This window comes from Nelumbo lutea, chromosome 7 (assembly GCF_056320005.1).
Source record: "Nelumbo lutea isolate HS-2025 chromosome 7, American lotus-T2T, whole genome shotgun sequence".
NCBI classification, from domain to species: domain Eukaryota; kingdom Viridiplantae; phylum Streptophyta; class Magnoliopsida; order Proteales; family Nelumbonaceae; genus Nelumbo; species Nelumbo lutea.
The window spans coordinates 1,874,027-1,944,734 of record NC_142690.1 but is presented as its reverse complement, the minus strand read 5'-3'; the positions used below and the strand labels follow the sequence as shown (position 1 = coordinate 1,944,734).

Sequence of the window (70,708 nt, the reverse complement as noted above, 5' to 3'; positions counted from 1 at the left end):
TTGGAAAAAGATCTAACCACTAAAAAATGTTATGCTGAAAAGACGCACAAAGCCCAATTTATGTGATTTTTGGAAAGTTCTAAATAGAGTTTTTTTTTTCAACATGCCTTCATGTGAAAAAACATGTTTTAACCAAACGGTCTTTAAGCTGTCAAAATCTTAATGCAAAATCTGACTATATCTTTTAACTACAGAACTTCCTGAAGATCCTTACCAAACATCTCCCAAGTCTTTTGAAATTTCTTTTTCTTTTCTTTGCCCCCCCCCCCCCCTGCTTTAGTGACCTCTGAATCTCTGATGTTCAGTAGCCTGATTAATGGATATTTAGCTTTTCTTCTTGGGAAAAAAATAAACAAATCAACAAACAAGCAACAAATAAAACCGTTCTCTCACGGAGACACAGCACCAGCTTCAAACAGGTATTATAATGTCCCATTCCGGAGCCAATGACAGGAATATGAAAACAAAAACTTTTGGGGGAATGACTGATCAGTCCAGGTCAAAATTTTTTAGCTGAATCCTGACCATGAATTGATGCTAAATCCACAGGCAGGATACAGTTTACAGGAGGGGGCTGGGGGTTGTAATTCAGAATTCTGCATTGAGGTAGAGTGAACTTAACCCATTTTTTTTAAACTAAACATGCAGCAATGCTATTAATCAATTATAACATAATATGATGAATATAGCAGATCACATAAACAGAAAGCCTATATTGCTTTCTAGTACGTATAGAAGTAATGAAATGGCCGATGTGTATTTGCTGGAGTTGAACCACATCCAGTCGTCCACCCACCAAGAATATGATTCTACCTACGTTTTCAAACGCAGAACAGGCTTTTTCCGAGAACCCAGATGTGAATCTTGCTTCACCTTGATCAAGTGACTCAGGACTTTAATATAACGACTTACCATTCCACCAGTCTTCACCCCCTCCATGCCCTCTGCTTGCTGCTTCGTCACCAACTGTAGCTGATTTTCTTGGGTGAAGTGATGACCGAGTGATTTCCCACTTCGACCACGCTTCCCTTCTTCTCCATCACTCAGTTTCTCTTCTCCTTCATGGATCAGTTCCTTAAGGCTTCTACGATCAATGCCATCCTCCTCCACTTCACCGATTCCCGAAGAAGGATTCTCTGTTTCAGGAGAAGATTTGGCATTCTCTGTTTCGGGAGAACATTTGACATCATCCTTCTTGTCATCATCTCCTGCTGTGATAATGGGATGAATAGGTTGATCTGATACTTGAAGCTTAATGGGTTTTCTGGTTCTTCTGGACATGCTAAGGTCAAAGTGGCGCTTGCTGGGATTGCACTCACTTCCCATTGTGGAACAGGGTTGCAAGAATGATCAATTTCCTTCTCACTTATCATGCTTGGAGGAAACAGAGACTAATCAAGTTAATTCTTTGATTGCTTTAAAGAAGGAGCATGTTCGAGATTTCTTGGTGATAAATCAAAAGTAAGTTCTGGGTTTTCCAGGAGGTGAAATGTCTCTTTCGGGTCCTCCATCACCAATTGAAAGATCAACCCTCTACAGTGGTAGCTGACCAGTTGAGCAGAGGAGATGGCACCAAACTCTACGACCATCTCTCATCTGATTAAAATGCAGTTGGTCTCATTCACTGTTATGTATCCAAGCCTCTCTCTCTCTCTCTCACACACATATTAAATCACCGTTCTACAGTCTGCACTGCCTAAACCAACAAAATCTCCAAAATATATTCACTAATTTTCAAGGCACCTAGGCATGGCGTAGGCAAAGGATTTTTTTAAATAAAAATATTAAGCCTAGCAGCTAAAGGTAGTTCTGGATGTTCCATGGCAACCAGCAACCATCATATCAAAATATAGAAAATCAACATATTTCTTAAGAAAAAAAAAGAAAGAAATTAAAATTAAAAAAAAATTATTAGGGTCAAACCCCAGGTTTTGTCTTAAAAGAAGAAGAATGTATTGATTGGAAAAACATTGTTAAGGTCTCTATTGATTATTGGTTCAGGTTTTCAAGTCTCTAAGAGTTCAAGACTGCATATAGCAATATAAGTGTTGATTAAACCCCAAACAAGAAAATGATAAAAGGAAATTAGTATATAAGTCCCAAAAATTAATATTTCAACTTAATATGTCTATTTTATCATCACAATTTCAAAAAAAAAAAAAAAGAACATACAAATATTTCATAATATACAAATTAGCTTGGCTGTTAATTGTTAAACAAGGCAATCTTCCATGGGTGGGCTTATGGCCTACACGTAGAGGTCGTCTTGACAACTATGTATGTTCCAAAACTTATGACAAACTTGGCATAACAGTCCAAACATTATTGGAGACATATGGAAAAGGGTTTAAAAAAACTAAAACAAAATCACTAATCACCGTCATGTAAACAATCTTTTTCCCCTACTTGTCTTAAATTCCTATCGGTAGGTAAAACTTCAATTTAACATTGACAAGGCCTTCAACAACAATCACGTACGTCAGATTGGGAATTTATGTGTGAGATGGAACCCAACCCCTCCACCAACAAAGTTTGCAAATATCTGATTAGTCATTCTTTCCGGTTTTTCTGTTTGTGGCTCAGCAAAAGCTACAGCAAAAGTACCTTATACCAATGTTTTCAAAACCAGACTGGACCGGAAAAACTAGGAACCAGTCATTTCATTTAATCCAAAAATCACTTTTTGGCCAAAAGCCATTGATTTGGTCAGTGATCACTGACTCGAGTGATCGAATCATCAAATCGTTCAACCCAAAAAACGGTTTTTGGTTGTTCTTTTGTGTTTTAAATTTTTTTTGTTTTTGTCTGAACAGGCTGTCTGGTCAGACTGTTCGACCCAAGAACCAAACCTAAGATGGTTCCTTGTCCGGTCCAGTTTTAAAAGCCTTGCCTAATACACACATTATGTGCAAAAGGCCCAATACCAAGTGGCTGCCACAAAACAAAAGGCAATGCTAGGGTTTGGGCCATCTAGGAGTGCTTTTGATATTTTTGCTTTTACCTTTACCAGTAAACTAACGGAGGAGGCCCTGCGTTGCATGGGATCGCACATAAACTATCAAGCTTAAGCTCGATTCTAATTAGAGACTTGATCTTGAGCTTTAGCTCGAGCTCGGTTACCTTTGATTGCAGGTCTCTCAAGCAGCTGAGGTGTCGAGCCAAGGTCTCCCTCAATTGCTGAGGTGCGAAATCAAGGTCTCCCTCAACTACTGAAGTGTCGAGCTGAGGTTTCCCTAGCAAGCGAGGTGTTGAGCTAAGGTCTCCCTTATTTGACAAGGTGTCAAGCTAAGGTGTCCCTTAGTTGTTGAGGTGATAAGCGGAGATCTCCCTCAGTGACCGAGGTGTCGAGCCGATGTCTCTCTCAGTGGTCGATGTGTCGTCTAGATCGAGCTCGATTCGAATTAGAGACTTGAGCTTGAGCTCAGAAGTTCGAGCTCGGGTCGACTCGAACTCGACTACCTTTGATTGCAGGTCCCATAGCAGCCAAGATGTCGAGCTAAGGTCTCCCTTAGTTGGAGAGAGAGTGGCATTCTTGCAATTTATAAGGAGAGAGAGAGAGAGAGAGAGGGATGCATTTTTTGTAATTTGTAAGGAAAAAAGAGAGAGTTGGTAGGAGAGAGTGTGGCATTCTTGTAATTTAAAAGAAAAAATGCAAGAGAGAAAGAGATAGTTGGTAGGAGAGAGTGACATTCTTATAATTTGAAAGCAAAAAAAAAGCAATAGAGAGAATTGGTAGAGAGTGGCATTCTTGAAATTTCTATGAAGAAAAGGCAAAAAAATTAATGTTAAATTCCATTTCCCTCATCCACAGGCCTTCTTACGTACACATTTCAGCTTAATATATTTACTAGTGGAGGGGGCCCTGCATTGCAGGGGCTCACTCATAAACTATCGGGCTTGAGCTCAATTCAAATTAGAGACTTGTGCTTTGAGCTCGGCTCAAGTCAAAAGCTCAGAAGTTCGAACTCAGCTACCTTTGGTTGCAGGTCTCTCAAGCAACCGAGGTGCCAAGCTAGTCGAAGTCTCCCTTAATTGTCGATGTGCCAAATCGAGGTCTCCCTCAACTACTGAAGTGTCGAGCTGAGGTTTCCCTAGCAGGCGATGTGTCAAACTAAGGTCTCCCTTAGTTGACAAGGTGTCGAGTTGAGGTCTCCCTCAGTTGTCGAGGTGCTGAGCCAAGATCTTCCTCAGTGACCAAGGTGTCGAGCCGAGGTCTCCCTCAATGGTCGAGGTGTCGTCTAGCTCAAGCTTGAGCTTAGAAGTTCGAGTTCGGCTCGGCTTGAACTCGACTACCTTTGAATGCAAGTCCCCTAGTAGTCAAGATGTCGAGCTAAGGTTTCCCCCAGTTGGAGAGAGTGCCATTCTTGTAATTTATAAGGAGAGAGAGAGAGAGAGAGAGAGAGAGAGATGGCATTCTCGTAATTTGTAAGAGATAGAGAGAGAGATATGGTAGGAAAGAGAGTGGCATTCTTGTAATTTGAAAGAAAAAAAAGCGAGAGAGAGAGAGAGAGTGTGTGGCATTCTTGTAATTTGAAAGGGAAAAAAAGCAAAATAGAGAGTTGGTAAAGAGTGGCATTCTTGTAATTTCTATGAAAAGAGGCAAAAAATGTGGTTAAATTCCATTTCCCTCATCCTCAGGCCTTCTTACCTACACATTTCAGCTTAATATATTTATATAGATATAGATGTGTAGGCAATATCTCTAAGACAAAACTATTTATAATTCATGGTCACTTTTTATAATTCATTTATTCAAAAATTAATTAAGGTATTTTAGAGGTTCGTGGATAGAAATTTTCTAAGACAAAATTATTCAACTTACCATATCCTATTCCAACACCCTAGCAATTTCTAAATGGTTATAAGTGGGTAGTTTCTGAATTGAGTGTTTTTTGGAAGTTCATGGATAGAATCATGGTTTTCAAAACCGAACCGGTCAGGGGTCTGGTTACTAGTTCGAACGGTTCGACCATTTGACCCGAATGGCCAGCCAATTCTGACAAAAAAATTAAAAAAAAATAAAAACATTAAAAAATAAAATAAAAACAATCAAAACCGTTTGAACAGTTAACCGGTCGATTCAGTAGTTTGCTGACCAAAATCAACGGTTTTGGGGAAAAATGGAACCGGTCCCCCATTCTTCCTATGCAACCATCCAGTCTGGTCTGATTTTGAAAACCATGGATAGAATTCTCTTAAGACAAAATTATTCAACTTACCATATCCGGTTTTAATACCCTTGCAGTTTTTGAACAGTTATAAGTGGATAATTTCTTAAGTGAGTAAATAGCATATATGCCTTCTTTATACTGGTAGAAAACATCCAATGAAAATTCAAAAAAGAAACGGGCATTGGCTCTTTTATAAATATTATAGATATAGATATCATCAATTGCATTTCTATACCCAACATAATGTTAATAATGGTATTGAGTATCGATGTCTATCAATATAGCTGATGTAGCGCGATCCGGTCACTCCTAGCTGGCACTCGCGTGGCTCCTGAGAGGTACCTGAGACGAGAGGAAAGAGGAAGAACTCCCGGGGGGTTTCCCGGCGGGAACGCTCCAATGCTTAAGTCAGTATTGTGTACAAGAAGCAAAAGGAAAACGAAGGCTAAGAGTGTCGATTGCGCAGATGATTCGAAGATCCCTTGTTCCTTGAGAATAAGTCCCTTATAATTGAATTTCGTTGCTTCAGGCCCTCTGACTTCTGACAAGGCAGGTATAACCGCCACTGTCAGTCTGCCACAGCCGTTACAGGCAAGGCTGAGGTGGCACGGGTAGGGTCGTCGTTGCAGGGTACGTGCCTATCAAGTGCGGAAAACCTTTCTAAAGGTGGCACACGCGGCGCTATTTGATGAGGGACATGTCTGCTATCCACAGATTTGTCGGGTACGGCAGTCGAGCAGGAAGCCCTCTTGTGGTATACCAAACACCCGAGGTATCTATGCCTTGGGGTGTCCAGAGATGGATCGGTGCGTTCTTGCCTGGGAATGGCCCGAGGTCCATTGGGAGGAGCTCGGGCCTTAAGAGAGGTCAGGGCATCCCCGAAGTGCCTTAACCCCGGGGAGGAGGTGCAGGTAAGGCGTCTTCCGGCGAGTAGTTTACCTGCCGAGTTGTCGAGCTGAACTCGGTGGGACTTTCCCTCCGAGTTGTGCTCACACTCGTTGCGTTGTCATGTTGAGTCACTGTTTGAGCAAGGTCACGCACATGTGTACCCATGCTGCGAGGTCGGGCCAAATCACCCTCCATCAATTGCCCCCCACTCTCTACGCTGGCGGCGATGACCCAGCGCGGGGAGGTCATGACGTGCCGGGTGGATTTGGCATTGGTATTCATGCCGCTTTATCGTGCGCTTCGTCCAGCTGGACCGGTCTAGCACCCAGTTTAACCAAAAAGACTCGAGTCACGTCTAAATTACGTGTGGATCTCACGCGATTTGGACTTCACGGACGTAAAAAACGCGCTCAACCGTTTTCACCTCGAGGAACCCGCAGCTTTGGCTATAAATAAGGGGACCCTTGGCCATTTTCTTCGCCACAAAGCTCTCGTCATTATCGTTTGAGCTCGCGTTGGAGGTCTCTTAGCTCGGGTCTTCTGATTCGTCCTGTTCTCCCAGTCCGGTCGCATTTCTTTTGGTGAGTCTCCCCGAGCTTCCTTCCCCTTTTCAATTTGTTTCTTCCTTTTAGCTCGTTATGTCGTCTAATGTAGACAGCCTTATCGACGAGCCCAAGGTGGGTACCTCAGCTCGGGGTGACCCCTCTACTGTCCAGCCATCCGAAGTACGGGTGGCTTCAGGTCATCTATTGTCCACCTCCCACCGAGGTCGGGAACCAGATCAGTTCGGGCCCTCCATAATGACTTCGGAGAGGCTTCAGGACCTCATACAGAGGTTCCGCCTCCCTATGGAATACTCGTATAGCCTTCCCATCGGCAACTTCCCATGGGAGCACGGTCCTGACGAGATCGTGATCTTCAGGGAGCAACTGATAGTCGGGCTCCGACTTCCTCTTCACCCTCTAATTGTTGAAGTGTTGGTGCACTTTAACATCACCCTGGACCAACTCCACCCAAACTCCATACGGAATGTGGTGAGGTCCATCTCTCTTTGCTTTGATCGTTCCCTCTCCATACGGAATGTTCTTAGTACAATTTTGGCTATAAAGAAGAGCGCTTCGGGCGCTCTCCCCGGGCACAGGCGATCCTACTACCTGTCCCCCCGCCCAGGTTTCAAACTCATGCACAAGCTCTCGAGCAAAGTCCCAGCTTGGAAGTGGGACTACTTTGTAGTCCAGAGCAGTACGGGGTGGCCCTTCCCCACCGATTGGAGGATAGTCGTTCAAGACCCTGGTGTAATCCTAGATGGGAAGACCAAGAAGGTGCTCCAGTCACTGGCTCAGCTCAGGTTGAATTATAAAGACTTCTTCTGAGGAGAAGCTCGTCCAGGCGAGCTTGAGCCCGGGTAGGTTTTCCTCCACTTCGGCTTTCTATTCATATGTTTACTTCGGGTTGTTGATGTCGTGTTTCACTGCAGGTCCCATGGAGGTGAAGAGAATAGAAAACCAGAAGTTCTTCCGCCAGATGAAGAGAAAGAAACGCGTAGCCAAGAAGGCACGCGTTGAGCCCCCGCGAGCTTCAGCCAAGCCCCAACCTCCGCAGACTTCTGCCTCGGGGCCCGAGGCGGTAGCCGCGCCTGTTGTCGACTTGGAAGAAGGGGTTGTGCTTAAGGGGCTCGAGGTGATGGCGGAACCTGCCATTAGGCTCACCGAGTCTGTTGCCAAGCCCACCAGACCTGCTGGTGGGAGCGTTGCCGAGGCCGATGTTGCTGTTGCTGCCGGGGCTCATCCTGCCGAAGTTGCCGCCGAGGCCTCTGAGAGTTCCACTCGTGATGTGGAGATGACGACTTCCAGCTCGAAGGGTCAGGGGAGCCAAACCATCCTGAACCCCCAGTGTAGCCTGAAGAAGAGCAAGCTGGCTGCATACCCGGGGGAGGTCAGCGATTGGGCCGAACTCACTCCTGGTCAGCTCGGCGCCCGAGCTGCTACTCATACTATGGTGGTGAGTCTTTCCTTTCCTTCCCTTTTATCTTCTTTCTTTTTCTTTTTTTTTTTATTTCCTTCTTGACTGGTTTCCCTTTTGCAGGTGAACACCGCCATTCGTGCCTTAACCCTTCAATCAGATCGGCACCTGAAGTGGGCTTTGAAGGCTTAGAAGTCATCTCGCGCAGCCCATACTGAGTTGAGGGCAACTTGCTGTCAGGTCCACCGCCTGGAAAGTGATGCCTCAGCTCAAAAGAGCTTCATCGAGGTGTTAATGGCAGAAAAGGGGGAGCTGGCCCAAGACAAAGACAAGCTGAGGGCCGAGGTGAACGACCTCAAGGTCGTTCAGGAGGCCTTAGGGCTCGAGGTAAACAGCCTCAAGGCTGAGCATGATGCCTTGAAGCTCGAGGTGCAAGGCCTCAAGGAGGCGAAGGGGAAGCTGGAGCATGAAGTGGGGTACCTCCAGGAAGACATAAGAGAGAAGACTGCAATCTTCGAGGTTGCTCTCGAGGAGGCTAAGACTCAGGCCGTCATTTACTACGTCAACTCTTCAAGGTTCGACGACGTGATGATGGAGGCCTACCGTAAGGGCTTCAAGCTTAATTAGTGGCTGATCAGGCACCTCTACCCCGACCTGGATACGAGCGCCATCACCACTTCACGGATCACTGACGACATCGTGCGTCAGTCAAAAGATGATCCAGATTCTGAAGACGAGGGTGTCGAGGATGAAGCAGAGGATGCTGGCCCAATTATTGCCCCCGAGGAGGTCCCTAACAGGGGCAACGAGCTTCCGAAGTAGTTTGCTCCTTGTATTTGTAAACTTAATCTCCCTTGTAATCAAGAAGTTCTTAATGAATTTTGTGTACCAAACTTCCCATAATGAAGAGATTTTTTCTTTCTGTTTGCCAAGAATGCATTCTATCTTGTCGGAGTGGTCATTCACCCCAAGCTGTTAATTTATCGAATTGAACTTCCGAGGTGGGAGTTCCTTAACGGCCATCGCGGCCCCGAACTGTTTAGTAGGGGTAGACTTGTGTATGCCCGGGTGAGGGGCATAGGGCTCATGCCTGACCTATCTGGACTCGAGGCAGTTTGTTGTCAGTTGTCCTTATGGGTTTAACTCTTCACATGCCAGGGCAGGCAATTTGTCATAAGGTTCGTGCCCGAGCCGCCTACACCTCAGGCGCTGCAGGTACTTAGTTTGTGCTGACGGGGCAACTTAGCTTTGTATGCTGCCGAGGTTCCTTCATTAGCTCGGCGTTTTAGCCCTTAGGCTGGAGGAGTGGCTCGTGGCCCGCTCTCGGAGTCTGCCCATGCCATAGAGGTGATTGGGTCCTGTTGTGCCGAGGTCATATTAGCTCGGTATTCTGGCCCTTAGGCTTTGGGAGTGGCTCGTGGCCTACTCAATTCTTACAAATAGTATTGTCTTAGGTTGACAATATTCCATGCCCGAGGTACTTGTTTCCCTTCGAGGATCTTGAGTTCGTAAGTTCCTTCGCCAAGCAGTCGCTTCACTCGGTAGGGACCTTCCCAATTGGACCCGAGCTTGCCAGCGCTAGGCTCAGGTACCATAACTTTACGAATGACCAAGTCGCCAACGCAAAGGTTCCACCTCCTAACCCTGGCGTTATAGTAACGGGCTACTCTTTGCTGGTAGGCTGCAGTTATGATGTACGCGAGGTCCCTTACTTCATCGAGAAGATCGAGGTTGGTACATAGCTCATCTTCGTTTGTCTGATCACTGTATGCTTCTAATCGTAGCGTAGGTACTTTGATCTCTACGAGGATCACCGCTTCGGTGCCGTAGGTGAGATTGAAGGGCGTTTCTCCCGTGGCGGTCTCCTCCGTGGTCCGGTAGGCCCATAGAACACTAGGTAGTTCATCTGCCCATAATCCTTTAGCTCAGTCCAGTCGTGCTTTCAGTCCACAGAGGATGGCTCTGTTCATAACTTCTGCCTGGCCATTTGCTTGAGGGTGTGCAACTGAAGTAAAATTCTGTCAAATTCCCATATCCTAGCACTAGTCTTGGAATTTGATATCTTCAAACTACTTGTCGTTGTCAGAAATCAATACCTGAGGTAATCCAAAGCGGCACACGATGTTCTTTCAAAAGAAGTTTTAGACATTTCGAGTTGTGATCGTTACAAGGGGTTTGGCCTCTACCCACTTGGTAAAGTAGTCCACTGCCACTACTAAGAACTTCCTTCCACCCGTTGCTAGCGGGAATGGCCCGAGTAGATCGATGCCCCATTGTGCAAAGGGCCACGGGCTGGTGAGATACTTGAGGTCGGCAGCAGGTTGATGGTGAATATTGGCATGTCTCTGGCATTTGTCACATTTTTTGACGAACTCAATAACATCTTCTTTCATTGTTGGCCAATAATACCCCTATCAAAGTGTCTTCTAGGCGAGGGCCCTGCCCCCCAAGTGCCCGTCGCATAATCCCTCATGAGTGTCACGGAGTACGAGCTCGGCTTTGGTAGGTCGCAAGCAACGCAGATAGGGGAGCATGTAGGATCTCCTGTACAGTCGTTCGTCTATCATGACGTATTTGGCTGCCTGGCGCTGCACCCTTCTGGTTGTATTGCGATCTGCAGGGAGGGTCCCGTGCAGCAGGAAGCTCGTGAGTGGGTCAATCCAACTCGGCTCTGCTTGAACGACGAGAGCGACCTCCTTTGCCCCCCCCCCCCCCCGAGAATGCTAGGTCGGAGCAAGTCCTCTATGTACACAGTCCTCATGGTGATGTCGTTGGTGCTGGCAAGTCTGGATAGGGCGTCGGCCTCAGTGTTCTCTAACCTTGGTATCTACCTGATGAAGTGTGACTGGAAGTTGAGCAAGGCCTCTCTGACTTTGGTCAAATAGGTAATCATTGTTGGCTCACGAGCTTCGTATTCTCCAGTGACCTGATTGACCAAGAGTTGGGAGTCGCTGCAGATAACAATGTGCTTTGCTTTTACTACTCTGGCTAGGGCTAGTCCAACTATCAACGCCTTGTACTCTGCTTCATTGTTAGACGCCGCGAACTCGAAGCGTAGCGCATACTCCAGTTCTGTGCTACTTGGGCCGTGTAGAACTATTCCGACTCCGCTACCCTGTTGGTTCGAGGAGCCATCTACGTGAAGGATCCAGGGCTCCTCATCCCAACTCACGGTTGGCCGAGCTAGGAAAGATGCCACATTGGCTGCTACCTCACGGGGTTCGGACTCGACCAGCCTGGGAGCTTCGGGCTTGCCCGAGCTGGGAGCCTTGTGCTCAACCGGCCTGGGAACTTCGAAGCTGAATGTGCATTCGGCTATGAAATCTGCCAAGGCTTGGGCCTTGATGGCAGTTCGCGGCTTGTACTGGAGGTCGTACTCGCTGAGCTCAACGGCCCACTTCGTCAACCGACTAGAGACCTCGGGCTTAAGTAATACTTGCCTCAGAGGTTTGTCGGTGAGGATGATAACAGTATGAGCTTGGAAGTACGGGCAATGCTTCCAAGCTGCAATTACCAACGTGTATGCTAGCTTTTCGATCTCTGAGTATCTCGTCTCTGCTCCCTGGAATACTTTACTAACATAATAGATGGGCCGTTGGACCCGATCTACTTCCTTTATTAACACCAAACTGACCACTTCGTCGCTCGTCGAGAGGTACAGTTCTAAAACATCGCCTTCCTCGGGCCGGGTTAAGGTTGGCACACTAGCGATGTATTTCTTGAGCTCGTCAAATGCAAGCTGACAGCCTTGGGTCCATTCAAACCCTTTGCTCTTAATTGCCTTAAAGAATGGCAGACAGCGGTCCGTCGATTTAAACATGAAGCGGCTTAGGGCGGCTACACGGCCATTCAACCTTTGAACATCCTTCAACTTCCAGGGTGGTCTCATATCTAAAATGGCCTTAATCTTATCCGGGTTGGCCTCGATGTCACGCCGGTTAACAATGTATCCTAGGAACTTGCCTGAGGTCACACCAAACACACACTTGTTTGGGTTCAATCTCATATTAAACTTACGCAAAATTTCAAAAACATAATGAAAATCTTGTATTAATTCATGTGAGAATTGAGTTTTGACGACCATGTCGTCTACATAGCATTCTACTTTCCTGCCGATTAATGGCACAAACAACTTATTTACAAGTCTTTGAAAGGTTGCCCCTGCGTTTTTCAACCCAAAGGGCATAACCTTGTAACAATACAGACTGAACTCTGTGATGAAGGCAGTCTTTTCTTCATCCGTCGGGTCCATCATGATTTGGTTATAGCCCGAATAGGCATCTAAGAAACTCAGCAACTTGTGCCTTGAGGTCGCATCCACCAAACGGTCAATTCTGGGGAGCGGGAAGCAGTCTTTCAGGCAAACTCGGTTTAGGTCGGTGTAGTCGATGCACATGCGCCACTTGTCGTTATCCTTCTTTACCAGAACGGGGTTGGCTACCCAGCTCGGGTAATGGACTTCTCTTATGAAATCAGTTGCGAGGAGCTTCTCGACCTCCTCGTCGACCGCTTTCCACCGCTCTGGGGCTAGGTTGCGTTTCTTCTGTCTAACGGGCCTAACTACAGGATCAGTATTTAGCTTGTGAGTTATGAGTTCAAGGTCTATACTAGGCATCTCTGTCGCAGACCATGCAAAAATATCTAAATTTTGAAGTAAGAAGCTTACCAGTTCGGATCGTAAAGGTTCCTAGACGGAAGCGCCGATTTGAAGCATCCGAGCTAGGTCTGCTGCTGAGGTCGAGACTGCGACAGTTTCTTCTGTGGGCGTGGCTCGTTCTTCGCCTTGCTCCGTAGGTCCCAGTTCGAGGTCGTCGACTACCTTGGTTTTTCCCTTCAGGGTGGCGACATAGCACTTGCGGGACTCGAGCTGGTTGCCCCGCGCTACCCCCACACCGAAGTCTGTAGGAAACTTCATAGCCAAATGGTTGGTGGAGACCACCGCTCGCAGAACATGAGTGATCAGTTGACCTATTATGGCATTGTAGGGGGAGGGGGTCGCGACCACCAGGAAGTCGTGTTTGAATCTAACCACACAAGGCCACGTGCCGACTTCCACAGATACTGTTATTTTCCCAAGAGATCGGACTTCTTCTTCGCTGAAGCCTACCAAAGGAGTGTCTGTAGGCCTCAGGTCGCCTCTCTGCAGCTGAAGCTAGTCAAACGCAACTTTGAAGAGGATGTCAATTGAGATGCCTGAGTTGACAAGCAACGCGCCTGACCTCGAAGTCGTTGATTCTTAGCTTTATTGCAAGCGCGTCATCATGGGGATAGTGGACCCCTCGTGCATCATCTTCTGTGAAGAAAATTGGCTTTTCTGTTCTCGGCCGCTTTGGGGGGTTCTGCTCCTCCCGGGTGGCCTCACGAACCGACGTCTAAGCTACTGCTGAAGTGCAACCCACAACGATCAAACCTCCCACTATCATGTGGATGGTCCCCCGAACTGGCCTCTCCTCTAGAGGCAGCCTCTGCGGTTGTTCGGCCGACCTACTGCTGGACTCGAGAGCATCCTTACCGTGCTCCCCTTGCCGACCTGTTTTATTACTATTATTATTATTCTATACAAAGTTTCTTAGATATCCGCGACGGATGAACTCCTCTATCTCGTCGCAGAGGTTTTTACAACTCTCGGTATTGTGATCATGATCTTTGTGAAAACTACAATACATATTTTTATTTCTTTCATTGGGATTCCCCTTCAGACGGGGTGGCCACTTCACGTACGGGGCGTCCTTGATCGCCATCAGGATTTCAGCCTGCTTCGCATTCAGTGGGGTGTAATCAGCTCGGTCCGCTACAGGAGGTCGGAATAATTGACCCGGCTTTGCCCCCCGAGTTGTGTCCTTTTTCTTTCGGCTGTCCCCTTGACTGGAAAGCTCTCCTTCCCTTTTCCTTTTTTCGGGCGCGCCCTCGCCCTTTTGGTTGATCTCTTCTTCGGTGGCTATGAACCTATCTGCAAGCTTCAGAAACTCGGTTATGGTCGCTGGTTGGTTGACAACCATGTGCCATTTGAACTCTTTGTGTGTCACACCTTTCTTGGCTGCTGCAAGGCGTACGGCAGGGTCCAGGCGCGGTATCTGCATACAAGCATCGTTGAACCGCTTGGTATAGCCCCGGATGGAGTCTCCCTCTCTTTGCACTATGCTAAGGAGGCTTTCTTCAGTTTGTGGGCACCATTTGCTGGTGACGAAGTGGGACGTGAAGGCTTGTGCGAACTGTGCCCAACTTCTTATCGACCCAGGTGCCAAGTTCCGGTACCATGTGCGGGCTACTCCCCTAAAAGTAGTGGAGAAAGCCACGCACATGCACAACTCACTGGCTCTCACCAGGTGCATCTGTGACTGAAAGGCATCTACGTGATCATTTGGGTCAAACGACCCGTCATACTTGTCAAGAGGGGGGAGCTTGAAGTCTTTGGGCATTGGGACTACCAGAAGTTCGGAAGACAGGGGGATGGAACCGAGAGGAGGGGAGCTTTGACTTCAGCCGAGCTTACCTCTTCTTTGCCCATGAGCTCGGGCAAACTGCGGGTGACAGATCAGCTACCTCGGCGGCGGCACCTCTGCTTCTTGGTGGGCTCGGCGTTCCTGCTGCTCACCTCTGCGCTGTCCGGGATGGTTTGTGCAGGAAGTAGACCGGTCTGCAAGTGATGGCTACGGACAGAGGGATCCTACTTGGAGTCTGTTGCCAGGACCTCGAAACGGTTCTCAAGGAGCGGTGTTTCAAACTTCGACTGCCGAGGTGATGTAGACCTGGTGAGCTGGGGTCCTCCTGACCTGTCCGCCCGCGGTAAGATCGGGGTAGCCGGTCTCTCTCGTCTGTCGCGGGGGGAGGCCTGGTTTTTTGGGAGGTTTTGGGGGGCCTCTCCTTGGCCAGAGGGGCACTCGTCCTAGCGGTGAGGCTTAGCTTGCTGTGAGGATGGGTGCCAAGGCGAGAACTGCGGCTGCTGAAATTGAGGTTGAGGCTGCTGGGGGAACTGTTGCTGATACTGATACTGGGAGACCTGGTGCAGTACATGTTGTTGATAGAGTTGAAGCTGTTGGAACTGTTGCATTTGGGCATGCATAGCCTGCATGCACTGCATCAAGTCCTCCAGTTGGTTTGGGCTAGCCGCTGGGGGCACGACCGAAGGTTCGGTGAACGTCGCTCCGACTATAGCAGGGAGTGGGGCGATGACAGGTGCCAATGTGAGAGGCACATTCAAGCTGGGGATTCCGTCCGTTGAGAGGGGGACGGTGAACTGTCCAGTATAAACAATAGGAAGTTGGGGTTGTTCCCTGGAGTTATCCATTTCCATGCTTCGTCCGACGTTGCTAGAGGAAGCCATGAGCGTTGGATTGTTTCAAGGAAGAAAAGAACTAAGAAAGTTTAGAAAGAATGGCCTTTTGAAGCGTTTCCCACAGACGACGCCAAATGATGTAGCGCGATCCGGTCACTCCTAGCTGGCACTCGCGTGGCTCCCGAGAGGTACCTAAGATGAGGGGAAAGAGGAAGAACTCGCGGGGGGTTTCCCGGCGGGAACGCTCCGATGCTTAAGTCAGTATTGTGTGCAAGAAGCAAAAGGAAAACGAAGGCTAAGAGTGTCGGTTGCACAGATGATTCGAAGATCCCTTGTTCCTTGAGAATAAGTCCCTTATAACTGAATTTTGTTGCTTCAGGCCCTCTGACTTCTAACATAGCAGGTATAACCGCCACTGTCAGTCTGCCACAGCCGTTACAAGCAAGGCAGAGGTGGCACGGGCGGGGCTGTCGTTGCAGGTTACGTGCCTGTCAGGTGCGGGACACTTTTCTAAAGGTGGCAGATGCGGCGCTATCTGACGAGGGACATGTCTGCTATCCAAAGATTTGTCAGGTACGGCGGTCGAGCAGGAACCCTCCTATGGTATACCGAACTACCCTCCCGCGAATTACCCTGAGTCGGGTTGTCCTTTGAGCGACGGGCTGCCTATAGCCAGTTATGCCGAGCTAGCTGACCCGAGGTGTCTATGCCTCAGGGTGTCCAGAGATGGATCGGTGCATTCTTGCCTGAGAATGGCACAAGATCCATTGGGAGGAGCTCGGGCCTTAAGAGAGGTCAGGGTGCCCCGAACTCGGGACGCCCCGAAGTGCCTTAACCCCGGGGAGGAGGTGCGGGTAAGGCAGCTTCCGACGAATAGTTTACCTGCCGAGCTGTCGAGCTGAACTCGATGGGACTTTCCCTCCGAGTTGTGCTCACGCTCATTGCGTTGTCATGCTGAGTCACTATTTGAGCAAGGTCACGCCCACGTATACTAGTGCTGCGAAGTCGGGCCAAATCACCCTCCATCAATAGCCAATATTTTCTTTTATTTTTTTATTTTATAATAATGAGAGGACCCCAAAAGAGGTCTAAGACCTTTTTAAAGTTTTTAAAATACATACAATACACCCTATCGATACGTTAATCCTTGATTCCAATAGATGGAGATCATTAGGTTGCATCATGCTTTTGAGTGAATTTGCACCATACATTTTGCAGGCACGTTTATAGAGAATTAGAAACATTCCTACTTCCTACTTTCATGTGCGTATACCAAATCAGTGAATTGAACTTTTATCTACCCAAGAAAAAGTGAATTCAACCCTTTTAATTGGGGAATCAGTTAACGGAAATTATTTGGGTGGAACCACTAACGAGTTGGAATCACTAATGAAATTCACTAGGTCTTCAGGATTCATTCCATTTTTTATTTTCAATTTTGAAAGGCAAAGAAAATGGCAAGGCTTGCTAGCTTGCTCAAAATGCATATATTTCAACCCATGAGATGAAATAACAATGTCAAAACACAATAAACACAGAGTGAACATGTGGCCATGGTTGGCTGTTGTAAAGCTAATGCATCTCTGTAACTCTTTACAACATAGCAGCCTCCTCCATAGCACTGCCTCTGCCTTAAACTGCACAAGCCTATGCAATTTGCAAAATTGGATATCTTGGCTCCCTAAATTCCAAAAAGAGCAAAAAGTACTGCTGGAATCAGAAACACCACCTCAGATGCTTGAAGCATTGAACTCACTCCAGTGAGGCTAGTAGTTGGTCCCAATGCTGTGGAAGGTGTGATTGCCCCAGTAGTATTTGAACCAGAACTGTTTCCAAAGGTTAATACTTAAGATTGCATAACAAGCAACTAGAAATTCTTAAATATATTAAAGAATTAAAGATTCCAAGTGCTCACCTTCCTGCAAAAACACATGAGCCATGGCCTGCAAAGGGCAAACCACGAATAAATAAATAAAAAAAAGACCATATTTAACCCATAGCTTCCAAGATGAGCAACTTATAGATATGTGGGGTGAGGATATGCAGAAATAGAGATTTAACAGAAAGACTTGATAAGAACGGAGAACAAGGCTTGAGAAATTGTAGTGGCATGTTATTTTGTTGTCAATATTAAGGCCTTATCTCATGGCAAGATTGCCATAACCTCCATTTTCTTACCAACTTCCAAAGGATAGTCCTAAATGTGAAAGGTCCACGCCAATGCATCAAAACATCAGTCAATTCCAAAGGAGCAGAGACTATAGAAAAGGGAGGATTCAGCCTTGGAAAATTCTCTATCTAATAAAAGTTAGATAATAGAGATTAAGTTCCTTATTTACTGTTATAAGAGAGCACACAATTTCCACCAGTATACAGATCAGGTACATCATATGATAAATGAATTTAACAAGAACACACAAGACCATTATTTCAATCATGGCAAGAAAGTAAAGTTTTAGTCTTGAACAAAAGGCTAGAGAAATTATTCTTCTAGAGTAATCAGGCAAAAAAAGTCAGGAATGATACAGCATCAAGAACATGCTTCTTTTTGTAAAGCTACCAATTGCCTCAGTTTTACTGCACCCTAATCCCCTACTTTACCCAAATTGTATGACACCAAGAATCAACTATTTACCATTATATAAAGGCCAAAACATTGGAATTTACATGATGAAAGAACTTACTAGGATCAACTGTGGTAGTTGTGGCTGTACCACTAAAGTCACAGGTCCCACCAATGCTCTGCATCTTGTGAAAATAGTCATTGTAAGCATAAGAAGCATGATCCTGGAGAGTGTTAGGGTCATAACATGGCTGCCCCTCTTGAATAGCACTGCAATTAGCCTGTCCCTGGCCACAAGCCCAATTCAGACCAGACTGCAATGAACTGACATCTGCACCTGGTTTTGCCACACAGAAAAGCCCAATCCCAGAAGAGTTTGCTGTAAGTCTATCCGAAGAACTTAAACTCAAAGGATAAATGGGTGTTCCATTTGTAAAGAACAAACCCCAGTTTCTCTCAGATAAAGCCCCTGGTCTTTTATCCTCATTGAATAGCTCATATATGTATGTCCTTATAGGTAGAGATGGCTGGCTAGGAGAGCCAGAATCATTGAGCACTCGGCGAAACAAGTTGCTGTTGTAGGTCTCTGCATTCTCCACAGTAGCATCAGATTCATTGGCTCCCCCAAGCCATGGCCAACCTGTTTCTGTCACAACAACTGGAATACCAGAGAAATTGAGTGCTTCGATGGAGTAATAAGTGGCATCAACCATGGACTCAAACATGCTGGGATAGTGGAAAAGAGTGTTGGGGTCAACAATCTGTTTGGTTAGAGAAAGGGGCTCAAAAAGTGCAAATTCAAGTGGAAAGATACCATTTCCTTTGGTGTAACCATAATAAGGGTTGGCATTTAACATGTAAAAAGATCCAGTGTTCTTCAAAAACTGGAGAAATTGGTACATGATGGAGCTCCATGTAGAATTAAAGGTGGCATCAGAGGGGGGGAAAGGCCTAGGGATCATGTCCATGGACTGGGGACTTGAAACTTTGACCTGGAAATTGATGTTAGAAGCCACAAGAGCATTGTGAAGGTAGTTCATGGCTGGAACCAGGATGGGAGCAGCATTTGGTATTGAAGTCAGGACTTCACTGCCAACAGCTATTGCCGTGATATTGGTGGAAGGCAAGTAAGATACAACATTCTTATTGATCCAAGCGGCTGCAACTGATGGGGATTGTCCAATCCCCAACACCTCCTCATTGGTCACTCCCACCATGACTTCAATCCCAGTGCCTGCTAAGGCATTCAGCATGCGATTATCAGCACCATAGAGGCGTACGTGAGTTATCTGATTGGCTTTAAGGATTGCCACCACATCTGAAGCTGATGGCAGATCTGTGACATCCATGCCAATGTTTATCCCCACAAATGCACCTAGATAGTTAAGGAACACAAATCAGCAACACTCTGGAAATTAAAAAAAAAGGACCAACTCCATCTCCAGTCCTTGTTCATTTCACATCTGAGCATTCCTTAAAAAATAAATAAAAGAATGAATCAACTTAAGATAAGATGAATAAGAGCTTCTAGGTAGCTTATATTGCATATTATGATATTTGAGAAATGCGCTTAAGATAATTTAGCTTATTTTCTCGCTGCAATATAGAAACTCAATTAAAATAAACTAATAAAACAAGAGATTGCATAAATTGTTTGGTAGTTGAAAAGAATTGATAATATGATAATTAATTTTAAAAGCTTGATTTATAAATAATGAAGTCTTTCCAGGACAAACATATATGCATTTTATCCAAAGCATACATGATGGAATACCTGTGGCAATGCGAAACATTAGGACTATGAGAAAAATCACACTCCACCATTGTTCAGACATCATCCGGTCTAACAAGTTTAAACAGATCAACCTGGAGTTCCAAATCCCTGTCATCCTCTCTACTGACAGAATCAGAATTAAGTCACATATTCAGCAAGAACAGACAAAAATTAAGAAGGTAAAGATACTCAAAGGCTTAAGCTCAAAAGGACCTGACAATAACAGATAAAGTAAATATCAAATATGGATTATAGCCACATTACCACAATCTTTCAACCTTCAATGAAATTAACAACTTGAACAGAAACAGTCAATTACAGTATAAGAAACAAATGCAGATAAAATGACATATAAACAAGAAACAAGCTATCACTGAACTCAGTTTTTTTTTTTTTTGATAGGTATCACTGAACTAAGTTTTCATGCAAGACAATTCTAACATGAAACCTATCATCACCCATATCAGACAATAAAGAAAGAGGGCTATAGCAACCAAAGCCCTACCATATACAAGGACCTAAAAAGGAAAACACCAAGTTAAATTACATAAATGGGTTGAGAAAATTCATAAAGTAATCAATAAGCACTACACTGTCTATGCACCTAATTCAACCACAGTCATAATTCATAAACATAGTCTTAAATCTGAAAAGTATACCTTACAGAATGCAAGGATAGCCTTGAAACAGAATGTACAGATAGTTTGGAGAGTTTCTTGATTATGAAAAAGATTAAAGAAAAGAGTGATAACAAGAAAGCTTTACTAAAACTGCCAATCAAGAGAAAGAAATAAATACGCAGGAAAGAAAAGTTAAGTTACCATGCTTTTGAAGTTCTGATAACTAGCACTGTTATGTCTAGAAAAAAAAAACAATCTAAAGTTGCAAGAAATGGGATGAAATAAAATGCAAATACCTATGATTAACAACACCTCTTCTTATGCTTGAAGTTGATAAGGCTTAAAAGTATTGATTTACCCTATCTGTCTCTTCAAGAGCCACTAAGCATTTTACCTTTCCTAACCCAATCTTCCACAGTTATAGAAAACACAAATATGGATGATCCTTTTGGAAAAGAAAATATAACAAAAACAAGATAAGTCTGTGTACATTATAAACAAAATATCATTTAGAGACTTGTCAGGCTGTCATGAAAGGCAAGGCAATAAATGCACCCCCAAAAAAAAAGGAAAAAACGGCTGGGCTTGACCAGCATTAGGCCATTAGCACACTAAATTCAGTATTAGCTATTGGAGGTGTTTTGTTAGTAAATGTGTTCATTCTGCACAAAAGATTTAAGGGTTCGCAATAAAACCCACACTGTACATTTATCTATAATTACAAAGAAAGATTGTCAGACCAAATAACTTAATGCCTCAGTTTACTCCCAAAACATAAACAAAAGGAAGAGAACCATAAATTGCCAACCTTTATTAACTAAGATGCACAACAACAGAGTGAATAAAGCAACAAAAGAAGCTCACCATCATTAAGTGGGTGAGTGAGAGAGAGAAAGGGAGAGATCAAGAAAACCACAAAGTAGTAATGAGGAATAAACATGTAAAAAACAAAACAAATAGAACAATAAGACAGGCACCTCATCGTTTAGACTTCCTTAATGTACTTTTCTATGGGAGCATATTCAACCACCAGTTTCTTGGATGATCAGATTACCAGAATACCTGGATTAATTAAAGTCTAAAGAGGCTCAAACTCGCTACAAGACAGGAATGTTTCGTAAATTACGGAAATTAAGACGACAAGAGTAGATAATTGCAGAACAACTCCTTATTCGTGTATCCTGCAAACTAAGTGTTTAGTACGCCTCCCGGAATCTGCTATGTCATCAGCAATCCACATGCTGTCGAACTTGCGGGACATAATTCTGGTATAGCAACTATAGTCAGCTTCAAGAAAGCTCCTTCTTAGCCTTATGCATCTGAAATTCCATATGTAGTCTAACCATTTTCTAAAATAAAAAAGAGTAAAGAAATATGAAATGTAAAAATGGAACGAAGAAGATAAGTTGAATACTAAAACCCAATGCAAGAAGAACTGCAACAACCACAAAAATTGAGAAGAAGAAGAAGAAGAAGAAGAAGAAGAAGAACCAATCAGAACTAAGGCAAATTACTCATATATAGGAAAGATGAAGAAAGGGGTAGAGAAAGGGAGAACACGGGAAAAATATCCACATGCCGTGACATAAAACAACATATACAGATACCAAAAACAATAAAAAAGGAAAAAACACGAAAAGAATAAAGAGAGCAACTGAGCAAGAAAGAAAAAACTGTACCTGATCAGACTCCCCCAGCTCAGAGAGTCCAAGATATGGGCGTCCCCTCTGAAGTCTAAACCCTTCAAGACACTTGAACCAATAATGCTCTCCCTACATACACGCAGACAGGCAGACACCCACTTTACACAAATACTACGAAACGAGAATCCACTAACAAGCCACGAAGATTTTGTTCTAAATCCCAATGTAGAAGTAGAACCACGACAGCTGAACTGAACAGGCGTCAATAATAGCTACACCTAGCCTAATTTTTTTAGAGCAAATGAGCAATTGGTTCTTCAAACAGCCAAGTTTATACAAATAAATAAATACCCAACTCACTATTCCCACTTTAGAACCAAGATCCGTCTGATTAACAGCAGCAGATAAAATGGGTGATTTCGTGTTTGGAATCTGTAAACCAGAGAGTCTGGAATTGGAGTGGACCCTGGACTTTCTCAGTCTGTTGGATTTGTCGCCGTCCATTTTTTATTGGGCGGTCGGAAGTAGAATCTGAGTGGTCTCTTTTATTTCCTTTTATCCTTTCTTGTCGTTTTTTTCTCTAACCTTTCCCCGTCCAAGTCAGATTTGTAGATTCTTCTTCCATTTTGCAAAGTGAAAACGAAGAGAGTTAAAAACGAGAACGGCAGGTACTCCAAGAAGAGTGAAAATAAAAACAATTAAATTACAAATGCTCATTTGCGATTTCCATTATTAACAAATACCACCCTCATGATGTTTCCCAAGTTACAATTACCCCTCTGGCCAGAATTCAAAATTACAAAACGACAGTCGACAGCACCCTGACATCGTAGACTTGGGCCACCTGCCAATAAAACAAGTTCCAACACTCTACGAACTTTATTCGACACCGTAGATCTTGCTATAAAAGTGGGATTCACCATGCCAATGTGCCATATATTTTGTTGGCAATTGATGAAGATTCTATGAATATATCATATCATATAAAACTGCATTTGGAATCGATGTTGGTTTTGTCGGCGTTTATAAGGAGTGCAAATCAAACTTAATATAAAATTCCACTGTTTGGATGGAGTGGAGTTTTATCTATCGATGTAAAACTTCATATAAAGTAAAATTTTACATCGATGTAAAACCCTATACTTTTTATGTTATGCTTTTCGATTGAAGCTCAATGGTCATTTAATTTACATTGATGCCCCACAACATATTCCAACTTTGTATTGGGAACATTTCCCAATGATAAGTAGGGAGATGTTTCCAATGCATGCTAAGATGTGTTTGTGAAACACCAATGTGAACTCCTAAAATTTACCCTTGGCCAATTTTTTGAAAAAAAAAACCTAAAAAAAATAGAAGATTGTGTGGTATGTAGACATGTTTATGGGTCGGGCTTTGTGTATGTATCAACATAATACATTCAAGCCCGAGCCCGAGCCCGAGCCCGAGCACAAGCCCAGCCATAAATTTGAAAATATTTTTTTTCTTTTTTATTCAATAAAAAATGTATTTTATTTATATTAAAAAACTTCAAAACTCAAAATAATAAACATCTCACTATTACTTGAAAAAAAAAAGAAAATGAGAAGAAGAATAAAGAAAAAATATTATATATATAAATATATGTATATATATATATATATATCATTAAATAAAATATATTTTTATTATTTAATTTATAGTATCATGTTGGGCTCGAGCTCGAGCCGGGCTTTTTTTACAAAGCCCAAGCCGGGCCCAAAAAAAGTCGGGCCCAGTGCTTTAGGCCCAAGCCCAAGAGCTCATGGGCCTAAAATTATGACCAAGCCTAACTTATAACAAGTCGGGCCGTCGGGTTACTCGGGCCATGAAGAGGCCTAGTGGTATGGAAAACTTTGACTTTAGTTAAATGTTCTGAAAACAATGTTTTAGCTATTAAGGCCATTTTGGGAGTGCTTGTTTGAAATAAGTGCTTATTTGAGCAGAGACCACACCATTGAGCACTTAATGTTGTTTGGGAAATAAGCCCAAAATAAGTGCTTATTTTAAAAATAAGGGTTTATTTTTTAAGCCCAAATTTCCAACTTTTTTAAGTGCTTATATAATAAGCGCTTATTTAGTATTTTTCCTCACATAATTGACTCAGACAAATTTTTATAATACCAAGTATACCCTTTTTACAAAAGCAATTTTACAAAGGCACTTTTATAAAAGATTTTATGAAAAGTACTTTTATAAAAGTAAAGTATTTTTATGAAAGTATGTTCACTATATTGATCACTCAACTCTTTACAAAAAATAGGCATTTGATAAGGGAGGTCTAGCCCCTTACAAAAAGAATGACAAAAAAGACGAAGAGAAAAGGAGCAAAGAGGATGTCCAATGGAAGCCTCGACCCCATGCGAGTGTCTTCATTCAACCACAATGTCAATGTGCTTGTCATTGGCCGCCTCTTGCTGAGTAGGATGCTCAGCACCACCCTGGCTCTCGGCCGAGCCCACCACCTTGGTCGCTTGTTGGCTTGGAGGTTGAAGCCCCAGCTAGTTGACATAGAAAATTGGGAGGAGTGCCAACACTTGAGCTTTGGTATCCTTGATGCCCTCCAAGTAAGAAGCAACGCCAAACTTGGCCAGCTCGTCCTTATGGGCCTTGGAGGCCTTATACTCCTCCACTACTTGAGTCGAGGCCTCTTGAAACTTCCGCTCCACCTCATCCTTGGCAGTCATCAACTGTTCCCTCTTTGCCACCACTTTGGCCTTGAGCTTCTTGCGGCGCTTGTACTCTCCAGGAGCCACCTCGACAGCGGCCTCCCGGCTGGCCCGCTCCTTGGCCAATTGATGCCTTAGTTGCTTGACCTCCTCTTATGATGATCAGAGCTGCTGCAAACAAGAGCTCCACCTTATCGCACAAGCCGATGGTGCAGGAAGACGTCTACAAAGACACAAAAAATCTTCATTAGTTGGAAATACCTAAGTCAAAGGACTCTAGCATCAAGCAAATGAAGATAAAAGCTTACCTTGGCCAATCTATCAAGCAAGGTATCCCGCTCCTTGGCCAATTGATGCCTTAGCTACTCGACCTCCTCTTATGATGATCAAAGTTGCTGCAACAAGACCTCCACCTTATTGCACAAGTCGACAGCGCAAGAAGACGTTTGCAAAGACACAAAAAATCTTCATTAGTTGGAAAAACAAAGTCAAAGGAGTCTAGCATCAAGCAAATGAAGATCAAAACTTACCTCGGCTAATTTATCAAGCAAGATATCTCAAGTGCCCTAGATGGAGACCTGGGTCCAGGATTGTTGGTCCCCCCACCGGGAGCATCCCCATCACCAAGGCTTGGCCAACGCAAGGGTTGCTGAGGGTTGTGTGGCTAGTGGTATGTCGTCGTAGGGGTCGGACGAGTGAGGCCTTGATTGGCGGGACCTCCAGCAACATCTTTAGGTCGACAATCCTTCATCAGCAACCTCTTTGCCCTTTGATCTTGAGGGGCATTTGCCGACTGCTTGGGAGTGGCTACACTCCTCCTCTTGGCCTCGACTGGTCCCTTTGCATAAGGCAACTCCTTCTCGGTAGGCCTCTTCGAAGGCCCTTTAGTCGAGCCCTTTTTGGATTTCGCCCTAGCCACTTGCATGAGATGATCCTTCAATCCACCGTCCATTTATGCAACAAGGAAAGACTATGTTAGAAGAAAGCCAATAAAGCAGTTGCCACACAGTTGCCAAGAAGAGTCCTCAGTAACTGAGGTCAATGCCTCCACGTAATTGCATGACACTCTCTTCGATTGAAGTTGGTGTCTCTGCCTAATGCGCCTTTCGACGCCTCCACATAGCTACGTAGTACTATCTTCAGCCATGTTCGAGGTCTCCCCTCAATGCATCATTTGACCTTGCCCACTACAACCGTGAGAGTGTGGGGTAAGTGACATAGGTGTACTTGGCAAGCCTCGAATCGTGCCATGTGACATCGAACAAATGGAATCTTGACCACACATCTCTAACTACCTCCAACCACGAAAGTCAATTATAAAAGGGGATGTTCATTTCAAGGTAAAGACATATTGCTTATACTTACTTTATTGCATTCAGAATCTCAAGAAATCTATCGATAGTTATTAAGCATTAAGCTATAAGTCCTTGGTCCAACCCCTCATTGTTATTTGGCTAACTTGACCTAGAATAACACCCACGACCTCTGATATATATTCTTCTCCAACTTATAAGTCGGATCCGTCGGCCTCGGACACCAACTAAATTCGCTTGTTGCCTTCGGCCCCAACTTTGGCAGCAACGATCATTGACGCCGCTCTCTCCTCAAATATCCGTATTTCCTTCTTCCTTCGATCCTCTTGGCTTATTAAACCATTGGGTACATCTCGAGACAAGCAAATAATGGCCGTTAGATATAAGGCTAGACAGAGTGTTACTAATAGGATAATCACTGACCTATGCTGGTACAGTATATGTATCATACACTATATCAAAACAGAAAAAGCACCATAAAAAAGCATTTTGATGTATTACAGATTTACAGGTGAAAACGATGCCGGTATTCCTCCAGAAAACACCTCACTGGAGGCTGAGGTATACAGAATAGAAACCGGCTAAAATTTTTCGAGGGAAAAGAAAGCGGGTGGGTTTGAAAGTTATACGTCATACACTTATACCCTATTTCGTAACGAATAAAAAAGAAACCGAAAATTCCCGCCCGCCATCCACACCACACCAAGCGAGATCTCAAGTTGCAACGCTGACGTTCACATCCCACCTCTCCAAATCTTGGATCGTTGTTCTGGTAAGCAGCAAATCAACCATCTTTCATGTCTACAAATAAAAGCTCTTCTCCTCATCTATCTTCTCCCTCTCCCCCCCAATATGCAGTCTCTGCGATTGCTGCCGTTTGAGACGATAGTTGGAAGCTCTTATCCTTCATCGCGCCTCTCTACCTCCGCGTCTCCGACCCACATGTCGCCGGCGGACAGCGGAAGTCAGAGGCATTGCTGATTGCTATAATGTATGACCTGTTTCTTATATTTTTACAACATATTTGACAATCCCTAACAAAAATGCTAACTGTTTTTTTAGTTCCTATCCTTTCTGTTGCTATTTATCAACGTTGGCTGCAATTCGAATGATATTTCGAGGTGAGCTATTCGTGCATTTCTATCCAATTCTCATCGTGCCTCGTTCAGAAGTTTCGGCCATATTTGGTTCGCTGACAAGGGGCTCATTCTTACTCAGAAACGAAACGACCAAGAATGGATATCATAATAACGTTTCGGTACAAAATTCTTGCCATGTGCCTAATTCTTTCTGGAATGAAAAACAGGTTCATGGCAGAAAATTCGACGTAACTTGCAGCACGAAAAATAATCTTGCCGCAATCTGCCGAGCTCATTCTTCCTTCATCTCTCGTCTTAGATTCTCTTTCTCTCTCTCTGGTTAATCGTACTTCACTGTGGTTTCTCTCTCTGTTAGGGCTATTCGTTAGAGTTTGTATTATCTCCTACCGGTAAGAACTCTAGCTCTCGCTCTCCCTTATCCATCTCTCTCTCACGCACACACAGCTAGGGCTAATCGCAGGTATCGGGTTTGTGTGTTAATGTTCGTTATGCTTGATTTGATATTTGATAGTATCAAATTTCTTTTAAGTAAAAAAGAAAAAAAGTGTTTTTTCTTTTACGACTTCAGGGTGTTTTTGACGAAACCATTGCAAGCAAAACTTAGAAGGTAGCCGTTTGAATGATTTTTGGTAGCACAAAAACAAGAAAACTTAACTTAGCACTGGCTACCCCGTTTGAGGCTAGTCGATGAAGTAAAAGTAAATTAATTGCGTCAAATTGCAGATATGGAAGAAGATGCAGAAGATATGCATTTTTTTTTTGTATGATTAGTTGCCTCAAGGCTTCCGGAAAGGAATTTGGCATGCCTCGATATTTTCTCTGAAATTTTCTTTATCTCTTTCAAATAAGCTAATATCTTATTATTCTAATCTCATGGACTGTTTGTTGTCTCTCACTGAGATCCTTGGTTTATGCTAAATTCCTACATGCCCAGTTGATAAAAATTGGATCAAGTAGTAATACTTTTCTGGGTAACCATTACATGGATCTCTATTTCAAATTAGGCACTATTAATGATGCTGTGCAAGTGTTTGATGAAATGAAATACCCAGCAAGAATTATATTATGTTGAAGGTTTCATTAAATATGGGCATCTTGAGACTTGGGAGGCATGTGGTTTCTTTGGTATTACGTCTGAGAGAGATGTTATTAGCCGCTCAATGATTTCGGGCTATGTTGCAAATGGACTGGATAATTCTGTATGAAGTTTTCAGGGAAATGCAAAGGGTTGGTGTAGGACCTGGTGCATTTACATTCTCACTTGTGATGCCCTTTGTTTGGTCTGGCTCATCATGGTAAGCAGATTCATGGGTGTGTTATTAGATGGTTGGTGGTTCGAGTTCATTCAAAGCATTGATTGGAAATTCTTTGATTGATATGTATGGGAAGTTCACTCTTGTTAGTTATGCTTTCAATGCATTTATTTCAGTGAAAGAATTTGATATTATTTCTTGGAATTCCTTTATTTTTGGGGTTATAAAAATCAGGTTATGGAGATTGGGCATTGGATCAGTTTTGATTGATGAGATCTGCTGGATTTTCCAGACCATTTCACAACGTGAATGGTGATTACCACTTGTTCCAACTTCCAACTTGTTAGATTTGGAAAAGGATTGGAGTATTCACTTTGGGTTTTTGAAGTACCTAGATGGGTTTCCTCACTTTGCAATTCCATGATCTTACATCTTAGGTTATGCAAGACATGGGCTTGAACCTTTGAATTTTACTTAAAAAAGGGTGTTTTGTTTATATATGTCCTAGATTGTTCCTTTTCTTTTCATTAAAAAGTTGTATGTATGCATGGATTCATGGACCATATTTGTATAAAATAATGGCTTGTAGTTCTTTTATGAGGTTATGGATTGAGGTGAACATCTATATGTGTGTGTGTGTGTTTAAAAATTTAGGTATATGCTTTTTCTTGGATTTTATATTTCCTTTTCTTTTTTGTATAGTCGTATATTCCATTTGCTGATAGTATCCTATTAGCTTTTTGTTATCTAATGAAAGAGGCACACCTCCCTCATTGTCAATATTATGTTGGATTAAAATTCTCTGACCAAGGCATTGTTTTTAGGGTCCAATCCAACTCAATTTTCCCAAGGGGTGCAACTTGGGTGGGCTTGGGTTGGGGTTTTGTCAAAATTTGAATGGACCCAACTCAAAGCCCAAACTTGAAGTAGTGTAAAATGTTAACTTAGGCCAATATGAGTTGTGCCCCTAATTTTCCTCTTTTGTGTTTTTTTTTTATAATTTTCCTTTAGTTATTGATAAAAATAAAATAAAATTTCTTTTAGTTAGTTTTAAAGAGTTATAGGTGCTAATTGCTTCCTTTGAATTCTCTTTTATATTTTTCTCTATGCAACCAAATGCAAAAGCTTTCTTGGTTTCTTGTTTTTATTACTTTTTCAGATATTCTGTTATTGTGTCCTTGTTGATGCAAACCATGCAAGTTCCTCTTTTAGATGTGGCATTAGTGCTCTATTTCCATTATTTAATAAGTTATGGACCATCCACTTCATGCAGATTTCATGTCTTGAGAGGGGACCTCACTCTATTCTCCTAAAAGGCCCGAACTTCAAGGGCTGTACTGTCTGGGTGTGGGGAATGAATCATAATATCCAGTTGATGATGTTCTGACCCCTTAGCAGCTATTCATCATACCAAGCTCCCAAGTTAGCTTTCAGGCCATTGCCGGTGTTCCTACACCAAACAGCAAGCATCTAATTTCAAGAACTTCTTAAGAATCTGTTTTGTGATGGGTCAGGGCAACGTCCTCACATGACATTGGAGGCTGTCCAAAATCAGTGGAATAAGACTTTTTGAAAAATTTCATTGGAATAAACAATGATTCAGGAGAGGAGCTCTTTGCACAAAAACCATTACTAGAATTTCATGGAAGCTACACTCTTCAGCTGAAGGGTCTTACTATTTGACATCAATCTTGGAGATATTATCTTCCAATCAAATAGTGTTCCTTAAAGAAATATAGTCTCCGTTGTTCATCTAAGGATGATGAACAAAATCTAGGGAGGATGTACTCCAACCTTTCTATAGGCCCCAACTCAATTAAGCCTTGTCCCAACTATATGTGATTGTTATATAAATCCTGATCCTTTATTCCGCTCTGTTCGGTGTCATATCCATTGTTAATTTATGTGCCTCAAGTATTTTCAACTGGAACCATGAGTGTTTTCAGTGGCATGTCCATTGTAATTTCTGTTTCTGCTTCTAATTGCAATCATTTGAGAGCTCAGGATGAGATTATAAAGAATCACTATAGTTTACTTTCACAGCATTAGAAATTTGATATTTAGGTGCAGAAAGATTATTAGGCATAGTGATAAAATCTTGTCTGGAAACATACAACAGAAAACATTAGTATGAATGTGAAAGAGCATATAAACTACAAAGTGAAAAGAAGGAATTCCAATTTTCTTAGAAGGGAGACAAATACCTTGCATGCTATTATGGCCATTGGAAAGTGCAAAAAAGAAGACATTCCAGTTAACTTCTGCTGCATTTTATTTTCCTATAGTACAGTGTAGAACTATGTGGTTTCATAGGTAGTCCAATCAAACTTCAATGAATTGAAGAAAGAGAAACCCTAGTTTTTGTTGGAGCTTTTGAGTATTTGACATGTAAGGATTTGCTTCTTTTCTTTTCGTTTTTTTTTTTTATAATTTTTCTTTCTTGTTTTTTTCTGTAGGTGGTCCAGCTAGGTGGACAACCAAAACTTTGAGTTGTGTTCGTGGCTCATGCTTCTGCTGCTGTTTTCTATTCTTTGTTTTTTTTTTGCCCCTGGGATTGGCAACTTGCCTGTGCTACTGTTATTGGAGTCTTCCCAAACACCTAGCTTTGCTGGCGGAGCCAGGACTTATTTTGGGGGTGGGGAAAATTATATTAATAATTTAAGCAGGGATTGTGGGGAACTTTGAGGTAGGGGGGGGCAGATTATATTGGTTATGTACTCTAGACCTATTGGCCAAGGTGAAACAACTAAATCTAAACTCCTAGCTGTACTCCAAGGGTTAAAAGGTGGGAAATATTTGAACTAAAGTGTTATAGTGGTGGAAGGGGATTCTTGTGTAATTATCAGATAGCTGAAGAACAGTCCTGGAACTTGGAGCATAGGAATGCATTGAAAGAACTGCAGTCTGGCCACATAACTGAAATCTTCCTCTGCTTGGATGTAATGTCAGCCAATAGCATAACTGCAGTCTGGCCACAGTTAATAAAATGAACCAGTTACCAGTAAAAAAATCTAAGCTGAATCTATCATTAATCATTAATGGCATGTAATTCTATGAAATTCAACAGTTTATTGGAACCAAAACATTTGAGTGCTTAATTTCTCATGTACTAGATAAAATCAATGGTTTTGATATTTTTTTAGTTATAAAAAATCTAGATCATGTAATTTCTCATTGGACAGTTAGAAGAATTTATTAATTGTTAAGTAAACATTATACAAGATAATAGTTATGTCATGGTTGTGGTGGCTAGGCGATAAGATGTTTGTTTATGGGGTCCAGCTTATGCCTTGCCTTGGTGTTTTTATATGGAAGGCATGCCAATTTTGGTTATAGTGCAGCTAAACTATATCATATTGTGTAAAAAAGGTAAAAGGGCATTATAAAACCTATGTTTCAATTAGAGGGCCATGAAATGGGTTTAGAGCAAACCCTGATTTCAATGGGATAGAGGGATATTTCATTATTAATTCTCTTTCATGTTAAATCTTTTTTATGCTTTTTTTTGCTGCTTAATACTTCAACTAGGGGAGCAGGTTGACTAATAAAAAAGCTAGGGAAACAAGCTAAAACTAATCTTGTTTTTACTCGGTGGCAAGGCATTTCTTTGTTGCTTAGCCTTTCTTTGGTGGCTTTTACAACTATGATTTATCATAATATTGTTTTCCTGAACTAATTTTCATTTTTTACTGTGTTGGTTCATTGTTTGTAGTAAGAAGGTTAACCTTTTGAATAAAGGATGTATGGAAAGGGGGCATCTCAACTGTTGAAAGAACTCTCCTCCAGTGAACCTGGGCAACTCAAGAATTTTAATGTAAGTCTGTACTTTTCTTGTTTAATATTATGCCTTTAACCTAGCTAAATGCTAAATTGTTATTTTACCTACTTCTGCCTTTAAGTATGATATCAAGAAAATTTCATGACTGGCCCCTAAAGTTTTTGTGTTAAAGCAATTGGAAGTGTATTTTAAGTTTTAGAAGTAAGTTTTTGTTCTATTGGATAATGAAAATCTCCTGCAAGAATACTGACTATTTTCTTGGCGATTGGCTTTGGGATTATTCTGACATGTCAAGAAGAAAAAGCTTTTTTACCATTAACTTGCAAAAGGACTTTTCTAAGCTTTTTTCCCTTTAATTCTTATTTGGGTAGTGATGTTGGACATAAATAATTAGAGTGAAAGAAATATTGATAGGTGACCATGAAACTTTGATTAATTATAGAAAGAATCTGAGTATGGTACAAGCACGTATACTATAGAGCTAGCACTGCTGTTTGTTCCCCATGTTTTTGTATATGTTGATACTAGTTGGTTACCCCCAATACAGATTTTCCCTGTTGACCACTTGTCTAGAAATTTTTGAAAAATTTCCTTGATATCCACCCAGAAGAAGACCTTGTTCCTTGCAGGGAAAGATCATATACAACATGTCCAGAGTTTGGACTTCATACAACCGGAGTCAGACCTTGATTCAAGCCTTTGGGGGTTTGAATAGCTCTTCACTTCTCTTTTCTTCCTAGGTAGGTAGGAGTTAGGGATTCATTCTTCTTGCATTTCTTGAGTCTAGATTCTAGACTCCCTTTTCTTCCACTTGATCATACCAAGACATAGAAAATACATGAAAAAACAATATAATAGACTAAATATATAAAATTTCTAAAGCAGAAAAGCATGAAACAAAAATAAAAGCAATATAATAGATCAAACACATTGCATATAAACAACAGAAATATATAGGTAAGAGTAAAACAATGAGGCATAAAAGAGCTCTCTTTTTGTGTGGGTTGTAGTAGAGATTCTCTTGACTTCATTTGAAACACCTCTGTCTTTTCCTCTCCATCTGAGAAATTGTTATCATGGTTATAGCATTCATACCTAATATTGAATGATAGTTATGTTATTCTTTCCTTTTTTTAGTGCTTTTCAACTTATGAATCTTCAGTCTTTTATTTAGTTTTCCTGAATGTCTTTAATATTAAGGCCCTGTTCTCTTTTTGGGAAGTTACTTATGCGGGTAAATGCACTTAACTGGGTAAGTGTTTCCTGGGAAATATTTATCCGGGTAAGTGCATTTACCCATGTTCTTTTATTCCCCAAATAAATAAGAAAATGACTGTTTTAGCCATAAATATTAAAGTTACTTACCCAAATAAATAAGAAAAGGGACAAATTTGTCCCATCCAAGTGTTGGCAACTTTCCCCCAGGTGGGAAAGTTACTTACCCACCTGAGTAAGTGATACCCAGGGAAAGTACATTTTCCATGACATAAATCTTAAAAAAGAACATGGGTATCCTGGTCAATGTGAACCAAAATCCCATTGACCAACTTTCCCCCCTCTCAAAATCCAAAGATGAATGGGCCCTAAGGAGGGATAGGGACAGGATCCCTTGGGCCTTCTCTTGGCTATCCCATCTTGTAGTTTCCCTATCTCAATATTTTGTTAATTGTTTTGCATTTTTTTTTGTGATAATACAGACTGATATATTTGAAGAAGTGATCAAAGAATGTGATACACATCACCTTGCACTTCAATCATTGATGAGGTACATCCAATCTTTGTTGATGTGTTTTTTTTTCTTGAATTTTGTTCTTGGTTTTCTCAATCATGGAGGCATGTTGTTTTCCGCTATTTGTTCTTTGGGACATTTACACACTAAATCCCTTGCAAGTTTCTCATTCCTAGTTTGCTTAAAATGGGAAGTCATTCCATGATATTCCTATGGTAGGCTTTTGTCATTTGCAAGTTGTAACCTTAGCAAAAATTTAGCTAATAGTTTCTACTAAAAATTTGGGTAGGAAAAAATGCTATTCTATTTGTGACCAACTGGAAACATCTTTGGATTATATGTTCTTTATATCCTTGCTTAGGACTAGACACTTTTGATCTTTTTCATGCATTCATTTTCTTGGAATGTTTACAATGTGCTTTTTTCATTCAACCATTCAACCTTTCGATGATGGGAATGCTTTAGAGAGTTGAGACTTGAGACATAGTATTATTGATGCTTAAAAGTTGGTTTGGGCTATGAATGATATGGGAGTGGTGGACTTTGTAACATCTGTCTAAGGCTATACTGGTTGAGCTCCATAAATGTTGCAGTTCTTTGAAATCAAGGGAAAGCGGGTGTACTTTCTGAACTTCTAGTTGTTTCTTTTTTGATTTCCAAGGCATGTCATTTGACTAATTTGTTAGAAGCTATTGGATGAGTGCATTGTTCTGTATCCCTACCTTTAATTTTTTGCACATCTAATAATATCTTTCATGCATGTTACTGTGATATGTTATAACAGAAAAATCCAGGAAGAAGGATTGGACATTCAGACAACAAGAAATGCTGACCACTTTGGTGCTGTTATACACCACCTTTCTTTAATGCGCAATAAGCGTTGCCTCATGGCCTATGTGTAATTTGCTATACTATCATATAAACTGTTTTTGTTTGTTTTGCATAATTTGATATCTAATATTAATGCTTTGCTTAGCTTTTCACTTTTGATTTTGTATGTATATAGATATCACCGTGCAGAAATCATCCAGAGCCTGAGGTGGAAGGTGGGACCTGTGCTCCCAGAAGAAATTCAGGAAAAACTCAAATATTCCGAGGAAGAGTATTTCAGGAATCACTCAGCAGCTCTGATGGAATATATTTCTGAGCTAGATCTTGATTTGACTGTGGTACCTCTCTATCTAAGTAGTATCCATTTATCTTGTGTGTCTTATTTGTGTTAATGCACATGCATTTGAGGGTTTCTGTTTTTGCATTGTGGGCTTTTGAAGCATCAATGGTGTTTCTTGCCATATGAAATGGTGAACTCCATTTCCAGATTGTTCAGTTGATCAGGACTTGGTTAACAGTGGGCATCAACCAAAACACCTAAATGTTTACAGCTAAAATAGGCCTAAGAAGGCTAATAGCCTGGATGACCCCCCAGCACAGAACTACATATTAGAGGAGAACCCAAAAACAAGGCTTCCAAAAGGTGTTATTGGCTTAATAACATATCCTTGTGAAAGTAAACCATAAAGCAGGAAATGAAAGAAAATTAAGTTATGGGCTAGGGTGGGGTTGTAACTTCATTTTCTTTTCAATGAACAGGGGTAGTCAGCACTATCGCTTTTTTTCTTTGCATTTTGCTAACCAAAATTCTGTATATGGTACAAGTTCCTTTTTCAGCACTAAAGTATCTTTTATTGTTTCTTGTCGGGGGGGGGGGGGGGATCAAGTTTGCCAGATGACAAGTAGCCAGCATATCCTTACTCATTACATTACATTCAACTTCAGAAGAAATGATCCCTGTTTACCACTTGTTTCTCCATTGGATCAGCCAACCATTTTCTGATCTTTGTGCCTAATAGAAGGTGGTTCACATTTCACTTGCCAAGAAACTTATTTCCTTCATGATATCTCTGTGTAGCCACAGTCCTTGTTTGTTGCACCTAATCCAGCTCACTACCACCTTTAAGTCCCCTTCCACCACTACATTCCTCTAGTTTAGTGATCTTCCACTCCCAAGCCATGTAGTACCACTAGCAACTCAGCTTTTATGTGATATCCATACTCTTAACAGTCCAGAATGCATGGCGAGAATGGTCCCATGTTCTTTTCTAAAATCCCACCTATGCCTGATGGTCCTGGGTTTCCTGTACTACAGCCATCAATTGGAACAACATTTTTTGGGAGACTCCATTGGCTGGGGATTGGTGTAAACCCAACCTGATTGAATCAGAAACATATGGGTCTATCAGCTCCGTGCTGTTTGTACCGGCTTCCCTGTATCTTTCGGGATGCAAAGTTGTTCTTTTGCACAATTAATACAATTCATTGTTACCGATTACAAAAAAACGTTTAGGTTAAATACATCTGATTATTATACATGATTGATTTGTCATTGAACCCTAATTAATAATCTCTCCTTTACCCTGAAGTTTTTTTTAGAAAAAAATAAAGTTAGGCTTAAGACCTTCCACCAAGGTCAGTGGCACTAGATCATAACCTCGTGTGCGCATGGCCAAGGCTCTTGTGTGTCCTTTCGGGTCCATGGGAGATGTCACTCATGTGCCAAAGGGAGGCTATGCTGATGTTGATGTGCTAGGCAACTGCTGGGCCTTTGAACACACCCATGCACTTGGACAACAGGGTAACTCGATCAGTTTAGACATGGGGCTGGCAAGGTGTAGGGGCATGCTTAGGCCAAACTCACAGTCCTACATGCAAAACTTCTGCTTTCTGGTCCATGCATTGTCCCCATGAGGAACCCTAGCAACCACATAGCCATTAACTAGGACTGCCCTGCAACTGCAAGGGATGTTGGGTCTTGAGAGTGCCAAGGTCAGGCACCCAAGGTTGACCACCCCTCAAAGAGGACATTAAGCATTTAGTGATCTCCCAGGAAGAAACATCATTTTTGCCAAAAATCATATTGAGTAAAGTTACAATAATGCTACTCAACACAGCCCACCAAGCGTAGAGGTGTAAAATGGGCCGTGCGCCTGTGCGGGCCCGTGCCATGCTGCGGGCTTGGGCCGGGTGGGCTTGGGTTGTGTGCTGAGCTAGGCCAGGCCTTGGGAGTGGGCCAAATTGGCCAAACTGTTTTTTTTTTTTTTACATTTTTTATTTTTTTTTTCTTTGCCAAGTAAAACTAAAATATTTAACTTTGGGAACTATTTGAAAAAAATAAGAAATCTAACAAATAAATGAAAAACATACTTAACCAAAAGAAGTCAAAGAGACAAAGACTCAAAGTGAATAACAAATTGGAAGAAAAATATGAATTTTATTTCATTTAAATTTGAATGATACAAAGCATACAGTGGTTGGATGAATGAAATATGAAAATTGGAAAATGGAATAAATTAATAAAATAAAAAATAAAATATAGATACAAATTGAAAATGAAAAAAATATGTTATTAAAAATATCAAATAAATTAAAACAAAAGTTACAATAATTTGAAAATTGCTATACAACTATCGAGTATGCAAAAAATATTTTCATCATTTTCTCCTATTGTTCTTGACTTTGATAATCTTCTTAAGGTGAAACATTAGGTGTAGTGTCATGCCCTCCTTTGGGGATCCCCCAAAATACATAAATACCCCCTATATAGTTGTTGGGGGTATTTCTGGAAAAAACCCATTTATCGGGCGAGCCGAGCGCGTCTTGCTACGTGCCCATGGGCCATGCTATGCTGGCTGGTGGACCTAGAACCCTAGGCCCAGCATGGCCTAGACTATCATGCTGGGCCTGGCACAACCTGTGTGCAGTTGTGCTGGCCCAAATTCGGGCCGGGTTGTGTCGGGCCACGGGCGGCACAGCCCAATTTACACCTCCTAACCAAGTGTAGGTAGACTAAGTCTGCGTTATGACCATGATTTTATATATATATATATATATATATATATATATATATATATATATATATATATATATGGGCCGGGTTGTGTCGGGCCACGGGCGGCACGACCCGATTTACACCTCCTAACCAAGTGTAGGTAGACTAAGTCTGCGTTATGACCATGATATATATATATTAACTATCAGTGGGTGTGATGTCTATCGAGAATTCTTTTGAATTGCTCGACTTTCACACTTTCTCCTAGTAGTCTTTCTCCATTAAGGATTGGTGTAACTAATAATTATTTCAATAAGGAAACTGAAAGTTGTTCTGGTAATTTGTTTTATTTTATTTTTTAATCATATTACTCTAGTGATCTAATGTTAGGTTCTCGAATTATTCTTTTCATTAGTTCTTGATTTCTAGTTTAAATTTTGAATCTTAACCTGACATATTGATTGATTTTTGGCTCTGTTACTTTATGACAACCTAACGGTGTATGTGCGGTCCTCTGCATCAGATTCCAATCTTTCTGAATATATGTTTTTGCCCTAGAGCAGCACTTAATTTCCTGGATTATTTTTTAGAATGAGCTGTACCAAGGAAATAATTTTTCAAGTGGTTGTGAACTCAGCATATTAAAGGCATACATGAATGCGTACCCATTTGGCATTTTTGGGGTGTGACGTGAACCCATTCTGGGTATTTTGGGTCATTTGGACCTGTTCTTGGTTGCTAGTTCGTCTACATCTCTATTGAGACAGCATTCCATAACTGTCCCGTCTGAACAGCAAGGCTTGAACATGTTTGTTTCTGCCTTTGTACTTATCTTTGTTCATATCAATGAACTTTCCAAGCATGGATGTTCAGAACTAAGAAAAAATTTTAAAGATGAAAGGCAGAAAGTACCACTTTCAAAGAATGGCCGAGCTTGGTTTAGAATTGATTCTATTGAATATGCTGCTGCATTTACGATCCTCCCATCCTCCACCCCTAAACCCCCACACTTTTTTTTTTTTGATAAATAATCCCCACACTTAACAAAAAGGGGGAAAAGCAAACAAAAAAAAAAAAAATGATTTCCATCTATTTGTGATCAGCACTCTTCAGATTTTTCTCTTGCATTTGTTGGCATCCTGCCAAGTGCCTATGGCCTTGAAGCTAACTTTTCCTAATTAAAGAGTATTCCCATACATTTACCAGGATATGGTTCCGCCAAAAGATCCTTACATCCAAGTCAGGGTCCTTGATGATATTGGATTTGCCCTGGTTAGTGATCAGTCACTCAATCTCACTCTCCACTCAATGCATTTTCTTAAGCGAACAGATGCAGAACAGTACATCTCACAGGTGATTAATTGATTATCAGATCTCAAACCCTTGATTCATTAGAACTATGGCAGTTTGGGGCACCCTTTCGAAACATATGAATGGGGTCAACAAGTTATACTTGTCAGCCCTTCAACCGAACAGATGGGGTTCTCGTTATTGCTTTTTAATTTTCTAACATCTTCATTTTGTTTTTCATGATTGGTAGGGCTTGATGGAGGAGCTCTCGGGATCGTAAACCTGAGCGATTAGTTCAGAACTTCAAAATTTGGAGCCAGGGTTGGCTGAGACCTGCTTTAGTACCTGGTAATCTAGTATGGTAACTTGGGAGCAACTGAGCGAAACATGGGCGCCAAGTCTTTGCCAGTCAACTAAAAACTCGTGCCACGATTTGACTGGTCGGCAACGGTTGTTGCAGGATCCACAGCTCAAATTCTCGAATGCTTCGTAGCCTTATTTTGTGGTTACATATTTGAAAGAAAAGAATCTTCCTCTTATCTAATCGAGTAGTGTTGTAGCGATGGATTTTCATTTGACAAGGTCCTAATTGAAATTAGGGAAGCAACAATTTATATCTAAATCTAAAATTATACTTGCTGGGACTTGATTGTCCATGGACGTTCTATACATTTGGCTCGTCAAGAAAACAAGAATGTGAATGGGAGAAATTTCCTAGAAAAGTACTGCCTCCACTGGTTGGTCCTGTCAACCTCAAGGCACTATGTTATGGGTGACACTTTTGACCTTACCTGGCCTATACCCGCCCCAATGGAATTTGGAATTTATCCTCAAATCCAACCCCACCATCAATACAGCCTTTCAGCTGTGAATTGGAAACATTTCCAAACTTGGTTCTACAAGAATCATAATTTTTTTTCTTCACAAATTTGGTTCTCACACCATCCTTGTAACTTTTTTAGCATGCATTGGAAACATCTGGTATGACGATGTTTCCCATGCATGGCTGCAAATTTTGTAAGGTGGGCCAGTTTTGTGAGAACAAAATCTGATCTCATACTTGTATGATTTTATTCGTGGTGAGATATTCCTAATGCATGGAGCCTTTTATCATTTTATCATTTTTTTTTGGAAAAACACTTAGGATGAGATGGGTTTGAGACTACTACAACCTTACGGGTATAGATAGAATACAGTATTTGGCTAAATGTAACCTTTCCTAATATAAGCCATGTGAGCTTACAATATATTGAATTTAATAATATTTTGAATCTTACGTAATGTGTTTGCTGAAGGTGGGGTGGGTTTTGCATTTTCATATGTAGGAAGAAAGGGTTTGGATTCTAAAAATCCAACCTACTGCAGGTTTTGAGAAGAGTATGGATTGAGAGATAAAAAGAGTAGAATTTATAAAACCCTCTTCAAGCCCGCCCAGTTGCCATTCCGGACTCGATTGATTAACCTTGTAAACTGCAGGATGCAAGCAAGCAGTACGACGAGGCAGCAGGTCCCCAAGGGGTTTTGACCATGTAAAAAATTAAGCATCTATTGAATTATCCATTTTGTTCAAAACAAAGGAATTGGACTGTACCTCATCATTATCATATCGGGAGCAAGTGGCCTATAAATTCACACTTTGGGACGGAGTGGTTCAAAATTGAGATTTGATTTCTAAGTCAACAAGAGATACCATTTAGATTCGTCAACCTCGAGTCATACAAGGTCTATACTTCCATAGTCCAGACCCGTCTATTTATTAGGCTTGCCATTGCATAAGCTCAATAATCTTTATATTTTCTCTTCTCCATTTGCAGGATTGTTTCTCTTTAGTAGTTCACACAACTACTTGATCAGGTGAACCATAAACTTGGGGCAATTTGAACGCGACCAATTTAATCAAAAAACAAAACGAGAACTATATAACAACGATGGGCCTTAAATATTAAATTAAAGTAAAAAAAAAAAGATTCATTTGCCTTGGAGAATGTATCCTTATTTTCTTTTGTTTTTTTGTTTTTTTTATTTTTTTTTGTTTTTTTTTTAATTTTAAACACATTGACCATAAGGCATCAACCCAACCACTTTCAAAGAGTGGTGTCTCGGTTGATATGTTAGCTGGGAAGTCCCAGCAGAGACACAGATTCAAATCCCGCTAGCCTATTACAACCTACGTTGAAAAGTTACCGTGTTAAGTACCAAAAGAAAAAAAAAAAAACACTCTAAGAATAGGAAGTTGGCCTGGAACCAGCCTTGCCTAGTTTCAACTAATAATTTTAGAAGGGTGGCTACTGCAGGATCTGCTGCTGCCAAAGGGATCCCCTAGGCGGTAGATTTCTCTTGGAGTGAAATCCAATCTGCCATACGAGAAAAGAGAAACTGTTAAGAGCTAACAAGTACACAATAACTAGAAACTTACGCTCGGTTTGGAAGGAGTACAAATACAAATATGTAGAGTGCAAATGCATACAAAATAGTACAAAATATAGGGTTTTGCACTCTACATATTTGTATTTGTACTCCTTAGTACAAATACATACAAAATACAAGGTTTTGCACTCTAAATATTTGTATTTGTACTCCTTCCAAAGTGAGCCTTAAGATCAAAATAAAATGAAATGCATGCATCGAGCTTCTCTTAGGGATGGACAAATGGGCCATTGGGAGGAGTTGGTAACCAAGGCTCTGGAATAAAATATCTTGCATAGCATAGAAAGTAGAAACCTGAAAAGAAATAGCATGTGTATTAAGTGTAAAATGGAGGAACCACCTAAGGTCATAACTGCTGCTAGGACGAGCACTCACACATGAACTTTGCTGCAAAACAATTCAAGGATGCAATTCTAAAACATAAGCCACACCCATTCTTAACCGCAAGTTTTTTGTGCATGTCATCTAAGCCATGCTATCACATGGCACATCAGAATAGTGTAGCTTAATCTAACAGTTACATAGACATGAAACCTGAAATACAACATCAGGAAACTTGTAATGAGGAATTAAAGGCTGTTGCGGTATAGTGACTTCTGTTCCTGAGTGGGGTTTTTGTGTGTAGGGTGTGGGTGGGAGGGTGTAGAACTCTTTACCAGTTAACTCTTTTGCATCTTTTGTATGTGAAATTTTTACCAAATCACTTTTAAGCTTGACTATGTAGTAAAAAGTAAGGCTGCAAGTCAGGTTGCTTAACTTGAATTTCAACTGCATCAGGCTCAGATTAGGGTTCAGGCCAATAGAAAACTTAATAAATTCCCAACCCAATCTGATTGAAGTTGGATCCCTAGTAAAAACAAAGGGAAAATCCATTCATTAAAATTTGGTATGCCTCCACTTAACCATTCATGTTTTTGAACCCATAAAATTTATATAGGAAACCCAAATAGTAGCTAGGAATTTGCAAGGCATGTTTGAGGACTACAGACTGAGACATGATCAGGAAACATGATTGAAATCGGTTATCAAGGCACAAATCCTTCTTAGAGAAAGATCCAGTTTGCTTGAACAAAGGTAAAACAAAGTGTGAAATTCTATGTGCAACAATAGTAGAATACTAAAAATTAGGAAAATCAGAAGTGAACAATAAAGCAAACCAGGAACAAAATACAGTGAAAGGGAAAAAAGGAAAAAAACTATATTAAAATTAAAAAAAAAAAACTATATTAAAGTCACTATTTTGCATGCAAAAAATAATAAAAAAAAAGAAAAACACCAATCAATGCTCTAAGTGCAACTAGGAATTAAAAATTAGAAGCAAATACTCAAGATAACAACTTGACTATTGATTTCCATCTGGGGCAGACAGACTGAAGTATATACTTGGACAGTGACTTCCTGTAGAGTTGAAAAGAGGAAGAGAAAAGGATTTGCTTGGTAGAGTGGAAAGCAGTATGTACGCTGAAAGAATAGGGAAGAGTTGGAACGCAGCCTATAAGAATTATGGAAAAAAGAAACTCTCCTAGGCAAATAGATTTACATTGCAAGGAAGAAATTTAGAAGCTTATGAAGAGGGGAAGAAAACGAACTCTTAGTAGTGTGGATGGAAATTACAAGTAGTAGTGGGGAATTATCAATTATGGGATGAATGTATAGGAGGGAACAAACAGGCAACATTGCCAAAGGATTTCAGGATGCTGGTACCTTTCTGGGTTCTGGAATTTGCAAGGTATCTTTGAAATTTAAAAGATCAAAGGGTTTTGAGGAGAGAAAAAGAAAGAAAGAAAGAAAGAAGAAGGAAAGAAAGAAAAGAAAGAATAAAATAATAAAGTTTTTTTTTTCTATTCTCTCTCTCTCTCTCTAATTAAATAAAACAGAAACTCCATCTTGCTTTTTTTTTCTATTTTTACTTTCTATCTTGAATATTTATCATATAAAGTTAATAACCTTCTTTAGCTGCTAATTAATATGAATTTGCTCTATTAAATACTTATTATAGTAGTATTATTTTTGAAAATAATGAAATTAATACATGTAAAAGATTTGTATCTTTAAGATGTGATGATTTGCCACATTTTTAGAGGAAATTTAATGTTCTTAATAAAGAGAATTGCTATTTTTTCAATTAACATACATGCTGAATGGTATATAAAACTAGGAAACTAGCCAAGTTTTTTATATTATAAAACTTTCATCGCCTAGGCGACTAGGCGACTAGGCACCCCAATGTCGCCTAGAATCACTTAGACGCCTTGAAAACTATGAGTACAAATACAAATATGTACAGTGCAAATACATACAAAATAATACAAAATACAAGATTTTGCACTTTACATATTTGCATTTATACTCCTTCCAAACTGAGCCTAAAAGAAATTTGGTGTAAGTTTGAATGGTCAGGGGGATGGAGGGCGACAAAGGCTTCAGGTTGGTCAGGGTCTGGAGACAAACAGTCGAGGTTGAAGCTAAGAAGTTCCTCTTCAAAAAATGGAGGAATGCTGATCAGTGGTCTCTGAAGGTAAGAGAGGAGAAAAAAGCCATGGCATTTTTTGATGGAAATGCAGTTCTTTGGCTGAAGGGCTTCATTGAGGGAGTAATTTACTCTGTTAGATGGATTGGCCGGAAAAGTCAATTGGTGCTAGCAAGGAAGATATTTGATGTTATATTGAAATGGAATAGAAGCGGTTGGTTCTTACAGGTGACAGAATCTTTCAGAAGAGGAAGGAAACAGCTGATTTGCTTACCAAAGGGGAAGGAAGACGTTCATTGGCAGGTGCTTGCATACAGATTACAAGGTTTCCTGCTTCTCATTGAAAAAGGAAGGATGAAAGACCGGTACAGGTGCTGGAAGAGGCTAAAGAAATCTTGGATTTGAAGGATAATGATATGACCCAGAAATTTGACACGCAGTTCACAGACTTACAGCAGCATTCACACACTCGAACATCAACAAAAGAAACTAGTATTCATTCAGAAGAAAACATTAACAGTTGGTCGGTTCTTCGAGAGACCGCCGGCTCTCCCAAACACTCACAATATTCTTTACTCAAAGAAAACATACCACCCCCATCCCCCAAAGCCCCTTCTTATACTCTACTGATAGCATAACTGACTCCCTCTATAAATTCCCAGCTGGCCTAGTTATAAATGCCCAAAAACTCTTCTTATTCATAACTGACATAGCTATAAATGCCCCAAGACTCTCCTTATTCCCTCCAGCTATAATTGCCCTCATGTGATTAATTGTTCAATTATTTCCCCCCCTTAGCTGATTGTTGACCTTTCCTCTTCCTGGCATTAATTGGGGCCTATCATTACCCGCCGCCCAAAGTCTAACCTTGTCCTCAAGGTTAAAATGAGGAAACTGGTCTCGAAGTCAAAAGGCTCCCAAGAATCTTCAAAATCAGGCAGGGCCAGCCAATGAATAAGAACTCCCAAACCAGTAGCTCCAGGCATAGTGGATGGACGCACACCGCATACTGATACGTCCCTGCACAGGCCAAGCAACAGCATCGCCCAATGCACAGATGGTGTGTCTGCTTTGTCACCTCTTGAAGCATGTCTATTTCCTCCAGTTTCGTGTTTCCAACCTTCAGCCCTCTCCATGATCCTCCACAGCCATCCTGTCCCCTCCCTACATGGTGTGTACTGCCCCCAACTTTCAGGCTTGTAGAAGTAAGAGAGCCTAGCAATCGCATCCACAATATCAGCTGACTCATCCATCACAATTACAGCAGCTGTCCCTAAACCCGTTTGGACAGCCTGGAGTGCATCAAAATCCATCAACACATCATCGCATATGTGCTTTGGAATCAGTGGAACAGAACCCCCTGGTATCACTGCAAGCAAATTATCCCATCCACCTCTAACTCCTCCACAGTGCCTCTCTATCAGCTCCTTCAATGGAATACTCGTCTCCTCTTCATTTGTACAAGAGTTATTTACTTGGCCTGAGACACAGAATAGCTTTGTCTCAGAACTGTTCTTCCTGCCAAAACTAGAAAACCATTCAGGACCACACCTTAACATGGTGGGGGAAACAGCCACAGTTTCAACATTTGTAACAGTTGTTGGACCTCCATACAGCCCTGCCTTAGCTGGAAAAGGAGGCTTCAACCTTGGTTTTCCTTGTTTTCCTTCAAGGCTTTCCAACAATGCCATCTCTTCTCCACAAATGTAAGCATCATCCCCATAGTGGATATAAACATCAAAATCATATCCAGGTGGAAAACCCCTGTTATGTCCCTCATGTTGTAAGTTACGTATCATAGCATGCAAAGAAACCTGAGAAGAACAAAGAGAAGGATCACCTTGTAATTTCACCCGGACACCTCCCAAATTGAGCTTCATAGACATGTTGCCCCAATTCATCACCGAGTCCCCGAGGAATGCTAACCAAGGAAAACCAAGAATGACATCCGTAGAGCCCAACTTTAAAGGAAAGAAATCAGCAATGACATCCAATTCGGGTAAGTTGAGGCAAACCTGACGGCAGACTCCGGAAGTTCTCACCTCCTCACCATTTCCCATCTGAACTCCAAATTCGTGTGTAGGGGTGCGGGGTAATTTCAATTCTTCCGCTAAAGTTTTGAAGATAAAATTGTGGAATGCACCCGAGTCTACCAATATGACCACCTCACGTGACAAAATGCGTCCACGTACCTTAAGGGAATTTGCCGCACACAACCCAACAAGAGACGAAACACAAAGCGCGGCTGATTCTGGAGCCGGAGCAATTTCAGTGTCCCCGGAAGTGCAGTCCAAATTAGATGCATCAGAAGTAATTTCCTCCACATCATCTTGAACCCATAAAACCTGAAGTGATTTCTGAGCACAACGGTGTCCCGGGCTGTATTTCTCGTCGCAATGGAAGCATAGACCTTTTGCACGTTTTTGCTGCATCTCTTTATCGGTCATCTTTTTGAAAGCAGGAGGTGGGGGCCTTAACAATAGGGGCTGATGAAGAAGAAGAAGGGATTGCGGCACGTGCAGGTTGGATGACAGCAGGAGTAGTCACTTGCGAAACCCATGAGTTAAAGTGGGTTCCAGAGAGGGACGTTGTGGGCCCACGAGGAAATGAACCTGATTGATAAGCCCATAAGGCCTGATTCTTCTCCTCAATTTTTTGGGCTGCAACCATTTTTCTGATCAGCCCAACGGGTTCCATCTGTTGGAGTTCGGCATGGATATTTGGGCGCAACCCATTAACAAAGGCTGCTTCAAGGACTGATTCTAGCAGGTCACGTAAGGGAGCGGAGAGCACCTCGAATTGGCGACGATATTCCTTAACAGTAGAAGACTGATGTAACAAGAAGAGTTGCTCCTATAAATTACCTTCCTGAGTCAATCGAAAATGTTCAAGGAGGAGTTCCTTGAATTCTGCCCAACTCCAAAAAGGTCGCCGACCATCCTCCCAATAATACCACGCCAAAGCATCACCCTCTAAACAGACCACGACCACCCACAGTCGTTCCACCGGAAGCAAGCCATTAATCTCAAAATAGTGCTCCGTGGGAAAAAGCCAGTCGTCTGGATTTTCCCCATCAAAAATAGGCAACTCCAACTTCCGAGGAAGTGGATCAGAAGTATGTTCCGGCACTGACATTGAAGAAGACGTCGGGAAAGCCGCACTCTTCCCTTTGTCAGCTGCACGACTTGATGCGGCTACAGGAGGAGCAATGTCAGTTGTAGACAAAGGAGCTGAAAAGGTCTGTTGCTGAAGCAACAGATCAAAACGTCTTACCAGGTCTTGAACGCCTCCTTCCAGGGATGAGATCTTCAAAAGTCCTGCTGCTATCTTTTCTGGATCAAGTCGTTGAATCTCATCACATAAGCCATCCACTTCAGAATGCAGAGAAGTCAAGCGTTCTTCGAAACCCTCCACTTGCGATGCCACTTCCTTAGCTGTCACCATGGTCGGGGAAAGACGCGCTCTGATACCACTGATATGACCCAGAAATTTGACACGCAGTTCACAGACTTACAACAACATTCACACACTCGAACATCAACAAAAGAAACTAGTATTCATTCAGCAGAAAACATTAACAGTTGGTCGGTTCTTCGAGAGACCGCTAGCTCTCCCACACACTCACAATATTCTTTACTCAAAGAAAGCATACCACCCCCATCCCCCAAAGCCCCTTCTTATACTCTACTGATAGCATAACTGACTCCCTCTATAAATGCCCAGCTGGCCTAGTTATAAATGCCCAAAAACTCTTCTTATTCATAACTGACATAGCTATAAATGCCCCAAAACTCTCCTTATTCCCTCCAACTATAATTGCCTTTATGTGATTAATTGTTCAATTATTCCCCCCCCCCCCCTTAGCTGATTGTTGACCTTTCCTCTTCCTGGCATTAATTGGGGCCTATCAGATAACTCTGAGACAGGTAAAAAAAGGCAGCAAGAGTTTTTTTTTTTTTTTTATAAATAAAAAGGCAACAAGAGGTTGTAATCTGTGATTTGAGAAAAGTACAAAAATTGGAAATGGAGGTGGAAAATGATAGTTGGGAACAAAGTCTTGTTTTAATTGCTGGAAAGTAAATATAAGATTTGAACCTAGTGGGGAAATTGGTAGCAGAGAAGTTAAAAATCAATTCTAAAGAGGTGGAGATGATATCAATAGAAACAGAGGAGGGTTTGGTTGTCGTTAAAAGGTGGCATATGTCTTGCGACAAGATCGAAGTTCAAGAACGGAGTTTCACAGTTAAAATAACAGGGCTTCCATTTAATTTTGGAACGAAGAGATGCTTATCAGGATTGTTAGAACTTAGAATGGGATCCTTGAAAGGTTCAAAACAGACGACCTACATGCTGTGAGGGCAAAGGGTTTGGGATGAAACCAGAATATACCCCAAGATTTTTGGAGCTCTTCTCCAATAGATTGTGGAGGAGGATTTAGTTGTTGCCAAGACTTGAAGCTTCTAGTAGTCGATCTAGACTACAAGCAGTCTTGAATTAAAAGAAAAAAGGATGAAAAAATTGGAGAGAAGAAGAAAAGAAATACACGAAGAGAGTTTCAGAAAAGAGAGAGAGTAGGTCATAGTTTCTGCTGACCCTCTCTTAGTATTTATAACTATTGGCTAACTGTAAAAATGGCTGAATTGCCCTTATTGCTTACATGGCAAATAGAACAAGAAATAACTAATAATAAAGCTGAAATAGCTACCAACTAACACTGTCATATCTAACAGAAATATTGCTGCCATACGAACACTGTGGGGACCACATCAGTGTTCTTTATACCCCCCCTCAAGTTGGGAATAGATATTTGTCATTCCCAACTTGCATAGATCTGCCTAACTTTTTCCTTGGAACAGCCTTGGTGAGAAGATCTACAAGCTGCATGCTGGAGGTGATATACGGAAGACACACTTCTTGAAATGAAACCCTTTCTCTGACAAAATGTCTGTCTACTTCAATATGCTTAGTTCTGTGATGTTGTACCGAATTATGAGATATATTAATAGCAGCCGGATTATCACAATACAACATTAAGGGCTTCTCATAAGCAATACCCAACTCCTCAAATAGTGATTTCAACCATAGGTTTTCAGCCACACCATTAGCCATGGACTTGTATTCAGCTTCTGCACTATAACGAGAAACAACACTTTGCTTCTTGCTCCTCTTGGAGACCAGGTTACCCCCTACAAAAGCACAATATCCAGAGGTAGACCTTCTATCATTAATACTCCCAGCCCAATCAGCATCTGTATAAACCTCTATCTTCATGTGATTATTATTCTTAAATAGTATACCTCTACCTGGGCACCTCTTCAAATATGTTAATATCCTCTCAACTGCTAGTAAGTGAGTAGTCCTAGGAGAGTGCATATATTGACTGACAACGCTGACCGCATAACTAATGTCCGGTCGTGTGAGACAAAGAGGAGTTTTCCAACTAACCGCTAGAACATAGCTTTATCTTCAAGTGGCTCTCCACCCTCTACAATGATCTTGTGATTCTTTTCAATAGGTGTATCTGCAGGCTTAAAACCTAACTTTCCAGTTTCTTCTAACAAATCTAGAACATACTTTCTTTGGGAAACAAAAATCCCATGTTTAGATCTACTCGATACCCAAAAAGTATCGTAGCTCTCCCAGATCTTTCACCTCAAATGCTTGATAAAGGAGTTGTTTGAGAGACTCAATCTCACCATTATCATTCCTTGTTACTACAATATCATCCACGTATACAACAAGTAAGGTCAAGGAAGAGTCCACTCTCTTAATGAACAATGTATGGTCTGATTGGGCCCGTACATAGCCGAACCTTTTAAGGGCTTGTCTGAATCTATCAAACCAAGCTCTAGGGGACTGTTTTAGTCCCTACAAAGCTTTATTCAACCGGCAAACCTTCTTTCCTGTGTCTGCATCATAAAATCCAGGAGGCTACTGCATGTAGACTTCTTCCTGCAAATCTCCATCAAGGAAGGCATTTTTGACATCCATCTGGAACAAGGGCCAAGAGTAGCTGGCTGCAAGGGACAATAAAACTCTAATAGTGGTCATCTTTGCTATGGAGCAAAAGTCTCCAAGTAGTCTATACCATAAGTCTGAGTAAATCCCTTTGCAACTAATCGAGCCTTATACCTTTCAATGGAATCATCAGCATTATGTTTCACAGTAAATACCCATCTACATTCAACCGGTTTCTTCCCTTTAGGCTGGTCAATTAGCTCCCAAGTATTATTCCTCAAAAGAGCATCCATTTCAACCTTCATTGCATCTTTCCACTCAGGAACTAACAAGGCCTCATGCACTATTCTAGGGATAGGAATATCAACGATAGATGTAAAGAAGGACATGTAAGAGGGGGACAAGTGATCATAGGACAAGAATTGGGAAATGCAATGGGTTGTGGATGTGGTGCAACGCCATTTACCTTTACGAACTACAACGGGGAGGTCAAGGTCATCCAAAGGAGGTAAGGGCTCAACAGTGGAAGGTATTTCAGTGGAACCTGGATCCGGTAAAGGAACTGTAGTACCTGGATCTAGATCCACAGAAGGAACTGGGGCTGGCCTAGACTACTGATGACCAAAATCAACCTGCCTCCACCGACGGTGATACTCTCAAATCCCAACACCTCTAACACCCCTCCCCATTACATCCCTCATCACTCAATGGAACAGGTAAAGGAACTTCTGATGAGTTAACCCCACACTCACTACTCTCCCCTTGAGGAGAAACCCTAGGATAATAGGGTACATCCTCGAAGAAAGTAACATCCATATAGACAAATCTTTTTCCAAAAGTAGGTTCATAGCAGCAATATCCCTTTTGAGTTTGTGCATAACCGAGAAAAATACATTTGGAGGCCTTAAAATCAAATTTGGAACGATGACGTCCAAGAATTTGAACAAAGCAAGTACAACAAAAGGTTTTAAGGGGAACAGTAAACAAGTCTTTATCAGGGTATAGGAGGGTAAATAGAGGCTTCATGTCAAGAACCCGTGAAGGAACTTGGTTAATGAGATAAATTGCTGTAAGAATAGCATCTCCCCATAAACGAATAGGCACATTGGAGTTTAAACATGATGCTTCTGGCCACCTTCAATATGTGCCTATTCTTCCTCTCAGCAACCCCATTCTGCTGTGGTGTATGAGGACAAGTATTTTGGTGGATAATCCCATTGTCAAGCAAATAGGAGGCTAATTGGTTGGCAAAGTATTCTTTTGCATTATTGGATCTGAAGATTTTGATTTTGACCCCAAATTGGGTTAAAATCATCTGATGAAAGATCCGGGTCTAAGTAGGAACCTCATCTCGAGAACGCATAAGGTAAACCCAAGAAAACCGGGTATAGTCATCAATAAACAACAAGAAATATTTGTACCCCCCATAGCAGTGATGTGATAAGGACCCCAAACATCGGTATGCACAATATCAAAAGGATTATTACTTCTTTTATTACTCAATGAATAAGATGTTCTACAATGCTTTGCAAGCTCACAACTCTCATATATCAAATTGAACATCTGAACAAACTCAAATAAATCAGGAAACAAACTCTTCAAAGACCGAAAAGATAAATGGCCCAACCGATTATGCCAAAGCATAACCTGACTAACAGACTGAGAAACAAAAGACTTCCTATCTTCACTATCTTCCCAATGTGAACTCTCTCCAAGTAGATAGATCCCATTCATTTCACGGCCAGTCCCAATCACCTTCCTTATCTCAAAGTCCTGAAAAACACATCGGTCAAGGAAAAAGGTTACTGAACAATTCTAATGTTTTGTAATGCTACTGACTGAAAGCAAATTAGTATTAAGCTTAAGAACATGCAGAACTGAAGATAAGGATATGGCATTAGACAACTTGATGTCTCCCTTGCTAGAAATGGGAACAAGGGAACCATCAGCAACGGACACCTTATCTCTACGAGAAGATAAGTGATAGGTAGTGAACAGTGATGGCAAACCAGTATTATGGTCAAATGAACCTGAGTCTATTACCCAACAATGTTCAGTGTTACCTAGAGCTGAAGCGTGATAAGCTAAGGCCCGAGTACCTGAATGAGCAAAAGCTGATGTAGGAGCTAATGGTGGCTGAGATGGTTGAGTTGAATTGCCAACTTCCTTTTCCAACTGAGTCAAGACAATTCGGACAGCAACTAGGGTGTCTAGGGGTGTGCCTTTTGGGCCCGATGAGGAGGCACAATCAATATTAACAGCCATATTAGCATTACCCCTTTTATTCCTTAGTTTTGTTGGGACTAAATGAGGGTGCAGCTTCCAATAGGTGTCTTTAGTATGCTTGTTTTCCTTCTTTATATCCTTCTCCGTATCACCCCCCGGACTTAGGTTTGACTGCTGCCAAGGCTGGTGGGAAGGGTTGATGCTGCATCATAACCTTTCTCCTAGTCTCTTCACTGTGTACTAAGGAGTAGGCTTGTGAAAGGGTCACACAGTCTCTTGTCAGTAGTTGTTGTCTCACAATATCATACTCAGGATTCAGACCAGATAAGAACTCAAAAACCCTATTAGTCTCAACCTGCTTTCTATGAGTCTATGCATCCTTCTGGCTTTCCCACTCAAGTGTTCCTAGGTGGTTAATTTCATGCCACAAAGATTTTAGTGTAGAGAAGTAAACCGAGACTGGTTTCTCTCCTTGCTTAAGGTTGTTAACCTCACATTTCAGTTCATAAGCCCTAACAACATAAAGGGGTTGGGAGTAGGTCTTTTTCATGACATCCAAGATTTCCTTAGTTGTTTTCGCCCACAAATAGTTTTGGCTGATATGTGGTTGCATAGAGTTGCACAGCCATGTCATAACCAAATAGTTCTCCTGAACCCATTTGGTATAGGTTTGGTCCTCCTTAGTTGGTTCTTTCACATCTCCCAACAAGTAGCTCAGTTTTCCCCTACCCCCAATGGCCATCATGGCCGATTGAGCCCATTCTAGGTAGTTTAATCCATCAAACTTAACTATTGTAATCTGAAAGGTATTCTCAGACATGTTATCAGAATTGCTAGTCCCAAAAACACCTTCCCCTTGACTCTTGAACTCCATTCTTGATCAAGAATTAATAAAAAAAAAAAAAACTTTTAAACTACTATAATAGGAGAAACAAGACCCAAACAACTTATAACAGTCAGCCTAGTTCTTCCAAAGAACATGGAAAACAGAATTTTGAATGAAACCAGTTCAAATTCTGATCTGAAACAAATAACAGTTCTGAATTTTTAGGGTTTTCTCTCAAAGCCCTAAAGAAAACACAAAAAATTCTGAAGCCGCACCACTCAGACTAAACCAAGGCCATCTTTTCTTAACAGAGTCACAAGAAAAAGCTTACTTTATGGAAAAATCTCTGGCCGCCACCTTCTAGTTGATGCAAAACACTAATCTTGAGGATCCGAAGCTTCTTTCGATTCTTCCTGACTACTGTAGCTCTCCCAGACTTCTACAATCTCTTTAGTAGCAGTCACACACTACCAGCAACCTCCAAGAATCGGCCGATCCTCCTTCCTTGTTGAAAAACTTCCAAACCTAGGTGGTGCTCATGCAGTCCAGTCGGCCTAATCAGACTAGCATAAGAGCTCCTAGGTCAGCTCTGATACCAAGTAGTCGATCTAGACTACAAGCAGTCTTGAATTAAAAGAAAAAAGGATGAAAAAATTGGAGAGAAGAAGAAAAGTACACGAAGAGAGTTTCAGAAAAGAGAGAGAGAGAGAGTAGGTCATAGTTTCTGCCGACCCTCTCTTAGTATTTATAACTATTGGCTAACTGTAAAAGAGTTGTATTGCCCTTATTGCTTACATGGCAAATAGAGCAAGAAATAACTAATAATAAACCTGAAATAACTAACTGAAAATAACTACCAACTAACAATGTCATATCTAACAGAAATATTGCTGCCATACGAACACTGTGGGGACCACATCAGTGGGGTCCACATCAGTGTTCTTTACACTTCTCTCTGGAAGGATTGCTCCAAGGAAGACAACAATGCTAAGATGGTGAGGGTGAGCTTACATTGAGGGAGAAGAGAGGGCGTTGAGGGTGAGTGGAAGAGCCACTGCATCACCTTTTAGGGAAGTCGAACAGACAACCTCCATAAGTTTGAAAGTAAGGAATAAAATTGAAAATGCTTTGAATTTATGAGGGCCTCAACGGTTGGGCCTTCGTTTGGGTTGTGTCTGATCCGAGGTGGGTCCCGCTTCCAATTGAGAAGGGGAAACCAAAAGTCGCCTCAAACCCAATTGGGTTTAAAATGGGCCATGCAGGCTCGAACCAAGTGGTGGACCATTTAGAGTGGACTGGCTTATGTGACATTTTACATAGTCACGTGAGTCAGGTATCAAAAGGAAAGTTGAGAGACAAATATATTGGTATATCATCTTCCCCAATTTTGAAACAGCAGTCTGAGGTCCCAAAAAGCTCGAATTAGCAGAATTCGTCCAAGCAATCTGTCCAATGGATTCCCAAAGGCAAATCCAAAGAAGGGGTCCTGGGTAAGATTGTCCAAACCCAAGATACTCTAGGGTTCGGAGGGAGGAGAATGAGGAGGAAGACTGTAGTTGGGTGGACTATGAATCTTCGGAAGATGGAGTTGAGTCACTAATGAAGTTCGAGGACCATAGCCTGGGAAAGGATGTTGAGGAAAAGGAGGGGGTTGAAGACACGATTAACACTGCTTTTCTCTTTGCTGAAGAATGGGGAACTACCCCTGTTCCAAGGCCTTCTGCATAAGTTGGGAGTTCAAATGGAGCCAAGTGCATGTTGGATGTTAGGGAGGAAAGTTGAATACCTGATAGAGGAGCACCTAACTAGGAGCTGAACCACGGGTTGGATGTCTGTAAGCAGTTAGTGGATGATCACCAGAATTTTCACAAGGATTCTACCGATGTGGATAAACAACAAAGTTGTGGGAGTAAATGTGGGTGTGATCTAAGTTTAGGAAGCTCCTTACAAAAAACTCTCCCTGAATTGGTTTGTGAACACAAACTTTCCAAATGGGAAAGAGTGTTCAGGTCACACTTCAGGTTATTGAGTCTTCCTTGGAACCAGGTCCAGGTAAGTCTGTGAATTTGGTTTTGGGTACTAACTTTTGCTATGTACTTGTTGTTTGTTCTCTAGTTTCCCAGATTGCTACCAAGCCACTGGCCCATGAATTGGAAGCTGAAGGAGAAGGCAGGGACGTTGTAGTGTAGAGGATGAAGAGAGAAGGAAAGGACTATGGGACTTAATAGTAGAAGAGTTTGAAGAATTAAAAAGAGACGAATTGGAGGAGGAGAAGAATAATGAGGGCAAGGAAAGTGGGAATCCTATAATTGGGGGTGGGATGGAACCTGAGAGAGTTTGTGAGGGCTCTAAAGAGAGAAAGAGAAAGAGAATATTGGAGGAAGGAAGACTCTCTGGCTGACTTTGTAGGAAAGCTAGGTTGCAAAATAAAAGACCCAAATGAGCTAAAGTCTATTTGAGGAATAAGGAAGAAGGGAAATTTAGAAAAAGGAAATTGAGTAAAGCTGAGAGATTAAGATTGGATGTGGAAGGGGGATAAAGAGTTTAGTGAGAAAGGAAGGGAAGGAGAAGGGGAAGCAAGTAATCGGGAGTAGAGGCTAGAGGGCAGATAGAATTTGGAGGAGTGAAGATTCTAAGATGGATTGTGAGACATTGGGGAAATGTAAGGAAGAGATCTCTAATAAAGGAGGTTCTAAAGAAAGAAACCCAAACAGCTCTGATTCAGGAATCTAGGCTGACAGCTTTTGATAATAGGTGGGCTAGAAGTGTGTGGAGGACAAGAGGAATTAGTTGGACAACGTGTCCCACTTGGGGATCTTTCGAAGGGAATAATAACTTTGTGGAAGGATGAGATTGTGGAGGGAATTCAAGAACTGTGGGAAGATTTACAGTTTTTGTTAAGTTTAGACAAGTGGCAGACGGGTATGAATGGGTTTTGATTAATTTCTATGGCCCTAATGGTTATAGAGAAAGGAATGTGTTACGGGAAGAGTTGGATGATATTAGAGGACTTTAGGAAGGACCTTGGTGTATAGGAGGGGATTTTAATGTAATCAGATTCACTAAGGAATCTAATAATGTGAGGCTAAAAACCACCACGAGTATGAGAAAGTTTAATGAATTCATGAACATGTTTGAGCTTAAGAAATTGAACTTTTTACATAATAGCTGCACTTGGTCCAACCTATAGGCTGACCCAATTTGCTCAAAATTAGCTAGATTCCTCTTCATTGCAAATTGGGAAGAACATTGGCGTAACTTAGTATCACGAGCACTTCCTAGAGTAACTTCTGATCATTGGCCAATTTCTATTAGTAAGAATGAGTTTGGAGATAGAGGTCCAGCCCCATTTAGATTTGAGAATATGTGGTTACGTCACTCGAGGTTTAAGGAGAAAAGTAAAGGATTGGTGGAATGAGAGTAATCCAAGTATCCATTAGACGGGCATGAAATTTCATTGGAAGTTAAAAGAGCTGAAAGCTAGAACCAAGGAGTGGACTATACATAATTTTGAGAGGATAGAAGAAAGAAAATAAGAGGTGATAAATCAAATTGAGGTCTTGGAATATCTTGCTCTTTTGCTACAAATATTTGGAATTGGTTTTTATTGTTATTTGGGTGTAGGTGGAACTTGCCCTCTTAAGTAAATCTGCTTTTTGAACCGTCTACCTTTGGGTAGCTGACAAAGAAAGGGAATTTAATGTGGAAGTGTTTCAGAGCAGCTAGTTTGTGGAAAATTTTGGAAGAGAGAAGGAAAGAAGCCTTGCTGAAGTAAAGGAGTGTATTATGACAAGGACCCTTTTGGCTAAAAACTTCAGATCTGTTCATGAGTTATTCTTTTGATGATTTAAGGAAAATTTGGGAAGCAGTAGCATCCACAGCCTCCACAAAGAACAGACTACAAGCAGAATGCAAAACCCCCTCCGGATGGAGTGGTAAAACTAAATTTTGACAGAAGCAGTCAAGGTAATCCAGGGCCCTCAAGTATAGGAGGGATTATGAGAGATAAGGATAGAAATATCCTATCTTTACTCTAAGACCAGTGGGAATTGGTGACTCTACAGGGGCTGAAATACTAGCAGGGATAGAAGTTATACAGGTTGCTAATAAACTTGGAGTTGAGAACTTTATAGTTGAAGGGGACTCCAAGGTGGTAGTGGGCTGGTTGTCAAACCCATAAACAGTTTTTTGGGGTTAGAAAGATCTCTTGAGTCTTGAAGAAAGTTAATTGGCTTGCAGAATATGTCAGTTTTCAGTGGGTCAACAGATCGGCAAATGCCATGGCTGATTTTGTCTAAACAAAGGGTATCAAGCTGTTTTGGGCTACCTTATAATTGTAAATCAGGCTAGAGTGTGCTTATTTGCTCAGTTCTAAGGGGAGGTCACATTCGCATGCCTCCTCTTAGGTTGATTGTACACTTTTCTATGCTTAATAAAGTACCACTCATTTATCAAAAAAAAAAAAGAGGTCTTCGATGCAAAGGGAAAGGAACTTTTGGGAAAAGGGATAAGAAGATGAAGTGAGAATTGAAGAAGAAATTGGAGTATATTCTCTTCAAAGAATATAACATTAGCTTGGTAAACAATTTATATAAACTCATTGCTAAGGTGTTGTCTCGAAGGATTAGAGAGGTGTTTCCTATACTCATCTCCCTAAATCAAGGTGCCTTTGTGAAATGTAGACAAATTGTTGACCAGATTTTAATTGTTAATGTATGTGTGGAAGATTTTGAAAGAAGTGGGAAAAAAGGGCTGGTCTGCAAATTGGATCTTGAATATGCATATGACATGGTTAATTGGTCATTTTTAATGAAGTGCTAGATTCCTATGGGTTTGAGGAGAGGTGGTGTAAATGAGTGCAGGGATGTATTTAGACTTGCCACTATTCTATTTTGCTGAATGGTTCGAAGTTATATGATGGATCACTTTCTTGTCATTAGAGGTATTAGGCAAGGAGACCCCCTCTCTCCTTTCCTCTTCACTTCGATTGCTAATGTTTTGGGAAAATTAATTGAAAGGGCAGATTCTAGAAATTTGGTGAGAGGGTGGAGAGTAGGAAGGGATAATGTTCTAGTTACCCATTTACATTTTGCAAATGCTACCATCCTGTTCTATGAAGGAGATGAGGTCAGGTGGGTTAGTAACTCAAAGTTGGTGATTAATTTGTTTGGACAAATGTCCAATCTTAAAGTCAATTTTGATAAGAGCTGTGTGGTTGGAATTAATACGAGTGATAGGGAAGTGGAAGATAGGGCTCTTAAAAATAAAAGTTGCACATTGGGTAAACTATGGAGGAATTTCAAAATTTCTCTCTAATTGACGTTCTGATAAAGTGGAAGAAGTGGCATTGCCAGCTCAAAACAAAGAAAGTGTAATTATGGTGTGGAGAAAACCAGCAGCTAACTTTGTTAAACTTAACTTTTTTTTATGGGAAACAGTAACTTTCATTAAAATTTAAGGAAGTCTAGTACAACTGTCACCTTCAAAACAATAACTCTGATAGTAGTTATATAGGCAATCAGATAGCGGTTGGTTTGGGAGGGATCTTTAGAGATTCAGAAGGAAGAATGTTGGCCCTATATTCAAGACCCCTGGATAGTGGAGATGCATTGACAGCAGAGTTGTTGGGCCCCAGGATTTAAAACTTGCTAAGAAATTCGGGTTTCATAATCTGGAGGTGGAAGGGGATTCACAAGTGGTCATTTCATGGACAAGAAGTAGTACCCAAATCCCATGGATCTATCTATAGGCACATAATTCGAGAAATAGAAAGTTTAGCTAGGAAGATGAATGTTATGTTTAGATGGGTGAGAAGAACAGCAAATGGGATGGTAGATTTATTGGCTAAACAAGGGACTACAAGACAACAATTATTTTAGACAAAACTCTAAAATTGTCTATTGGTGTAATACATTGATATAATACCTCATCTGAAGTTAATAAAACCTTTATTTAATGATCAAAAAAAGGTGGAAGATAGGGCTGATATATTGGGTTGTGTGGTTGCTCAGTGGTTGTTGAATTATTTGGGTCTACGTCTACCCCTAGGGGATAATCCAAATAAGAGCAATTTTTGGAATCCAATGGTTGATAAATTCACAATGCAACTAGATTCATGGAATAAGAATTACCTTTCCTTGTGAGGCAAGATAACATTGATTAAATGTACGTTGGCTAATTTGTCTATTTATTTCTTGTTAGTGTTTAAGATTCCCAAGGGAATGTGTAGGAGCTTTGAAAAGTTAATGGGGGATTTCCTATAAGAACTAAGGGAGGAGAGGAGATCATAGAGATAGTTGTGAGGTGGTTACTAAGAATAAGAGTGTTGGTGGGTTAGGATTAGACAATTTACAGAAGAAGAATATGGCTTTGTTGGGAAAATGGTTATTGAGACTGACAGTGGATAGGGTTAAGTTGTGGACTAAAGTGATTCTAAGTATCTATGAACAAGCAGTTGAAGGATGAGATGTGGGAGTATTGGCGAGTTCCAAAAGAGCTTCTCCTTGGAAATCTATTCATGCCATTCTACTGTCCTTCCTTTCTTTTATCAGGTATGATCTTTGCTCTGGAAATCTTGTCAAATTCTGGGAGCATGACTGGGTGGGAGAATTACCTTCGAAAGAACAACTCCAGTCCTTACATTCCCCCCTAGGTTTATTAAAAATGAGCTTGTCTCCACATTTCTAGTTCATTCTAATCTGAGCTCTGTTTTTTACTGGAATATGGGTTTAAGAATGGCACTTAGAGATTCTAAAATGAACAGTGTTTCTACTTTGATTAAAGTCTTGGAAGGGGTGGTGGTGGATCCCTCTAGGAGGGATAATTGGATTTGGACTACTCCTTCGGGTGTTTTTTCCTATGCTTCCTTCTTTAAAGAGTTGGTGCATCACTCATCTGACCCTGGGCAACCTTTTTCAAGTTAAGGAAGTTTGGAGTAAAACAAATTCCTCCTAGGATAGGAGCTTTTTGCTTGGAAGCTTTCCAAGAAAAGTGTAATACCTGTGATTTCCTCCAAAGAAAAATACCTAATTGATGTTTATCCCCGAATTGGTGCATCCTGTGTAAAGATAATAGTGAAAGTTGCTATCACTTATTAATCTCTTGCCCTTTTGTATCAGTGATTTGGAATTGGTTTCTCTCTCTCTATTTGGTTGCAAGTGATCCCCACCACCACCAAATGTACAAAGCTTGTTTGCTCCCTTTTCTATTAGAGGGTCAAAAGAAAGAGGTAGAATACTATGGTCATGTGTAAAAGCAATTGTTTGTTGGATAGTTTGGGAAGAAAGAAATCAAAGAATTTTCTCGAAAAAAGAAAGAAGGGTGTCATCATTGAAACAATAATTGTTAGGGTGGTTCAATGGGTCAAGACTATAAAACTCTTCACAAGTATTTCAGAGGGAGATATTAACAAGAATTGGAAAGAAGTGGCTTGTTCAGCTCATCTTAAATCTACGACTAGTCCACTTTGGTCCCCTTAAGCTGCTGGGTTCACAAAACTGAATTTTGACAGAAGTAGTGAAAGCAACCCAGGCCCTTCAAGTATAAGAGGAATTTTTTAGGGATGAGGAGGAAAAATTATTGCTATGTATTCTGGTCCCACTGGAGTAGAGGATTCCCTAAGATCTGAGGTTATGGTGGTTCTGGAAGGGATAAAAAGAATGAAGGAATTAAATATCAGAAAATTGGTTGTGGAAGGTGATTCAATGTTGGTCATTGACTGGATTCAAAAGGAAAAGAATGGGATCTGGAAGTTTTCAAATGAGAAAAAGAAGTTTAAATGGCTAACCTAGGGCATGGAGATTAAGCTTCAGTGGGTTAAGAGAAGTTTAAAGTCCTTTGCAGATATACTTGCTAAAAAAGGGGTGGGAAGAGTTGATCTTTTTTGTACATTGTTGTTGTTGTTGTTTTTTTTTTTTTGAGAAAAGTTACTGATTTCATTGAAGAAAAAGAGAGGGGTACACAAGGTGTAAATAAGTTTGTTCTCAGGGAGGTGGTGAAGAGATTTTACCCCTCCCCTTGCTCTGTTGGATTTGCTCCTTTATTGTTTCAATAAAATTTCAGTTAATTATCCAAAAAAAAACAGAACAAAAACCACTAGATCGCCAAATCTTTTGAGGTCATCCATTTCATTAATTTCCATTCCCTTATTTTATTTTGAATTGGACCTAAGATCTGCTTTCATGTACAATTTTTGTTACGATAATAATTGCCAGTGTGACACCTATGGCCCGAACTGACTGCATCAGTTCAATTATGACTTGAGTCACCTTTTTTTTTATCAATAACATGAATCACCTTTCACTCATATATTATTTAAGCAGAAGGCAAAACCAAGTTTTATGAGTAAAAGCATGGTATGCCCAAATGTCATTCTTACTAATTGCATCCACCAAAATTCCTTGAAACCCCTTCGTCGTAACCTTCAAGAACCAAATGTACTACTCTAACAGTAATCATATCAATGGTGAATTTGATGACATCTCTTATTATTAACATTCTACTTTTCTTTTATTCTTCCAAGCACTTCAAATAATAACAGCTCTCATGCACCACCTAAGAATCTTCCCTCTCTTTGTGGGGGTAGGAGGTTTAGCACAAATACCCCTTCAAGAAGTCTTCCCTTCCCCCTCCTCCTTTTCACCTAGACCTACCAGACAACACAAGGCCTAGAAAAAGTGAAACTGGAATACCTAAGACCTCAAACAACATGAAAAGGATATAATAATAAAAAACTTCAGTTCAAATAGAAGGGATTTATCCCAAAAGTGGGGACAACATGTGATGTGGAACCTTGTGTCGCATCATTAAGACAGAACACACACAACTTATCCAACTTATCTGACCACAGTAATGTTTCTTTGTATAGTAGCTAATACTTGCACAAGAATTATAATAATGAAATATTCTCTTTGCTCAAAAACTCTATCTAGATATTTTATGTAGCTATACAGAATATTTTCAGTTTCCCCCAAATACTTTTGGATAGATAAGCTTTCTATGTATTGTTCAACAGATTTTTGACATTAGCATAACAAGAAAATAGCATTTTTCTGCATAAGGTAGTATTGTTCACCATATTTCAATATGAAACGCAAAGAATTAAAATTAAAATTCCCAAGTGATACCAACATGATGCTATGTATTCTAATATGAGACAGGAAGGGTTTATCTTTGCAATAGAACAAGTGCCTCTATGAATGTCAAATTAGGAGCATATGGATGCTGCATGAATAAATCACTGCCTCGGATAAAACAAAATATTTATCTTTCTAAATCTTCATCCATCTGAAATATATTTCTCTTCACCTGGTATATTGGTATATCCTGTTATAAATCGGCATACTCCTTCAGTAGCAAGGAACCTAAATATAGGCATCTTAACATGGATCCTTGAATTATGGCTTTCAGCCAAAAGAAGTAAGACCTGTTTGGAAGATTTAGAATCCATAAGGTGCGTTTCCTAGTTCAAGGAATCCATAAGATTTAGAATCCATATATATATGTTAACTTCAAAACAGAGTTTCATAACAAGAAACCAATTAGACAATGCAAAAGCACACAAAAAATGCCCATGGAATTCGGAAGTTGAAGATTTCATCTCATAATTCGGAAGTTGATTGCTTTGTTGAATGGTGGTACTTAGAACAACAACGCTAGGATAATGCTAGAAATAGTATTTCCTTCAACTGTTCCTTGCAATACCAGGCTTGATGAAGTTCAATTCAAAGGACCCAAACAAATTTGGTTTAAGTTGTTGAATTCTATATGAGCAAAATAAAAATGGAAGGAAAAAAAAAAATTATCGACACATTGGAACAGTGAGAATCAATAGTAAAAAATCAAAATTAACCAACCCCTAATAAGAATAGTTGCAAATAATACAAAATTAGATATTAACCTTGGCTTGGGTAGAGGGGACAAAAGCAATCAATCTATTGGCTTGTAAAATTAAAGATACCAATAAATGATCAGATCAAATTGGATATAACAATACATCATCAGAAAGGGAACCCCTTATAAACAACCCGCTTTGAGGACTCTGCCAATCTCCTAATGCCTTTTGTCTCTTGATAGAACTCCATCAGGGACTTCGCTACATCATTAGTGTGGCATGTAACAAATTTCTTAAGGAATCGAGGCTCAGACATTCTCAGCACTCTCAACACGGTACACCCTTTAATCTGCTGAAGCAAACCCATTGCCCTTATTTTTTCTGCTAGTAGAACCCGTGGCCTCAAGACAGTTTCCAGGTTCAAGAACAAGAGAAATGGGTAGTCAAGGACAACACTTGCAGGTAGTTTCATGGTCCCAATGATGAAAGTCATGTTCCTTTGGACCTTGTCAATGGAGAGGGTGAGCACCAAAGGAGAGCGACTGATTAGATTCATTATTTCATCTGTCGAGAAACCGTATTTCTCAAGGTTACCCATCTTTTCTCGGATGGTCTCCATGCGTGATACGGCAATCAGGGTGAGCACATACTTGTACATCTTAGAGTCCTTGGAGAGCCCAGTCCTGCGAATGTATTCCAATTTTTCATTGTCGAGCGAGGTTCGAGAAATTAAGGTGGGACGAGACATGAGCAAATAAATCAAGTCCTGCCTGGCGATACCCATAGATTCATATAGAGCAATGCAGCTTTTTAACTTATCATACAAACTGTAGTTAAGAAGGGAAGGATTGCGGACTATTGCTTTGAGGAGCATCTCCCTAGACCCAAAAAATTGTTGAAGGAAGTCGACACGCTCATCGAGGCTGTGGTTGATGCGAGAGGCCAAGAAGCGAGGGCGGCAGTGAATGATCTTGACGATGTCGGAACCAGTAAGGCCCAATCCACGGAGTATGTTGAGCTTGGACTGAAGGATTTCAACTTCAGACTTGAGCAAAGATGGCTGGCGTACAAAGATCTTCCTTATCTGAGAATCGGTGCAGCCACATCCTCGGAAAAGGCCGGCAATAGCAGAGTCTTTTAGGTCTGCGGATGCCAATGCGCTTTCTACATCTTGTGAAGCAGGGGAGGTAGCAGTGACGGTAGTGGTAAAGAGGCAAGCTTTTAGATTCGTCAAGGTCCTCTGAAGAGAATGAGATGAGGAGGAGGAGAGAGAGGTTGGTTTTGGCAAGAAGAGCGAGTATAGAAAGCGTAGTCGAATCCAAGCGTCAACCTTCACTCTCATTTTCACTATCACAGCACCTCTACTCCCTCCACCTGTAGAAGATGAACAGCAACAGAAACAAAGACAAACTAGATGTAGTAGTGTTCAGGAATTTTCTTTCTAGACAAACCGTGCTAAGCATGAAAACACAACATCAGGGAAAAAAAAAAGGTTCTGCAATTTGCAAGTTAATAGCTGAGATAAGCCTTGCTATATACCTTAAATTTTTGCCACCTCCAAAACCCATCTCCTCTTAAAAAAATCTGCAAACGTCAGACAATATCCATTCCTAACATTAGAAATTTTGGGAAGATAGAAAATTGAGAGAGAGAGAGAGCCTTATGCTAATTTCAATTTCCATGTACAAAAGATAGAGTAGATCTTTTTCGTAACACCCACATATCAAACATAAGGAAATATTATAGCTGGTTACGAGTTGGCTTCTAATTTGAACAAGCGGCACCTGAGAGGAAGGAGAAAATGAAGGGTTTCTAGAGTTATCCCTATGGGAGAAAATTAAGTTAGAATGGGAGAAAATCTCAAAGAGATAGTAGAGAGTGAGAGTGCTGAAAATGCTTAAACTTCCATACCCCTTCCTTGTGAGAATTCAAGTTCTTTTATGTTGGAGCCTGGTCGTACTTGGCATAACCGCCAGGGCAGGTGTGGCAGGCGCAGGTTGCCGCCACAAACTGCCATCGTCAGGTACGGGCTTGACAGACGTGTCATGCTTTCCAAAGGAGACAAACAGAATGTCGCCACACAGGCGGAACGCCACCTAGCAAGGGATCAGAGCCCTGTCATCGAGTCCGACGGGTACGAATGTCAGACAGGGCTCCCCACAGCCTACCGAGCTACCATGCACCGGACTGCTTGAGATCAGGGTGCTTCCTCCTTGGGAAGGGAGAGCTTCGAGCCCCTTAGGGGGAGCTCGGGCCTCTAGGAGAGCTCAGGACCTTCCACGCTTGGTGGGAGTCAAAGTTGGCTAGGCGTCAATCCCCGGCGAGTTAAAAACTCGCCGAGTGGCCAGCGTTGGACTCGACATGTCTCTCCCATCGAGTCGCGGTCGTGCTGTCAGGCTGAGTTGTTCACTAGGCTAGGTCATATACACGTGTCCCCGAATTACGAGGTCGAGCCAAATCACCCTTCATCAATTGCCCCCCACTCCCCGTGTTGGGGGTGGTGACCCAGCGCGGAGAGTTCATGACGTGTCGGGTGGATTTGGCTCAGTACTCATGCCACCCTATCGGGTGACTCGTTGGCCGGGTCGGTTTGGCGTTCGGTTCGTTCAGAAAGAAAAGCAGCGCGGACATCACGTGATCTGGACTTTTCGGATGCCATAAAATGCGCTAAACTGATTTCGCCTTGAGAGTCTCACAATCGGTTCTCTTGAGGACCGTCAGATTGCCTTGATCCTGGTTGTTGGCGTCCGATCTCATCGGCTATAAATAATGGGGACCCTGGCCATTTTCTTCGCCACTAAGTACCTTTTATCCACCGTGAGCTCGCGCCTGGAGTCTTCAGCTCAGGTCTTCTAGTCCGATAGCGTCTTTTTTCCCGGTGAGTCCCCGAGCTCTCCTTTCTCCCTTTTTTTTCCAGTTCATTCCCTTTCATGTCTAGCGGGGACAGTCTTTTAGACAAACCCGAGGTGGGTACCTTGGGTCATGGTGACCCTGTCGTCGCCTGTCCTTCCCACCTGCCTCCAGAGTACTTGTATAGTCTTCCCATCAGCATCACGCTGGACCAACTCCACCCCAACTCTATTCGGAACTTGGTCGGGACCTTCTCCCTCTATTCCGAACATAACTTCCTTTTAGATGCGGACATCCTTTGTTCCATCTTGTTAATAAAAAAGAGTGCCTCTGTTGCTCCCCCCAAGCATGGGCAGACCTACTACTTGTCTCCTCGCCTGGGTTTGAAAAAGCTACACAAGTTCCCAAGCAAGGTCTCGCCCTGGAAGCGAGACTACTTTGTAGTCCGGAGCAATACGAGGTGGCAACTCAAGCTCCCAGCATTGCACTCAACCAGAAGACATGGGAAACCTTTCATTCATGGGCTCAGGCCGGGTTCGATCACAGGGACTACATTGCCAAAGGGAAGCTCGTTCAGGCCGGTTTGAGCCTAGGTAGGTCGATTTCCGCTTTAGTTTTTGCTTAATCAACCCAACATCTTTGAACTTACTGACGTCGAGCTCTATTGCAGGTCCCATGGAGGAAGAGAGGATTACCGGTTCGAGGCTCCTCCATTAGATGAAGAAGAGGAAGAAGTGGGCTGCCAAGAAGGCGTGCGTGGAATCCCCAGGGACCCCCACCCCTGAACCCAATCTTCCGCCCTATTCGGGGCTCGAGCTCCCACAGGCTCCCGTTTCGGGGCCCGAGCTCTCCAATGCCCCTCCAATGGTAGACTTGGGGGGGGGGGGGGGGGGGGAGACTCACTGCCTCAGGGGCCTGAAACAGCGGCAGAGTCAATTGCCAAGCCAGCCAGGGCTGCTGCTGAAGTCCCAAACCCTACTAGGACTACTACCGAAGCTTCCGAAGGGTCGACTCATCGTGCCGCAGACATGGCGGCATCCAACTCGGGGGCCCAGGAGGAGGAAGAGAGCATCATGAATCTTGATATCGGCCCTGACAAAAGTAGGAGAGGGGTTATCATGACAGAGGTCATAGATTGGGCCAAACTCTCCCCTGGTCAGCTCGGTGCCCACGCTGCAACCCACGCCATGGTGGTGAGTTCACACCCTGAGAGCCACCTCTTCCTCCTTTCTTTCTTCTTTCTTCGGTACTGACTAACACCTTCCTACTAGGTGAACACTATTGTGCACACACTGACCTTCCAGCCTGACAAACACTTGAGGCGTGTTTTGGCTGCTGGGGAATCATCTTGCGCGGCTTACACTGAGCTGAGGGCAACTCAGGGCAGGATCCATCAGCTGGAGAGTGACGCTACCACCCAGAAGAGCTTTACCGAGGCCCTGTTGTTGGAGAAGGAGGAGCTAGCCAGTGAAAGGGATAGGCTAAAGGCCAAGGTGAACGGGCTCAGAGCAGGTCAAGAAGCCTAGAAGCTCGAGGTGGAGAGTCTCAAGGCATGTCAGAGGGCTTTGCAGCTTGAGGTGCAAGGGCTTAAGGAAGCCAAGGGGGCTTTGGAGCACGAGGTGGAGTACCTCAAAGCCGACATTAAGGAGAAGACCGAGATCTTCGACGAAGCTCTCGGGGAGGCAAAGGCCTAGGCTGTTATCGACTATTTCAAGTCATTTAGGTTTGATAACGTAATGTCGAAGGCCTGCCGTAGAGGGTTCAAGCACTGCAGGTGGTGGATAAGGCACGCATACCCTGACCTTGACATAAGTGCCTTCACCACCTATAATATTATAGATGACATAGCCCGTCAAGTCACGGATGACCCAGATTCTGACGATGAGGGCGGCAACAAGGAGGCCAATACTACCAACCTGGCTGACACTCCCGAGGAGGCCCCCGAAGAGACCCCGAGTAAGGCTGATAAGCCTTCTAAATAGTTGTGTGCTCCTTGTATTCACCTTCTCTTGTTTCTTTGTACTTGGGATTCTGTAATAAGATCACATTTATGCAGTGAGAGTGTGTATATATATATATATATATTAAGTGTTTGTGTGATTCACTTCTGTCGGAGTATTGGTCTTATCTAAGCTGTTGAGTTAGTAATTCAGTCCTTAAGGTGAGTGACCCTTTACCATTGTCACCTCGAACTGTCTTCTTGCACTTAGTAGGGGTGATCATCAAGTTTTAGCAATGTACGCCGAGGTAGGCATAGTAAGGTGTGTGCCCGACCTACCTACTTGGCTATTTAGGTTGGCGTTTACCCCTAGTAACGTATACCGAGGTAGGATAGGAGTCATAAGGTCTGTTCTCAAGACGCCTTTGGTCTTTGGCATGCTAAGCCTATGCTGGCAAGGCGGTAGAGTCATGTATAGCGCCGAGGTCTTCAGTTAACCTAGCGCGTTGACCCTTAGGCTGGAGGGAGTGACTCGTGGTCACACCAAACTGTTTTCCTGGAGTCTACCCCTGTTGAGGGGGTGACTGGACCTCATGTTGCCGAGGTTGTCGCTTGTTCGGGAAATTGGCCCTAAGGCTAGAAGGGAGTGACTCGTGGTTCAAGGGTAATATAGTCTTAGATTGACGATATTCCACGCCCGAGGTACTTGTTTCCCTTCTAGGGTTTCGAGTTCGAATGTTCATTCCCCGAGTACTCGCTTTACTCGGTAGGGTCCCTCCCAGTTCAGATCGAGCTTGCCAACGTCGGGTTCAGGCACCATAACCTTGCGGAGAACCAGATCGCCAACGCGAAGAGTTCGCTTTCTGACCTTGTCGTTATAGTACCGAGCTATCCTTTGTGGTAGGGCGCAGTCCTGATGTACGCGAGGCCTCGTACTTCATCTAGCATGTCGAGGTTAGTACGTAGCTCGTCTTCATTTGCTCTGTCATCATATGCTTCTAGTCTCAGCGAGGGGACTTCAATCTCAGCTGGGATGACTGCTTTAGTGCCGTATGTAAGGTTAAAGGGAGTTTCTCCCGTGGCAGTGCTTTCCGTGGTACGGTAGGCCCAAAGTACGCTCGGCAGTTCATCTATCCACAATCCTTTAGCTCGGTCCAAGCGCGCTTTCAGTCCTCGAAAGATAGCCGTGTTTGTAACTTCCATTTGGCCATTCGCCTGAGAGTGCGCCACCGAGGTGAAGTTCTATTGAATTCCCATGTCTCGGCACCAGTTTTGGAACTTGATGTCTTCAAACTACTTGGCCTTATCGGAGATTAGTACCCGAGGTAATCCGAAATGACACACTATGTTCATTCAGAAGAAGTTCTGCAAATTCCGAGCTGTGATTGTCGTGAGAGGTTCGGCTTCGATCCACTTTGTGAAATAGTCCATTGCCACCACTAGAAACCTTCTTTGCCCTGTTGCTGGCGGGAATGGCCCGAGTAGGTCAATCCCCCATTGTGCAAATAGCCAAGGGCTAGTGAGGTATTTCAGGTTGGTGGCAGAACGGTGGTGGATGTTAGTGTGCTTTTGGCACTTGTCGCATTTTTTGACAAGCTCGGTCGCATCTGCTTTCATGGTTGGCCAATAGTACCTCTGTCGCAGTTCTTTCTAAGCAAGGGCCCTGCCCCTCAAATGTCCACTGTACAAGCCTTCATGAGTATCGTGGAGGACGAGCTCGACTTCCGAGGGTCGCAGGCAGCGCAGGTAGGGGAGCGTGTAGGACCTTCGGTATAGCCGTCCATCTATTATGACGTATTTGGCTGTCAGGCACTCTACCATCATGGCGGCATTACGATTTGTAGGGAAGGCCCAGTGTAGCAAAAAGTTCGTGAGTGGATCAATCCAGCTCGGCTCTGCTTGAATGACGGGAGCGACCTCCTCTGCCCCCCCTGAGAATGCTAGGCCGAGGTAAGTTCTCTATATACACAGTCCTTGTGGTGTTGTCTCCCATGCTGGCTAGCCGTGACAAGGCATCAGCCTCAGTGTTCTCTGATCTCGGGATTTTTCGGATGAAGTGTGACCGGAAGTTGAGCAGAGTCTTTCTCACTTTGGCTAAGTATGCTACAATAGTTGGTTAGCGAGCTTCGTACTCACCCATGACTTGATTTACCACGAGTTGGGAGTCACTGCAGACGACGATGTGCTTGGCTTTCACTTCCTTTGCAAGGCCCAGCCCGGCTAGCAATACCTCATATTCTACTTCGTTGTTGGATGCCACAAACTCAAAGTGTAGTGCGTACTCCAACTTCACACCGCTTGGCCCGTACAAAACGATTCCAACTCCGCTGCCCTGCCGATTTGATTAGCCATCTACGTGAAGGATCCAGGGTTCATCATCCCAGTTCGGGCTTAGCCTAACTACGAGAGATGTTGTGTTGGTTGCTACTTCATGATGCTCGTGTTCAACCGGTCCAGGAACTCTGAGCTCTCCCGTATAGGGGGCCTCGTGTTCTACTGGCCTGGGGACTACGGAGCTGAAGCTGCATTCTGCGACAAAATCTGCCAAGGCTTGGGCCTTTATAGCGGTTTGTGATTTGTACTGGAGCTCGTATTCGCTGATCTCGATGGCCCACTTTGTCAATCTTCCTGAGACCTCGGGCTTGAGAAAAACTTGCCTTAGAGGTTTATTGGTAAGGACAACAATGGTGTGAGCTTGGAAATATGGGTGGAGCTTTCGGGCCACTATAACCAGTGCATAAGCTAACTTTTCTATCTTCGGGTACCTCGTCTCTGCTCCTTGCAACACTTTACTAACATAATAGACGGGTCGTTGGACCCGATCTACTTCTTTTATTAGTATCGAGCTGACCACATCGTCACTCGCCGAGGGGTATAGCTCTAAAACGTCACCCACTTCAGGCTGGGTCAAGACTGGGATGATGGCGAGGTGCCTTTGGAGCTCATCGAACGCGAGCTGACACTCTTCAGTCCATTCAAAGCCTTTGCTTTTTATGGATTTAAAGAAAGGCAGACAACGGTATGCAGACTTGGACAAAAAGCGACTTTGGGCGGCCAACCGGCCATTCAGCTTCTGAACCTCTTTTAACTTTCGGGGTGGTCTCATTTCTAGGATGGCCTTGATTTTGTCCGGATTGGCCTCAATGCCTTACCGGTTGACGATGAACCCCAGGAATTTACCCAAGGTGACACCGAAGATGCACTTATTCGGATTTAACTTCATATTAAATCTATGCAAGATTTCAAAGACTGAGTGTAAATATTGTATTAATTCATTTGAAAACTGGGTTTTGACGACCATGTCGTC

General features: G+C 42.0%; 4 protein-coding genes across 16 annotated transcripts; 1 reads left to right on the top strand and 3 right to left on the bottom strand.

Moving 5' to 3' along the window:
• Positions 1-577: 577 nt before the first annotated feature.
• Positions 578-1,369, bottom strand: LOC148844574 (uncharacterized). The gene has a single exon (XM_088956181.1). It carries the CDS (start codon positions 1,324-1,326, stop codon positions 814-816), a length of 513 nt encoding a protein of 170 aa, XP_088812307.1. The 5' UTR covers positions 1,327-1,369; the 3' UTR covers positions 578-813.
• A 15,400-nt stretch (positions 1,370-16,769) lies between these two features.
• Positions 16,770-22,125, bottom strand: LOC148844573 (glucan endo-1,3-beta-glucosidase 4-like). 8 transcript variants are annotated; one of them, XM_088953602.1, is made up of 6 exons: positions 21,934-22,125; positions 21,232-21,519; positions 19,635-19,757; positions 17,982-19,235; positions 17,213-17,240; positions 16,770-17,123 (listed from the first exon to the last, which is right to left on the bottom strand). In XM_088953602.1, the coding sequence occupies exons 3-6, from the start codon at positions 19,747-19,749 to the stop codon at positions 16,979-16,981; spliced, it is 1,542 nt and encodes a 513-aa protein (XP_088809728.1). In that variant the 5' UTR covers positions 19,750-19,757; positions 21,232-21,519; positions 21,934-22,125; the 3' UTR covers positions 16,770-16,978. The 8 variants fall into 8 exon arrangements, with proteins under 8 accessions (XP_088809728.1, XP_088809729.1, XP_088809732.1 ...); XM_088953603.1 differs by having other exon boundaries at positions 19,635-19,754; XM_088953606.1 differs by having other exon boundaries at positions 21,317-21,519.
• Positions 22,126-26,306: 4,181 nt separating this feature from the next.
• PSF1 (partner of SLD five 1) lies at positions 26,307-39,495 on the top strand. 5 transcript variants are annotated; one of them, XM_088954704.1, is made up of 11 exons: positions 26,393-26,669; positions 26,756-26,888; positions 26,960-27,018; positions 27,204-27,386; positions 28,485-28,562; positions 31,963-32,064; positions 33,726-33,793; positions 34,542-34,655; positions 34,764-34,926; positions 38,790-38,936; positions 39,124-39,495. In XM_088954704.1, exons 6-11 carry the CDS (start codon positions 31,990-31,992, stop codon positions 39,151-39,153), a joined length of 597 nt encoding a protein of 198 aa, XP_088810830.1. In that variant the 5' UTR covers positions 26,393-26,669; positions 26,756-26,888; positions 26,960-27,018; positions 27,204-27,386; positions 28,485-28,562; positions 31,963-31,989; the 3' UTR covers positions 39,154-39,495. The 5 variants fall into 5 exon arrangements, with proteins under 5 accessions (XP_088810827.1, XP_088810830.1, XP_088810828.1 ...); XM_088954702.1 differs by lacking the exon at positions 28,485-28,562; XM_088954703.1 differs by lacking the exon at positions 28,485-28,562 and having other exon boundaries at positions 27,116-27,386.
• A 23,104-nt stretch (positions 39,496-62,599) lies between these two features.
• Positions 62,600-64,526, bottom strand: LOC148844571 (Mitochondrial transcription termination factor family protein). 2 transcript variants are annotated; one of them, XM_088953219.1, is made up of 3 exons: positions 64,333-64,526; positions 64,152-64,196; positions 62,600-63,986 (listed from the first exon to the last, which is right to left on the bottom strand). In XM_088953219.1, exon 3 carries the CDS (start codon positions 63,952-63,954, stop codon positions 62,779-62,781), a length of 1,176 nt encoding a protein of 391 aa, XP_088809345.1. In that variant the 5' UTR covers positions 63,955-63,986; positions 64,152-64,196; positions 64,333-64,526; the 3' UTR covers positions 62,600-62,778. The 2 variants fall into 2 exon arrangements, with proteins under 2 accessions (XP_088809345.1, XP_088809344.1); XM_088953218.1 differs by having other exon boundaries at positions 64,152-64,526.
• Between the last annotated feature and the right edge of the window lie 6,182 nt (positions 64,527-70,708).

Excerpts from the sequence above, each read along its gene's own strand:
- PSF1 (XM_088954701.1), top strand. The coding sequence starts at position 31,990 with ATGTATGGAAAGGGGGCATCTCAACTGTTGAAAGAACTCTCCTCCAGT. Across the intron at positions 34,927-38,789 it reads TAGATCTTGATTTGACTGTG|GATATGGTTCCGCCAAAAGA; the intron begins GTACCTCTCTAT and ends TACATTTACCAG. Across the intron at positions 38,937-39,123 it reads CAGAACAGTACATCTCACAG|GGCTTGATGGAGGAGCTCTC; the intron begins GTGATTAATTGA and ends CATGATTGGTAG.
- LOC148844571 (XM_088953218.1), bottom strand. The coding sequence starts at position 63,954 with ATGAGAGTGAAGGTTGACGCTTGGATTCGACTACGCTTTCTATACTCG.
- LOC148844573 (XM_088953602.1), bottom strand. The coding sequence starts at position 19,749 with ATGACAGGGATTTGGAACTCCAGGTTGATCTGTTTAAACTTGTTAGAC. Across the intron at positions 19,236-19,634 it reads AATGTTTCGCATTGCCACAG|GTGCATTTGTGGGGATAAAC; the intron begins GTATTCCATCAT and ends TTAACTATCTAG. Across the intron at positions 17,241-17,981 it reads AACTACCACAGTTGATCCTA|GCCATGGCTCATGTGTTTTT; the intron begins GTAAGTTCTTTC and ends TGCCCTTTGCAG.
- LOC148844574 (XM_088956181.1), bottom strand. The coding sequence starts at position 1,326 with ATGGGAAGTGAGTGCAATCCCAGCAAGCGCCACTTTGACCTTAGCATG.